Genomic DNA, 71709 nt, shown 5'->3' on the forward strand with positions numbered 1-71709 from the left:
ATACTTTTAGCCTGGGGCAGCGCGCTCCCCACACTTTCTCTTTGTCATTGCACAACTCCAAGACAGGTCACAGCCACCCTTTAATCGGCTACCTAGAGAGCCAAAGTCCTAGACAGTCCTTTTCGAGAGTCTAGTTATAACACTCCGGAAAATGACTAGACCGAGGTTTGACCAATTTTGGACAGAAATTCCCAGGCGGGTTGCAAATGTAGTTGCCCTACGGCATTCGAATGATAAGGGTCCAAAACCGGCGAGCGAGTCGAACAAACGATAAAGCTACTAGGGAATTGTCGGGGAAGTCTCGATATGCCCATGCATGGCTAACGGGAGCCCCTAGAGGCCTCGTATCTAGGCCTCCGAGAACGGGACCCACTTGTACTGTCAAAGCAAAATTCTTCATGAGTCACTTAAGTGACCCGAAACTAAAGATTTGCGTGTTGCAACGACATTTTCATGCTTACTTTTGTCTATCTTACATTAGTATTTTTCATATGATTTACTAGTAATGTCAGGATCATAAGTACTACAAGCGGCAAGAACTACGAAAAACTCTGATCCCCTGCCCAATGGGGTACGTAGGCACTCCTCCCTAGAGCTCGAGTTTTGCAGTACAAGATGTCGACTCCCGGCGAACTTCCCGCAGGTCAAAGCATGACCACCCAAGCAGCAAAGCCAACTTTCAGCAAAGCGCAACTGCTCCAATCAGAATTCTAGGGGCAGCATCCGCCCCACTTCATTGCATTTTGGTTTCACAACAAGGGTTTCACGCCCTCACTACTGCAGTCAGGGTTTCACACCCACTCCACTGCATTCGGGTTTCACGCCCACACCACTGCAGTCAGGGTTTCACGCCCACACCACTGCAGTCAGGGTTTCACACCCGCTCCACTGCATTCGGGTTTCACGCCCACACCACTGCAGTCAGGATTTCACACCCGCTCCACTGCATTCGAGTTTCACGCCCACACCACTGCAATCAAGGTTTCACACACGCTCCACTGCATTCGAGTTTCACACCCATGCCACTACAGTCAGGGTTTCACACCCACTCCACTGCATTCGGGTTTCATACCCACACTATTGTAGTCAGGGTTTCACACCCGCTTCACTACATTCGAGTTTCACACCCAAGGTTTCACACCCACACCATTGCATTCAGGGTTTCACACCCGCTCCACTGCATTCGGGTTTCACACTCACACCACTACATTCAGAGTTTCATACCTGCTTTACTGCATTCGGGTTTCACACCCACACCATTGCAGTCAAGGTTTCACACCCCCTCTACTGCATTCGGATTTCACACCCAGGGTTTCAAACCCACTCCACTGCAATCAGGTTTCACACCCCTTCCACTGCAGTCAGGGTTTCACACCCACTCCACTGCAGTCGGATTTCACACCCACTCCACTGCATTTGAGTTTCACACCCACTCCACTGCAGTCAGGATTTCACACCCGCTCCACTGCATTCGAGTTTCACGCCCACACCACTGCAATCAAGGTTTCACACACGCTCCACTGCATTCGAGTTTCACACCCATGCTACTATAGTCAGGGTTTCACACCCACTCCACTGCATTCGGGTTTCATACCCACACTACTGTAGTCAGGGTTTCACACCCGCTTCACTACATTCAAGTTTCACACCCAAGGTTTCACACCTACACCATTGCATTCAGGGTTTCACACCTGCTCCACTGCATTCGGGTTTCACACTCACACCACTACATTCAGAGTTTCATACCTGCTTTACTGCATTCGGGTTTCACTCCCACACCATTGCAGTCAGGGTTTCACACCCCCTCTACTGCATTCGGGTTTCACACCCAGGGTTTCAAACCCACTCCACTGCAATCAGGTTTCACACCCACACCATTGCAGTCAGGGTTTCATACCCCCTCTACTGCATTCGGGTTTCACACCCAGGTTTCAAACCCACTCCACTGCAATCAGGTTTCACACCCTTTCCACTGCAATCAGGGTTTCACACCCACTCCACTGCAGTCGGGTTTCACACCCACTCCACTACATTCGAGTTTCACACCCACTCCACTGCATTCGGGTTTCACACACACACCACTGTAGTCAGGCTTTCACACCCGCTCTACTGCATTCGGGTTTCACACTTAGGGTTTCACATCCACTCCACTACAGTTGGGTTTCAAACCCATTCCACTGCATTCGGGTTTCACACCCACTCCACTGTGGTTAGGTTTTACACTCACTACACTGCATTTGGGTTTCACACCCACTCCATTGCATTCGAGTTTCACACCCATGCCACTGCATTCGGGTTTCACACCCACGCCACTGCATTCGGGTTTCACACCCACCCCCACCACGTTCGGGTTTCACACCCATTTTACGATATTCGGGTTTCAGACCCACTTGGGTTTCGCACCCATCACTTTACTATTTTCAGGGTTTCACAACCATTTTCACTGATTTCAACATTTTATGCAAGCACTTTACTTCATGCACACACTTTAAGCACGCACTTTTCTTTAAGCAAGTAACGCACTGCCCATTATGAAAGCATCTTTCCATTGTGCAAAACACGCTTTCCTTTATGCAAGCACTCCTTCCTTACTGCAAAGCACTCTTTTACTGCCCATAGATTCTGCAAATCTATGCATTTCTTATCTACATCTCAATTTATTCTTTTATCTTCGTATTAGGCACAACAATCCCAACACATCCAAAGCAAGAGGAAGAAGACGGTCATTGGAAGTGCCATGTTGATCGTTGCTATCAAACTGGAGTGCTTATGAAAGTCTTTGGTTGCATTCTCTACTCGAGCACGCAGTCAAAGAGGGGCAAGCTGTTAGCACCCTATTTTGGCTCACCAGTTCAGGCAATGCATATCAACAAGCAATTCAAACTATCACTTGAGCATCGATACAAGAGAGGGCTCAATAGAGCAGCAAATTACTATTTATTCTCAAGTCAACAAAGACAGGTAGATGATTCAAGCACACACAGAAGAACTTACAGAATCATCCAACACAGAGAAATGTGAGTGCTCGATGTCAGATACAGTCCGTCGCTGAGGACGCTTCTCCATACTACAATTCGAGCACCAACAACGCTCGATTTTCATGGTGGGCATTTCCCGATTCGCTTGCCGTTACTAGGGGAATAGACCAATATTAAGTTAGTCCCCGACAACGATGCCAAAAACTTGATCCACTGTGAATATATATAAAGATAAGCGCGAATTCTACAAGCAAGTGCACTGGGTCAAATCAAGTAATATAGTGATGAATAGAGTGTCGATCCCACGAGGATTAATTAAGTACTAAACCTATATTAGATTCTATTATTATCTAGGCAATCAAATTAAGAGAATTAACTAATTAACTACTAATCAATCTAAATCGTCACAAAGAGCAAAAGGAAAATTTTATGAAAATATATCAATTGAAAGTGGGAAAAATAGAATCCATCCTAGTTTCACTAATCAGATAGCCATCATGTTATATAGATCAATAGCTATGTGGTCATTCAAGGGAGTTTATCAAGCCTTTAAAATTAAAGTCTTAAACCCCTAATTAATCAATCAGCTCTCGCATCTATAATTAATAGTGAACTCTAAATTACGATCATATACCTTCCAGTGCTATGATTGCTTAATGCCCTAAATTAATTATCCCTAATGTCTTAGCGAATAACTAACTAGAAACATTGCATTAATCCCTGGATAATCTCTAACTAAACTAATTAACGCAGCTTCTGCATTTAACTAATTAGTCTAATCAAGAATTCCTAACAAACCCTATATCAACTCCCGTATCAATAGTGTTTCTAACAATTATAACCAATTAAGAATTAAAATTGAAATTATAGGAATTGCAATCATGAATCATCCACACATCTATTAATCCTATAACATGGCTACAATCATCATATTAGCTACCTAGGGTTTCATCATATTCCCACAAGAGAAGCTTAGAACATCATGGAATTGAAAACACAATTATAATTCAAATGAGTCATTGCAATATAATTCATATTCAGCAGCAAACTCAAGTATTGAATCCTAAAATAAAAACCCAACAATTCCTTCAAGGAGTAGTCTCTTCCACAATGCTTTGCTTCCAATCAATTGATCAAGGTGACGGCTCAAAAACAATACTCTTTTCCCATGGACTCTCTCCAAGACTCTCTAGGTTAAAAGAATGGTAAAAGATAGCTAAAAATAATGGTCCTTCCAAAACTTATCATAAGGAATATTTTATATCCAAAACAAAGAAAGATTTCCGAAAGATAAAGACTGGCTCCAAATTGCACAAAACTCCTCAATATTGCTCGTAATTCCATTCAAGTCCTCACAGACCTACAATATCAAACTACACAATTAAGCACCAACTTCTTATAATTTCTATAAAATTAATAATAATTTAACATGAATTGCACAATAAAATATGAATATAATATGCCCTTATCAGTAGCCGATGTCGACCAAGTCCCTGGATCATCCAGGGTTATGCAACAATCCCGAAAAAGTCAAAGAACCAGTTGATCTAAATGGAAGTGATCTAGAAAGATCTTCTGTATCCCGACCTGAGTTACTTGAATTCAGGTAGGAACTCAAGTCAAGACACACAAGTCCTTTCTAGACGTTCGTGCTACATCGGACTGCGCGTTTCGGGTTTTCAAATAGACAAGTTTTGAAAAGGGCACTTACGTCATTTGACAACTTGTCGACGCGAGTTATCAGTTAACGGCCAATTCATGCAACTTTTTTCAGTGTCAAGTGGGTTTAATCATGTGAGGGCCCCGATTAGCCCGTTTATGCATTTATTGCTTGTAAATTATTGCCGAATGCAATAAATGTGCAGGGTACAAACAATCAGACGGATCATGAATTGATCCACTGAATGGAGTCTGAATACCCAAAAAGCTTAATTTAATAAAAACGATTCATGACATGACAACCAAGACAGGTCCAGGAAGGTCGAGGATAATTTGGTGAAAATGACCAAAATACCCTCGGAATCCAAATGGCACTGAAAGAGTCATCGATACATGAATCCATGCATTTTGTTTGGAAAAATAACATTCTAAAAGGAATTTTAACGTGGGATTTACAATGATATTAAAATAGCAATTGCACAAAATCCGAGAAATGGATTTCATCAAGATAAAGGGGCCGTTCTTGACCCGAATGAGGTCAAAAAACTCTCGGTTCTTTCCTCTTAGGGATAGCTGTGAGCTCCTTTGACCCATTTCGGGTTTCAAACGGTCTCTTTAACCCAATTTCGACTATTTCTCTCAGGCTCAAACATTAAACACGATAAATGACACGTATTTAACAAAGTTGGTGTCACCATGATTTGGAAAACGCATTTAAACATGGAAACATGCACAAACATGTTATTTATGGAATCGATAAAACGATGCCGAATTCATGGATGCGGGAAAAACATAAAAACTCGGGAAACAACCTAAATCGGGGTAAGGAAACCGGTTATAACCCGAAGAACCAACAAAGGGCTCATGGTCACCTTCCCTCAAAGGGAAACCGTGAGCCCCCTCGGTCGTTCGGGTTTAAAACGGTCTCTCTGACTTCGATTTAAACATTTTCGGACATGTTAATACGTAAGACGATGAAAAACGTGCATGATGCAGTATGGAAATTGCATAAAAATGGAATCTTATAAGTAAATCATGCTTGAAACACCTTGTAACTCCCTAAACACAACAAAAATATAAAATTCCGAACTCCTCTAAGTTGGGAATGGTTATACCTAGTCCCAAGATACGGGATGAGACCGTAAAAGTCGGGTTGGACCACTAATGGATCGGGTTTCGGGCTGTTTTGGCTTGAACAGACCCGAATGGAAGCTACAGACCCGACTGGAGTTGTTTCGACCCGACTGAACACCTAAGAGAAAACGGGTCGATTCAGACAGCTCGGGCGGCTTCTCGGAGAAGGCTCAACTGTTTCGGAAAACTAAGAGGATGCTTAACGTCCCCGCAATGGTTTCAGGAGGGGTGCACGTTGTACGGACCCGAATGTGAACTCTCGTCGGGGCCTGCATGCGCCCGACCGAATCACCCGGCTTGGGAGTGTCCACCTTCTCGGGGATGCGTGACGGACACAAGTGAAAAGGAGTCTCTACTCATCATTTTACGACCCGAAGATCGAGGGCCGATAAGTTACCTGGGTCTAGGGGTATGAAACACTTAGTTTTGCTAAGGCATTGGTCTGTGCAGAACCAAAATATCCAAGTTCGGGGGGTTCACGTTACATGCGAGCCTATATCCCACACGCCCTTTCGGTACTCTAGTTTGCTAGGCTTGCAATTTTATTTCATTTATCGCGTGAATTAAGCTGCGCTTGGCTTACACATTTTGACACCGGAAATTTGGTGAACTAAACGATGTCGGTTGAGAAGTCGACAGAGAAGTAAACCTGTATGTCGGGGAATCAGTTTACTATCTTGCGCTACAGGTCATCAAACTATGATGTTTGAATTCCTGCATGAACCGGAACCGCGAAATCTTAGGATTACTCTTGTCTGGGCAAGCATTGGACCAATTCGATTAATTTGACTCTCGGACCGTTCGCTCACCGATTGGGATTCTTACAGAATAAATGTATAAAATAAATCCTTACAATGCTCTCAAAAAAATAAATACAAATTACAAATGATTGAATCACAGCCGATTCGCGTTCGGTTATTATTCCGCTCCGACTCGCAGTGACTTCAGGGAAAAATCGAAAAACTGAAATTCAACTAAGCTGTCAGTGTATGGGGCATTGAACCCCGTGACTGATGATTAGGGTACTGAACCCTAAGTGCAATGCGTCCTATGGGTCAGGCTCGACTCGCATAGACAAACAATAGCAGAAAAGTAACAAACAACATACAGATTGCAGACAATATGTTTGTTATTGCCAAATGTACATGGATTAACAAGTTATTAACCCAGGGGTGTTTTTGCAAGCAAATGCCATATGTTAAACAAGCAAACGTGTGTAAAACATTTTGCATTTGTCTTTAGGACCTAACAAACATGGTGTCTGTAGTCAAGTCATTTGTGTGTGGATTGCTTTTAAAGTTATTCTGTATTGACTAAACTCGTGCTTTAACTCTAGATTTGGAATCTAGATTTCCCCTAACCATTATCTAGTGTTTGGTTAGGTCGAGTGAAAGGTTAATCAGTGTTTTTGCATGTTTTGTGACAGAGATAACCATTCTAGTTACCCGAGTCTACGATAGGATGACGGAAACTCATCAGTGGATAAGAAAAGGCTTTGCAGATGAACCTGCACCTGAATAGGTAGCCTATTCTTATCTTGATACCGTACTGTTTCTGTCAAGCTAACCCTAGGGGGGTCGCTGAATGGTGAAAAGACAATTTTGCCCTTTATTTGAAAATTATTTTCAGAAAAGGGAAACATCGCAGTGCGGGCCACCTCGGCCTATAGCCGGTGTCGACCAATTCCCTGGATCGTCCGGGGTTATGTAAGAACCCCGAAAAAGTCAAAGAACCGGTCGATCTAACCAGAAGTGATCTAGAAAGATCTTCTGTATCATAACTTGAGTTATCTGAAATCAGGTAAAAACTCAAGTTGAGACACATAAGTACTTTCTAGACGTCCGTACTACATCGGACTGCGTGAGTTATCAGCTAATTGCCAATTCATGCAAACTTATTAGTGCCAAGTGGATTTAATCGTGTGAATGTCCCGATTAACCCGCTGGTGGATTTATAGCTTAAAATTACATAATGTGCAGTTGAAGAGACCATTGACAATTCGACGTTTGTTTGAGCCACAAACCTTGAACACGCAATCAATCGAGACCTGAACTTCATCCTGAATTTCCCTCAAAGCCCATGGGACCCACTGGCTGCTCTAGGGCAGCCATAATTCTCCATGACCGGCCTCTCCATTGCCTCTTGTCTTCTCTTGATCAACTTGCCCAAACAAATATCTAAGTCTTTCAATTTTACACTCCAACTTCAATTCACCATTAATGCATTTGGCTCTTCTTCATTAATGCATTTTGAAGAAGTCTTCATCCCTATCTTGATTAAAAATTCGGATTCCCTTAATCCTTGCCCTTAATTGCACTTTTTCTCACTTAATTGCACTTAATCTTCACCTATTTATTGTCCAAATTTCATTAACCTAATCATACACCTCCTAGCCATCTCTCTCAAGCTTTCTCGCTCTTCAAATGCTCTCCAAGACTTAAAGAAACTGCAGCAAGCTTCAGAAAAGTAAAAACCAAACAAAAACCCTCAAGACTTAAGTCCATAAATCTTGGAAGTAAAACATGCTTAAAACCACTTGTAACTCCATAAACACAACAAAAATGTAAAAGTCCTAGCTCCTCTAAGTCGGGAATGGTTATACCTAGTCCCGAGTTGCGGGATGGGACCGTAAAAAGTCGGGTTGAACCGTTGGTGGGTCGGGTTTGGGCTATTTTGGCTTGAACAAACCCGAAATAGCACAGACCCGGCTAGAAATTTCTGATCAGATTGAGCAAGTTTCGGGTAGGACGTCACCACGGTGGCTCCCGATGGTATTTTTGCTGCAAGGTCGACGGCTCCCAACTCCTAACTGACCTCCAGAGGTGACTGTAGTGGTCGTTCGAAGAAAAGAGACTCGGGTCGACCCGTATAGCCCTGCAAAGATCAAACAAAACAGAGCGCGCCCAGGAAGAGACCCGACTGGGCAAGGTTCGAGTCGGACGTCACCACGGTGGCTCCCGATGGAATTTTGATGCAAGGTCGGTGGCTCCTGACTCCTAAGAGACCCCCGGAGGTGGCTGTGGTGGTTGTTTAGTTCCAGAGTTATCGGATTGACTCGTATAGCCCCACAAAGATCACAAAAAATAGAATACGTCCTGGAAACAGACCTGACTGAGCCAGTTTCGAGTCGGACGTCACCACGGTGGCTCCCGATGGAATATTGATGCAAGGTCGGCGATTCCCGACTCCTAACGAACCTCCGGAGGTGACTGTGATGGGCGTTCGAAGAAAAGAGACTCGGGTTGACCCGTATAGCCCTGCAAAGATCAAACAAAACAAAGCGCGCCCAGGAACAGACCCGACTGGGCAAGGTTCGGGCCGGACGTCACCACGGTGGCTCCCGATGGAATTTTGATGCAAGGTCAGTGGCTCCCGACTCCTAAGAGACCCCCAGAGGTGGCTGTGGTGGTCATTTGGTTCTAGAGTTATCGGGTTGACCTGTATAGCCCAGCAAAGATCACGGAAAACAGAGTACGTCATGGAAACTAAAATGGGTCAAGGAAACCCAAAGGAATGCTCGTGTGGTTTTTGGGCTCGAAATCCAGTTTTGCTCATTTCAGGCGATCAGAGTAAAGTTAGTCATTTCTGAATGCGTATCCTATAGCTGCATTCCGCATTGGTCATTTTGATGTGCATTGTCAATCAGACTGCAAATTTCACCAATAAGCCGGTATTACAAATGTGAAGCCGGAGACGTCCTAGGAGGCCGAAACCGGATTTCTCAGAATGCTTTATGAATTGGTTGGATGATCCGGAGATTGCTGCTTTCTCTGTTCGTTGAAAACAGATACCGAAGGATTGAAAAAGTGCATCTGAGACCCTAAAGGCATTGTTTTAAAGGCCTAGATGGATTGTGGGATTCCGTCTGAGGATTTCACATTGAGCCTTAGGATGAGTAGCACTGTATTGGCCAACCATCTGACGTCAAGTTTCTGCCAAAAGGACCTTCGGTTATGAATTTCCGTTTGAAACAGTCTTTTCTGCTATTCGGAGGTCATTTGGGAAACTGAAAGGGATATTGCAGTTTGATTTGCCCAATTGCGTCTGTTCGCTGTAGTTTTTGGGGCAATGCATGGCTAACTTGGATTGCCGATATTCTGTCAGAGCAGTCTCCGGATATGGTTTTCTGTTGAAAGGTATACTTGTTCTGCCACTCGGGAGTCGTTCTAGGTGTCTACGTGACTTCCGAAGAATAATCTGAAGCAATGCTCATGCTCTATATAATTGTTGGATGTGACTGCATCTGACATCGGGCACTAACTTTTCTCTAATGAACCGATGTTTTTGGACTCCCACCGAAAAGTTGTCTGTATACAGAAAATTACTCTGTATAGAGCAAATGATCTGCGAAATGTGTTTGAAGACACTTTTCATCTGTTTGGGACCTCAATGGATTTTTTGAGTCCAATATTAGATATTTTCTAATGGTTGAGCGACCTAGCAGAAAATAGCACTGTCAGCGATGTAAACTGAAAACACTGATTTGGATGTTGTTTAGGTTCTCTATTTGATTTGTACATCGTTGGATGATTTTGTATGTTCTTATGTCATGTGCTTGAATCATTTGCTTGTTTCTGTTGACTTGAGAATGAATATCAACTTCCCGCTCTGTCGAGCCCTCTTCTGCATCAATGCTCAAGTCAAGGCCTGAATCATTGCTGATGTGTATTGCTGGAATTGGTGAGCCAAAATGGGATGCTAACACATGCGTGCATTTTTCGGAAATCAAGAGCAAACTAAGGTCAATAAGCAAAAAACAGACCCAACTAGGCCAAAACAAACCCGACTGGCAGTCCGAAAAGAAACGGCTCTCCCGGAGGCTCCCAATGGTATTTTTCTGCAAGGTCGGTGTCTCACGACTCCTAAGAGACCCCCGAGGTGCCTGTGGTGGTCATTTGGCGAAAAGAGCTTCGGGTCGACCTATATAACCCTACAAAGATAAAACAAAATGGACCACGCCCAAGAACAGACTCGACTAGGCAAGTTTCCGGTCGGACGTCACAACAGTGGCTCCCGATGGTATTTTGTTGCAAGATCGGTGGGTCCCGACTCCTAAGAAAACCCGGAGGTGACCATGGTGGTCGTTTGAAGAAAGAGTCTCGGGTCGACCCAATCTGCAAGGAAAACCGCAAGTGAGCCAGAAAATTCGACCCTACTGGGTAGTCGGGCTGTTTCTTATTGCTGGGTCCAAACCAGCGGGTTGTTCCAGGATCTCTCAACTCCTAGACACCCTTAGGTCATGTATAAAGGTGGTTGATGGGTTTTGGCAACTTAAACCGACTCGTAAGGCTAGGAAACCCGGGTTGGAAAATTTGACCCAAAATGACCAAAAAATAGTTCGGTTCTGTAGTGGGCTTATCTATGGTTTTGAGGCTTCAAATTTAAAATCTAACTTCGGAAATGGACTGAGGGGATCGAAAACATGTGGGATATGAAGTTTGGTCAAGTTTGTATTTAAGCCGAGATGGTGATCACCATGATTCCGACTTAAGTTCTTGAGGGTTTTGCTTGGTTTTTGGGTGTTGAATTCTTGCTACGATTTTCTGAGGTTTAGAGGAGGTTGAGAGCATTTGTTTGAGTGAGAAATACTAGAGAGATGATGCTTGAAGGTGTGTGTAAGTTAATGACATTTGGGCAATATATATGCAAAAATTAAGTGCAATTAAGTGAGACAAAGCTTGATTAATGGCAAGGATTAGCAATGGGCAGCTAGCTAATGAGGATAGGGATGAAGACTTCTTCAAAATGCATTGATGAAGAAGAGCCAAATGCATTGATGAAGGTGGAGTGTTGAAGAGGAATTGTAGGCTTGATATTTTTTGAAAAAGATGAGGCAAGTTGCATGGAAGAAGAAGCCAACGGGAAGTGGCGGTTTGGGCAAGGACGTGGCGGCTAGGGCTGACCCGTGGGCCCCATGGGTTGTTAGGGAAATTCTGGACGAAGTTTGGGTCCCAATTGATCGCGTGTTCGAGGTTCGTGACTCAAACGAACGTCGAATTGTCAATGTGCACGCGAAAACAGTTCAAACGAGCCAAAAATTGCCCATTTTGCATCAGAAAATGTTCGTGTGGTTTTTGGGCTCGGAAACTGGTTTTGCTTATTTCAGGCAATCAAAGCAAAGTTAGTCATTTTTGAGAATGCATCTCGTGTCTGCATTCCGCGTCAGTCATTTTAACGTGCATTATCAATTAGACTGAATAATTGACCCATAAGCCAGTATTGCAAATGTCAAGCTGGAGACGTCCTAGGAGTCCGAAGCTGGATTTCTCAAAATGCTTTTTGGGTTGCTTGGATGATTCGGAGATCGCTGCGATCTCTGTTCGTTGAGAACAGATCTCGAAAGATTGAAAAACGACATCTGAAACCCTAAAAGCACTGTTCTGAGGGTCTAGATAGATTATGGGATTCCGTCTGAGGTTTCACACTGAGCCCTGAGATAAGCGGCACTGGGTTGGCCAACCATTCGGCGTCAAGTTTCCGCAGAAAAGACCTCCGGTTATGAATTTACGTTGAAAATAGTCTTTTCTGCTCTTCGGAGATCATTTGGAAAACTAAAAATAATTATGTAGTCTGATTTGCCCAAATGCGTCTGTCTGCTGTAGTTTTCAGGGCAATGCATGGCTAAGTTTGTTTGCCAATGTTTCGTCAGACCAGTCTCTGGTTGTGCATTTCCGTTGAAAGATATGCTTCTTCCGTCACTTGGAAGTCATTCGAGGAGTCTATGTGACTTCCGAGAAGCAATTTGAAGCAATGCTCATGATCTGTAGAATTGCGGGGTATGACTGCATCTGACATCAGGCATTAACTTTCCTCTGATAAACCGGCGTTATTGGACTTCCACTGAAAAGTTGTCTGTATTTAGAAAATTGCTCTGTATAGAGCAGATGATCTGCAAAATGCATTTGAAGACAATTTTCATCGGTTTGGCACCGCAAGGGATTTTTGGACTCTAATATTAACTATTTTCTGATGGTCGAGCAAATCAGCGAAAAATAGTACTGTACGTGTTGTATTCTGAAAATGCCGGTTTGGAAGTTGTATGAACTCTCTGTTTGCTCTGTATGTCATTGGATGATTATGGGAGTTCTTCTGTCGTATGTTTGAATCATCCGCTTGTTTTCGTTGACTTGAGGGTGAATAGCAATTTGCTGCTATGTCGAGCCTTTTTCTGTATCAATGCTCAAGTCATGGCCCGGATTGCTGCTGATGCGCCTTGCCTGAACTAGTGAGCCAAAATGGGGTGCTGACATCTCATTTTGCTACGGTCGCCCACCTCGGGATTCCGCATCTCTTAACCTAAAGGAGATGAGCTCTCTTTTTGCCACGACCGCCCACGTCAGGATTTTTGATCGTGCCTCTCTTTTGCCCTAGTTTTTGCTTAAGCTGCCCCAAAGGGGTTTTTTACCTAGCGGGCTCGATTCTTTTATCCCTCAAGTTTACAACGACGAAGAGTTCGCGGAGTTCGACTTCCGAATTGGCGTTGCTTTGCGCTCTATCTCCATCATTGAGTCGCGTATGTTCTCCCTTTTTTTTGTAGTGGTTTCTTGAATTTTTTATTTTTTTATTTTTTGTCGACGCCGCACTTGTTTGGTGAACCATGACGCTGCCTTATTTGCTTCATTAGCAAGATTCTCCCGGTTCTTTTTCTTGAGGCTAGAATCTGTTTATCCCCTTGGATTTGCTTGAGTTCCTTGACTTTCGTGGTGCCGAGGTTGCTTTGACGTGCTTGGCATTGTGGACACTTGGTGTGTGTTTTGTCCTAGCCCCCCTTTTGTGAGGGCCGATTTTCTTGGGAATTTGGTCCTCGTACATTCGGAGGTCAAACTTCGTGTTGTTCGTCCTTGCAAACTTTACAAATTATTTCCCCAATTGTCTAAAAAGAAAAATACAAAATTGCCCTAGGGTTGTGGGTGACCAAGATTGTCTAGATGTTTGCTGTGGAAGACGCACATTCTTGACACGGATAACCGGGGGGCGTTCCGATATCGCTCGCTGGAGTGACCCACTATGGTAACCTTGGTGCGAACTTCAATCGGGCATGCCCCAGTGTACGTCACTTGTCGAGATCATGTTGGCACGGACTTCAACCGGGGATGTCCCAGTGTACGTCGCTTGGAAGTGCTCATCGTGGGTGGATGACGTCCGAGGTGGTCTCGGTGCGAACGTTGAACGGGTGTGCCTCGGTCTTGGTTGTTGATATAGCCCGTGGCGGGCGCCTTGCACGATCGTCCTCCCTGATCGTGCTTTGTGACTCCCTGGAGGGTGCCTCTTGGAGAGGTGTGCTCTCGAAGTCAATGGACGTGCCCACCTCGGAGGCCATGCTTGACGTCGATTAGGACAGTTGCGTTGGCGGCGTATGGCTCGCTCAATCGCTTTTGTCTTCAGCTTCGTAGGGGATACCTTTGCGTCGAGCTCCTTCCCTGTGGAAGCATGAGGAAGGAGGTTGGAGAGGAGCTCTCGGAAAGGCATGAACCCGGCATCACTCTTTGCCTGTGGCCAGCGTGTCCCTGTGAAAAGTGACAAAGAAGGTGATTTGATAGGCGATTATGTGGTGAAATATGTGGTAAGAAAAATATGGGGTGGACCCATGGAAAAATCCCTGTCATCCTGCACTTGACCCATGGGGCATCGCGTGTGGAGGACATTCGTTTCCGAGAATTTGGTCATCACCACACCAGAGTGGTTAGACCGCGGCTGGGGACCGCATAAGTGTACTTTCCCCGGGCGTGAGTAAACAAAAGCAATCGTCCTAGTGGAGGCTCGAGGAGCCGGGTCCTACGGGGACAAGCGGGTCGGACAAGCCCGATATAATCGATAAGACGTCCTTGGGATCATCCTAATGCCCCTTTTTGAAGGATTTGTTATGGCCGGGAACCTGTTTGGGAATGCAACGACATAAAGTTAAATAAAAATGAGTTAGGAAAGGGTGTGTTCGCAGGAAGAGTGTCACTCTGGTGGTTGATTGGTGTCCACAGCGGAGGGTGGGTTGGGCCAATTCTTCGATCGGAGGTGCGACCATGCTAGTAGTTCATGTGGCAGGTGAGCTGGACCATGCTTCTGTTGCTGTGATCGTTGCGGTGGGAGGGTTGGGCCTTGCCGTTGAAGTTCTAAGGAGCTGGATAAGAATTATTTGTTGTCTCAATTCTGGTCATTCGGTATCCAGGCTGCCTTCTTATTGGGTATTTCTTGCAATGAGATAATGAACAACAATGAAGGAGCGAGAACTGTCCATAATTTTTTATGCAAGGGCGCGAGGAACGCTAAGGATGCGGCAATGGCAAGGAATGATGTGCTCGCACGACGCCGAGTGAGGCACTTAATGCGGAAGGATGTGCATGGGACATGCCAAGGAACATGTCAAGAAACATGGAGGTGAAGAGGAATGGTGAAGACCATGGGTTGTTTACCGACGAAAGTTGGCACGACTCACCTATCCTGTAAGAATGCGTGGTAGCTGCAAAATAATAAATAAACATAATATATGCGATGCATGAGTTTTGAAAATACTAATGCGGTCATTCACATTGACTCGAAAGGTTCAAAGTACAGTGCAAGTTTTGAAATTAAAATCCTAAGTCGGTTTTCCACAACGCTCGGGGCTCGAGCGAGCGTCACTTTGGAAAGCACCGGTTCCAGGCTAGACCTCATGGAGGCCTTTATTCTAGGATGTATGTAGACCTCTGCAAGTCTTTTTCCTGGACTTGTCCAAAGCAGCTCTTGCCCATGACAGCTCCTGGTCGTGTCTTAGCAGTTCGCTATGGGCGCGTGCGAGTTTCCTCGGAGTTGACACTGGTCCATGAGTTCTTCATACTTCTAGGCTACCTCCCGACGCAGACGATCTCCCTCGAAAAGGTGCTAGTGAGCCGACTAGGGTGGCTGCACCCAAAGAGGATGATGTCCTGGCAAGTGTGCCGGCCTCGGATCATGAAGGCTCAGTAGGATCCTCGTATTCCGATGGATAAGGGTCTGATATCTCTCAATGGTTGGTGTGGGTTTAGTGCCCTGGATGTCGAAGACTACGTGGACTGGATCCCAGAATGCCACGACTTTAAGGAAGTTTTGGTCCATCCGACAAGCAGCAAGTAGAGGGATGTCTCCGAGGAAAGTGATGGCGTAATCGTGGTTGACTGCGTGCTGATTGGTCCAAATGTAGGTGCAATCGTCCAACCGTAGCGTGACGCGGTCTAGGCCCGGGTAAGAGGCCTAGCACGACATCTCTTACCAAGATGATCGGAAACCGACTTAAGACTCGTGGATGTGAATGACACACTAATTTTAAAAAACACATGATGCATGTTTGCGGAAAAGTAAATGCCTACAGCTTAATATACAAGATACAAGGTACATGTACAACTCTCTCGAAATAGGAAAAGACTCAAATGGCACGCAAGTCGACTCGATAGACTATTACTGATGTCGGATTGGAGGCTGGTATGGAGGCATAGCACGATACATGGCTTGGTACTACAAGGACCGTGCAACCTAAAGTTGGGGGCCCTCGACTCAAGGGCGTGAATTCCTTGAAATCGGACGGGATTCTTTTCAAGGCCAAGACGGCAGTCGAATTGCGCGTTATGCCCCTACTTCGAACCTCTATCTAACATGTGTTTCCTAATATCGGTCGGGGGATGCGACCCATAGGTACCTAAAACTAGCATGATATGCAATGCATGGTGCCAAAAATAAAGGTGTGGAAAGTAAATGAACATAAATTAAATGAAAGCAGTAAGCAAATAAACAGGCAAACGGACAAACGGAATCGAACCCGAACCCTATAAATTTCCTCAATGGAGTCACCAAGCTGTGCATACCCAAATTTCGTCTCGTCAGATTCATGCGTGCGCTATCGCACGGCTTGGGAGTGTCCACCTTCCCGCGGGGACGTGTGAGAAGGAGTCACCACTTGTCATTTTACAACCCGAAGATCGAGGGCCTGCAAGTTACCCGAGCCTATGGGTACGAGGTACACCTAGTTGCTATGGCATTGGTCTTGCGGAACCGAAAATTCCAGGTTTGGGGGTTCTATTACGTGCGGGCCTATATCCCGCACTCCCTTTCGGTACACTGTTTGTCTAGGGTTTGTCGTTTTATTTCATTTACCACGTGAATTAGGTTGCACACTCCTTACCCGTTTTGACACCGTAACTTCGATGAAACACTCAAACCGCCTGCTCACCAACCGAGGTCCATACAACGACTGAATGAAAATACAGAAGGATGTCCTTACAATGTGTTCCCAAATAAATACAAAATACAAACGTAATACGGTATATGAACCCGATCAGTTTGCATTAGGCCAAATATTCCTCTCGTGCTCGCCGCGTGGTTTTGAATGACCGAAACCAAAATTAAGGCAACGCGAGTTTAGAAGGCCGGGGGTCGGGTCCAACCGAACTGACGGATAGTAGAAGAGCCGTTTCACTCACGGTGGAGCTCCCGGGTCATGTCCAGCCATGACTTACCTACCCGATCCGAGTCGTCTTCCACATAGATAGTAGTAGGAGCAAAGCAGTAAGTTGAGGCAAGACCCGATTTCGCACTCGGGTTGTGCGCACTAGGTGTGCATGGGCCGTTGGACCCCATGATCGATGGTTTGGGGGCATTAGACCTCGTGCATGACGTATCCTATGGGTTCGGGCTTGAACCGCGATAAAACAGACAAAAAAAACATATGAATATAGACTAGTTGTGTTTTAAATGCCGTGTTTACGTGATTAGCCAATTATGAACCGAGATCATTTGGCAAACAATATCCTAGTCTAAATAAAACATGGGTAGGCGCAGTGCTAGGCCAACCAAGTATGTGTGGGTCTGTTTTAGATTATTTTGCATGGTGACAGTGCGGCTTTAACAGATTATGCCAATAGCATGTTTTTCACCTGAAAGCCCAGAACCTAACCCTTTTTGCCTATTTGCCCTCGTTTGATTATGCCAAGTGTCTGATTAGTCAAATTTTGCGTTTTATCAATAGATAAACCCGTTCTAAGTGTCCGGAACTACGCTAGGATAACAGAAACACTCCGGTCGGGTGAAGCAAGCAATGCAAATGAACTTGCGCCTGCATAGGCTGCCCATCTCCACTCGTTACTCGAAGTGTTTCGATTATCCTAACTCTAGGGTTGTCGGTAAGTTAAGAACATATAATATTGCCCTTATACTGAAAATGATTTTCAAAAAAGACGAGGCTACACTATGCGGACCACATCGGCCTGTAGTCGGTGCCAACCGATCCCTTGGATCCTCCAGGGTTATGCGAGAACCTTGAAGGAGCCAAAAGACCGGTTGATCTGCCTAGAAGTAATCTGAAAATGACTCCTGCACCCTGACTTGAACTGCCTAAAATCAGGCGAATATCCGAGTCAAGGTGCACAAGTCTATCTCAACCGTTCATGTTACATCGAACCACGCACCTCGATAATTTGCGAAATTTGAGTTGGAAAAGGGCAAGACTACCCATTCTTAAATTATCGACGCGGTTACCGATTATTTTGTCGATTTATGCATTTTACTTAAAGGCGAGTGATTTATTTAGCCAAGTTACACATCCCTTTCCCCCATATGTGAAATTCTTTTAGTGATTATTGTCCTATGCCATGGGTTTACAGAGCGATTTGTGATACGAAGACCAAGGCGGGTCCTCGAAAGCCAAGAACGCCCGATCAATGATGACCGATACGCTCTTGGGCCCTCGTGGGCCCGAGATAGTCACCGATGCCCAAATCCATGCACATTATTTTAACTAACGCGTTTAACATACGATTTATCAGCTGATTAATGCAAAAAATGAAAGATACGATTACACACAATCCGAGAAAAAGCTTTAAACGAGACAAGGAGACCATTTATCGCATACTCACACATCAAGCATGATAATAACACGTATTTTACAAAGGCGGTGCCGCCATGATATTACAAACGCAAACAATCATGCAAGCACGCATAAAATATGATATTTAGCATAATCGATAAAATAGCACCGGCTCATGAAACGAGATAATGTAAAAACCCGGGAAATGATTGATACCGAAGAGGAGAAGGGTTGGAAGTAAGAAACCATTCAGGAACTCAAATAGAAAGGGTTGGGAATCTTAGGGGGCGTTTAATTTCAGAGTTAAAGTAATTTTGATTTTGATTTTGATTTTGATTGTGAAAAAAGACAAATGAGATGGTATTATAAATTTGACTTGGGAAACATGTGTTTTTGTTGTTTAGTAGGTAGAGTTAAAATCAAAATCACAATTCTAAAATCAAACCCAAATTTCAAACGGGACCTTATTTAGCCTTGAAAACTTTGAAGGAAAATATCCAAGAACTGAATTGAACAATTTCATGAAGCTGCGGCTGATTTGGAAATTCGGTTCTGATCGCAAGGACTGATTTGGAATAGCTCAAAAGTCATGAGCAACTTTGAAAAATGTAAAATGTCGGCCTGGGGCCATTTTGGATTTGTTAAAAAAGTCAGAGACTGAACTGAAAATTAGTGAAAATTCTCTAGATTGATTCGAATTGTCTAGAAAATTCAGTGGCTGAATTGAAAATGCTGAAGATGGCCTAGGACTATGTTGAAACAAATCAGAAAGTTTCGTGCTGATTATGAAAACAGTGAAAAACTTATAGGAACTGAACTGAAACATCCTGAAAAGTTTGTGAAATCGAGTTTGAAAAAAAATCTCACTCATCATCATGGTTTGTAAGACCCACTTTTCCACTCATTCTCTGAGTTACCACACAAACACATCAAGGGGAGTCCTAGACATGCACTAAGATCGAGTTTTCATACCTCTCTCGTGTTAATATTGGGAGGAACCACTCAAACTTTGAAGACACCTCGAACTGGGCCTCGCATGGACCGTGCGAACTCACCACAGCAGCAAGGAATGGGGCAGCAAAAAAAGAAAAGGTAAATAGCACAGGTCAGTAAAATAGAGGACAACGGGGATAATGAACAAGAAAAAGACCTAGGGGATCTGAGACTTAGCTCGGGGCAAGGATGTGGGCAACTCAGGAACCGAACAGTAGCAATCAACAGTTAGGAAGCCTCGGGGAAACTCAGGAGCAACACACGGGCAGCAGCTGGGCTACGGAAGTGAGCAGGAGTGCTCGAACTGAGCTCGGGTAATCTTAGGGAACTGGAGTAACAGCTAAAGGAGAAAGGGGAGAGGCCGTTGCTGAGCTTGGAGATACGAGAGTGTGGGCATGCGGCTGAAGCTGGTGATCTGATGGTGATGGTGGTGTTTTCCTATCCCGAAAAAGGATTTCAGGTGGAAGGGAGTTCAACTGAGGGAGAGATGAGTGAGTTGAGGGCGAGTTTAGTGAGCTGAGGGATTGGTCTGTTCTGTCCGTGAGTTGTGGGGAACGAGAGTGAGCTGAGGGCGAACACTGAGAGGGAACTAAGGGTCCTGGGCTATGGGGAACGAGAGGGAGTTGAAGTAACGGGATGAGCAGAAGGAGAACGGCAGCCTAGGCTCACTAAACTGTGAGTTTCGGGGAAGTCAACTGAAGGGTTTTAGCGCGAGGTTTTGCACGAGAGGGTGTCGTCAGTTCAGGGAGAACCAGCCTTGTCTGAGTTCCTCCCAAAAGAAAAGAAAACAAAGCCGAAAAAGAAAACCCAAACTCCTGATTTCTGCCCTGACCCGAGACACATAGAGAGACCGGGAGAGAGAGACAAAGACAGACAGAGACAGAGGCAAAGAGAGGAAAAAATGTGATCAAAATTCAGGGAGAGACTGAGAGTGATGGTCCGTGTCCAGAGCAGAGAAAGGCAAAGGTGGTGAAGAGTCAGGCAAGTTGCGGGCATCGGTTGCCTGGACGTGACAGAGAGGAGATCAGGAGGATGGTGTGGTGATGTTGACTGGTCCCGACTTTTGCAAAGCTACCGTGAGGAGAAGAAGAAGAGATGGGCATATGGAAAGGTGAAGAAAAGTCGGGCAAGTTGCGTGGCCCTTTTTTCTGCAGAAGAATAGAGAGGAAGGAAAAGAAGGAGAGGACGAGAGATGGTCAGTGATGGGATGTGGTAAAGGTTGCAGATCAGAGTGGCAGGGAGTGGGTTGCAGAAAGTCAGGACCTGAATAGCTTACGTCTATCAGAAGAAGAAATGGAGAAGGGGGCGTGGGTCAGTGGCCTGGAGCTGTAGAAGGAACAGAGGAAAGAGGAGAAGAAGGAGAGGGGAAAGGTTGGAGGCGGCAGGGGAGGCGTGTGTCAGTTGCCGTTGAAGAGAATAGAGGTAGGCGAAGGAGAAAGGGGGAAGGGATGGCAGAGATCTCGGCTAGCCACTTGCAGAAAAAAGGAAAAAATGAAGAGGGTTGCAGGTCTTTTCGCAGCAGACTAGAGAAGAAGGAAAAAGAAAAAGAAAAGGAAGACTATAGGAAGGATGGCGGGAAGGAACGGGCATTTGACTTTTCCTTTTTTTGTTTTTCAAATTTTGAATTTGACAACCGTTTGAAATTTTTCCTCTTTTTTTTTTTCTTCCTTTCCCTTCTTTTTAAAAAATCGGACTTTAAAATTTGAATTGACGCGCCTAAAACCTAAAATTAACGTCTTTTCAATTGGATGTCAGAAAAATGACCCGGAACCACCATTACGTTCAGAAAAATTCATTGATCAATATTGTGCAATAAAATATATTTCGGCCTCAAGTTCTTGTCTCGAATTTTGAAAATTGACGTTGATGCGCGTGAAATTCAAAGGTGTCCTCTAAAGTACTTTTTTGAAAAATTGTAAATTGACGTTAAATTGAGAAAATGACCTATTTTCAGAAGTCATAAATGCTCGAGCAATTAACTGAAAATACTTCCTTCTGATAGACGACAGAAGATGACGTTTTTGCCCCTATTGAGCTGATGGATCAAAATTCGGTGCTGACAATTTAGGAGTTTTTATTAGTTTTCGATTTATTTTTAGGCGATTTTCGGAGTTAGTTCATTAGTTGATATTTTTTTCAACCTCTAAGTTATTGGTGTTTTTGGATAGATTTAACTCGAGACTTTTGGTATAAATTGCATATGAGTATAAAGCTTATCGAGTTAGGAGTACAATGGTTTAGACGGTTTGTAATTTAAAGCTCGGACAATGAAGATATGACAAGTTTAATTTTACTGCACAGAGCTGTTTTACATATCCAAGAGGGCCCAGGCTGCAAATTCAAAGGCGTAGGCCGTGTCTACTCAGCCCACTAGCCCAATGTCCGGTTTTTACTATATTTTGTTTGGGTCCCGGGGCATATTTAAAGAAGAAAATTAAAACGGAGATATTTTGATTTATTTGGTTCATACTCTTGGGTTTTAGGAAAGATATTCTTGATGCTTAAGATAGAAAATTGAATTCGAAGAATTAGGAAATTTGATTTGGCTGAGATTTTTAGTATTTTGTTTCCTCTCTCCCCATAAAAGGCAAGGTCAGGGAATGAGTTTCAAGTGGGCGACATTAAGGAGCTGAGAGCAACGTGTGAGAAAGGAGACTTGGGTTTTTGGTTTTCATGGCATAATCATGCTAGTTTTCTATTACTCATGTTATTTCTTTTTCGATTTTAATGTCTATTTTGAACTGATCTACTTGTTCTTTAATCCTTATGGGCTAATTTCATATGCTAGAATTACAATAAATCCATATGAGTTAATTTGTTTATTTTCTATTGATCTAATTAGTTTTTTATCTTGATCTATTTATTTTGTCTTGTACTTAATGCTTGCAATTGTCTGATCAACAATTGTAATGATCTGTTAATCTATATGAACTTGAAAAACGGATTTCAGGTTTAACAAGGATAGAGTAGCCTAAGTTCAATCTCGAGGTATCGAATTGATTAGTGGGTAAGATGGGAATATACTTACACACCTTTGGTAGCCAATTCAAGTTAAAATTTAATGAGTTTAGCTTAATTGCAATTCCCGTAGAAATATAGGGGATTGGTTGAGTTAGATATTTTTCCTAAGCAACTCGAAAGATACATAGGAAATACATTTGAAATTGAGATTAGTAAGTTGGGTCTAAATCGAATTAGGGAAAGAGGGAGTAGATTGAATTAATGAAGTGTGGGGGGAATTATAATAGTAGATTTAATTAGTGAAGTGTGGGGAAAATTATAATTCTAGGTCATCTGACCATTTGATTGTCGGTTGTTTTAATTTGCTTTATATTTCACAAAATCGATTTTAATTTACTTGAATTCAATTAGGTTGTGATAATTAGAATGCTAGTAGAATTTTAAGTCAAATTCTCGTGGGAACGATACTTTACTCACTTTATATTACTTGTCAAGACTCGTACACTTGCGGGTTTATAAAAACCGTCAAACAACTAGGTCATGGGTTCCTAGCTTAGCTCAAGAGTACGGCCGGCAATATTTGACACGACACAATAACACGACACGAAACGACACGGGGTTAAACGGGTATGGGTTGAGATTTTTCGATATTCGATATAAATGGGTTGAACCCGTTTAGACACGATTAATAATCATGTCTAAATAGGTTGAACCCGTATAACCCGATTATACACAATTAAACATGTTTATTTAGACGTGTTCAACCGTGTTATTTAATCGTGTAACCCGTTTACCTGTTTATCTAACTAAATTTACTAAACTATCCATACACTAGTCTAACCCCTAATTTCGAAATTTCATGTTTCCTCCTTCCATTCCACTCCAGTTCCGCTGTTCCTTCCTGCTTCCACGGTTCCACCCGAGGCGGAGTCAGTCTTCGCAAAATCACAATTTCCTTCCTGCTTCCTCCCAATTTCCTTCGAAATTCGGATCCTTGAGTTGAATCCTTCCAGATCCAGCCTCCACCTAAGTCGAAGACGACTTTGACTGTCCGCTTAGACGAAGCCTCCGCCTGAATCCATCTGCCGTTCGATCGACATCATTTAGACGAAGGCGACCTCACCGCGCGACCTAGATCTCGGGTCGACCCCGCGACCTCGACTTCGACCTCGCGACCACGACCTCCACCCCGCGACCCTCGAGCCCTCTACTATCGAGCCCTCTCTCCATCGAGTTCGACCTCAAACGAAGACGACGTTAGGTCGACCCAACTCGGCCGCGCGACCTCAACATCAAGTATCTCTACTCTACAGACCCCAAAGCACTCCCTTTCCCTATCCAGGCTTTTCTGATTGTTTTGTTTTCGTGTCTTCCTGTCCACGAAAAGCGGTCTCTTGTATGTAATATGCCTTCCTCCCACTCGTGTTTTCTTTCTATTATCTTAGGTTATGTCTGTAGTTTAAATTGTTGTGTATTGATTATATTGAGTCCAAAGGATGTAACGTTTTGTATATTTGTATATATTTTTAGGTCTACCATGAAGTGGATTAGTCAGAAGTTAATCGCCTAAAAGGTTCATTATTGATCTCTTCACCGCATGGTATTCAGTTACAAGTAAGTTATTCTTTTTCACTTCATCAACATCAGCATTCAGACTTATTGGGGAAAAAAAGGTGAAGAAGTAAATCTCTCATTCCATTTTGCATTGCGGACGAAATGAAACTGGTAACTAAATCTGCAGCTATTAGTAATCTAAGTTTTGTACTTTCCAGCTATTCTGCTTATGATATAATAGGTGAACTAGACAAGCACATGGGTAAACTCAATGAAAGCAGATCAGTCTACAAATGCGGAAGGTTGTTGCTTGTCCTCCAAAGGATGTAACATTTTGTATATTTGTATTTCAGCAGTTACTTAAACATTAAGCTTATATTTATATTTTTGTCATCTCCTCTCGAGAAATCTCATTCATCTGTTAATGTCTGACCTGGACAATACATTGTAAACCTGTTGCATTAATTGAGTTGCATAACGGAATAGGAAACTAAATCTAGAATATGACCACATTTGTAGGGTTGCATTCACGAGTTTCTAAATCCATCTTTGCAGCATGTTTTTTCTCGGGACTCACAATTGAAGTAGATATTTTGTTCGATTTGGAGTTGGATTCCTCTGGTGTTATATCCTGTCATATGGCTGCTACATACGACTAGTGGTTGATTTTGTCTTTGTTGCTAACTAATTTTGAGTGCTTTTGGTATCTCGAACTTCTAATTCAATGACCTTACAATTCCTTCTTTCACGTGAAGTTCCAGATATTTAGCATGGACCACATGCGAGCGGTAGATCAATGAGGTTGCTTGCAGGATTATGATTAATATGTAAGAACCTCATGCCCCTTCCTTAATCTTTCAAAAATATATCTAACACGTCACCATGTATCCGCACTTTAACTTGTTATCTTATTCTTGATTTTGCTTAAGCTGAATGCATTCTCTTGTTTGTTTTGCAGCTGTAATGGAACTCCTGATTCTCTTGCATGCTATAGACAATCAAGAGAAGTGGCCTAAGGTTAGTCATGGAGGGGAGACGCGTGGTGTGTATGGATTGAATTTTGTCTTGTTTAGAAAGGTTGTGCTGTTTTATGGCACCTGTCGCCTGGACGTGTTGTTCGTTCCTTGTTACCATATGTCGGTTTGTCCCGCAAACCAGCACTGCTCTCAGTGGGCAAGGAAGAACAGGAAGTACTGCCTTTGCAATTCAAAAGATGGAATCCCTTTGTTTTTGGGTTTGGTTAGTGTAATTACTTGATGAATTAGATGTGACAACTGATCTGAGGATTATCATTCTCATGTCTTTACTGTTTTACAATGTTGAAGTTGAAATCTAAGTTTTTTATATTCCTTTAGTTCTTTTTGCCTAGATCTTCAATGTTGATTTTCATACTTTCTCCTATGAAAGATTAGTGCCTAGATTGTGCAAATCTTGATTCTTTTTTCTTCTTATTTCTTTTTGGAAAACTTTAAGCAGGTCGTGTTAACGTGTTCGGGTAATCGGGTTAAACGGATAAACGGGTCGTGTTAACGTGTCCGGGTAACCGGTTGAACGGATAAACGGGTCGTGTTAACGTGTCCGGGTAAACGGGTTAATCGGATAAATGGGTCGTGCTAGGTAAACGGGTTGTGTTAACGTGTCCGGGTATCGGTTATAATCGTGTCGTGTATACGTGTCCCTGTTATGACACGTTTTAATAAACGAGTTTCAACGTGTCGTGTACGGGTTGACACGGATATAATCGTGTCGTATTCGTGTATGTGAAACCTGACCCGTTTAATAATCGTGTCGTGTACGGGTTATGATTTCGATGACACGAATCCGTTTAGACACGACATGTATAAATACGACACGACACGAATTGCCACCTCTACTCAAGAGGCCCATTCGGCCCTTAAATTGGTCGGTGAACCTCCCTCGATCCCATTTCAAAATTAAAGTATCAAAAATATTTTTGAGCTTGATGAAAACACGATTTTTGTCACGATTTTGAAAAAATCTAACATGATTAGAGAAACGGTAAGGAGTAGCGAAAAAATTATAAAAGACTGGGCAATCACGGGATAGTCGAATGAGAAAGGCTTGCTTGGGTATGTTAGGAATAAATAAAGTGATCAGAAATATATTCATGACAAGGAAAATTTGAAAAACATAAAAGAGCCCGGGCCAATAACTAAAAAGAGATAGTTAAAATAAAATAGGCCCACCTACATTAAATACAGTAATGTTGTTTGTTTGGAGGTCTTATACATGAAAAAATCAATAAAGTAGCATATAGGAAAAATGGATATAGTAAGACATAGTTAAAGTAGAAATAGATGGGCATGGGCGTATATCAGATTCACCCATGTTAACATAAAATAGTCTTACATTATAGGCTTATATAAACCCCATTCATGAGTCCATTTATACATTACGCCCATTTTATTTTAATGCATTGAATTAATTGAAGTCCATTATAGTCTTGCACGATCATATACAAATGGGTCTATGTAAGATCCCTATTAGTGCATGTAGGAGTCACATATCCAAGCAAGCCCAATCAATTCAATTTGACATTGAATTACACGTGAGATGTGGATTGACGGTAATCACTCGACTAATAAATGAAGCTGGCAAACTTATAGACAAGTAGAGTACCAAAAGAGCGTATGGATTGGAGATCGTACATAATAGAACTCCTGAATTCATACTTTGGTTCAAGACCGAATGATAAATACCTAGGTGGTATAGTAACATGTACCTCCCTAGATTCAGCCAACTCATCGGCCCAAGGTTCCAATGACCTTGGATAGGTAGTGGCGACTTCCATCATGTTTTAAAACTAGTAGAGTATGACCCAATGTGTGGATCCAACGTCCATACAACTTAGTGACTCCATTGGGCTCGGATCCACTTGCTTGTATGTTTGCCGAATTTCAATTGTTTGCCAAGTTATCTATTTATTTACGCATTTTACTTTCCGAATTGCATTCGCATCATAGTAGAAATATAGGTACTTATGGGTCGCGGCCACGACCATCACTAGAGATGATGGTTGAAAGAGGTTCCTAGAAAAGGCACTCTGCGCGGTAGGACCGTCAATACGGCCCCGAAAGATCTTCGCCCAACTATGGGAAGGTAATGCCTTCAAGTCAGGACTACCTTACATAGATAAAACTACCGTTTACAGCCAAATCCATATGGATGAATGAGGCCTCCATGCCGTACCAGCTTCCATGCCGATCAACCGAACCTCCCTAAGTTTTTTTCAGTCGGCTCCAAGGATATTGAATTTCAGGATGGTCAAGCCTCTTTTCTGTATTTATATTTTATATGTATATTTGGGATTAAAGGCGAATTTTGTACATATTTGTTTCACGTTCGAGGATACTAGGATAGAATGACAGAATTTTAGAGTATCAGTGGAGTCTTTTGTTTGCAATTGTGCCTCACTGGTGGTATTGTCTTTACTATAGTATGCATCATCATTTTTCAAACAAAAATGAAAGAATGCGGCTTTGAATAGACCCTTAATTGACACGATTATTTGAATAGTGATATGGCAATTAGCCTAGTGCTGAACCAACCTTCCTCTCCATGTGCATTTTGGTAAACCAAAGGGATCTCGTCACTTGTATTCAAAATCGCTTCAACGCTTTGCAAAAAGGAAAACATGATTTCGCAAATCAAGATCAACCTTGCAAAATCAAAGTCGTTTTATGTGTCAAATTTTCCTCGCGATAAAATTTAATGAGCCTTTGTATGTATGGATGGTGATAGGGGCCAAGTGGTTTAGTGTCCAATTAGGTCCAATTTTGCTTAATTAGAGTCTAATAAGGAGTAATTAGACTAATTTAGGTGAAATTGACCTAATTAGTGTTTCGGCCTTAGGAATTGGAGTCTAATTTAGTCTAATTGGATGTGCTTAGACTTGATTAGTATAAATAACCTCTTGCGTGTATATGGCCAAACTTGTATGTAAATAATCAAGTTAAAATCGGTCAAATCGTGAAATTAATGTGTGTGTTAGTAATAATCATGTACACTTGGCCTAATTACATGGGACAAAGGGTAACTAGATATCAATAAGAGTGTCTTAATCCTTAGGAAAGTCTTTGTGACCTTGAGGATAGGTCATTAGGACCCTAGGTCCCTTAAACCGATTAAAGTCAATCGCTTGACTTAATTGGATAAAAAAATTCCATTTTGTGTGTAAATTGGTTAAGAATAGTTAATCATGTGCATGGACATCAATCATGGGGATTAAGGGTAATAAACCCACCAATCGATTCCCATGATCCAAATTAAAAGGTCAAATTGACCTTGAGGGAATTAGGATCATTTCTTATAGATTTTTGGGGATTAATCAGTCAAATCATGTAAATATGGCCTTGATAATAAAATTAAATTGTAAATAAAAGGTGTATATATGTAGGAAAATATACTTATAATTTTTCTAGGTAGGGACACTAGGCCCATTTTCTCCTTTCTGAGTCTTAGGCCTATTTCTAGGTCCACTCGGCTCACTTTGTGAATGCTAGCCTGAATATATGACCCGTGTATGTATGATGGTCAGAATGCATGGCCCATTTATTTTTTGCCTGAAGGTATAGTCGTTTCATTTTCCATGCCCGAGTATGTGGCCCATTTGTTAGAGTCAGCCTGTATAATTTGTATATAAGCACGTGAATCTTGCGGAGTCTATAATTTGTAATTTATTTCTTTTGTACACTTGTAAATAACGCCCCGATCCCAGAATTAAACAACTCGACTTTAAAATAAAAGGTGTTACAAGGGCCTAGGAGGATACCAAAAGGCGAATTATTGGCTTGCGGACCTCTAATCTCGTAAAAAAATCTCGAACTCATTTCTCTGGTTCGAAGACCGGATCAAACTCAAATCCTTATGTTGTTAACTCACCGACCAAATAAAACGGTATAATGGCGATTCCAATCCAATTGGTTCCTAGGCATACATGGATGGACTAACTGAAATCCAAGTCGGGGGCAGAGGCCTAAAAACCACACATGTTGCCGAAACCCTTGGGGACGGGACGACAAGGAGTGAAATGTTAATACCTAAACTCATCTTGGGGGCAAATGGCAAGGTGATAAAAGTACCTAAACAAGTTGACAGTAGACCCTATCTCCATCTGTACAGAGTGTGTATAGAAACTAAACCAAATTTTTCATGAATTTGGTGTCAACCGCCTTGGAGCAACCTCATGAACCTACACACCTAAACTACCTCCGGACACAATGGCCAAGATAGCCTCTATTTGCTTTAGATGGACTACAATTTGTCCCGGCTGTATATTGATGGGAAGCTCCCTACATGTTGGAAAACTAGGGTTTTTGGTGTCGAAAATACGCCCTAATTGCACGACGTCCATCTACATCCTTCAACTTATTATAAGCAGAAGGAGGAAGACGAAGACGTCACTCACCTCGACCAATGGAGCTTTGGGTAGTGGGGGCTTGACTCTGGCCCTTGTTAACCATTGTAAAAGCAAAGCCCGTGACGGTGATTGCATAAATCGTCGACGATCGCGAGAGAAGTGAAAGCAAATTTGGTCTAAATCTCGCCGCAATTTGGACCCCAGGATAGACTGAACGACACCGAGAACCTCCGGAAGATTGAGAGAGATTTGAAGATAAGAAATTGCAAGTTTGAAGTAAAGTCAAACATAAAGGGAGAGGTTACAAATGATGTGGGAATGCTTAACGATGGGATTAACCCTACAAAGCTGCTCCTAGCGAAAGCCACGCTTTGCTTCCTACAATGCAAAACCCTAAAGAGTGAGAAAAAAAATGGACGCGTAAGATCATGCCATGAAAACAAAATGATTTGAATGGATGGCGCAGATCGTCTAGGAGACAGCGGCCAATTGGAACTGACATAGCGGCGGAACATGTGAAAATCATGCGCCTTCCTCCATCACACGGATGAACGCGCTAGGGGGCGAGTAATGGGCTGCCAGGTATGGGCCCCTAAAAGACTTAAAAGATGGAGTTCGATGGATCAGCTGAAGCTCCCGCCTGTTAAAATAAGCGGGAGTAGTTATTTTATCTTCTTTTAAATAGGGATATCGTGGATAACTATCAAGGAGAGCAGTTATTCTAGATCTTTACCCCATTTGAACAATCAATACACAGACCTCTGAAGATTTCTTAGAGTAATTGCACCCCCATAGTCTTGAGTTCACATCAGGCTGAATGTTTGTTTTATGTTTTATTAATTTTTTTGTTGATTTTATTTTATATTTTGAAATTATAAAGCTATTTTTTATTTATCAAATAGGACCTTCAGATCGAGCATTGAGAAATAATAAATAAAAATACAGGTAACGAATTGTCATTCTACAATCCGATGACAGAGATATAGCTAACTGTCATAGCCGTTCATTTTTTTTTTCGAATTTATGCTAAAAATTTTGTTTATCTTTTTTGTTATTTCTTGTCCTGCATTTTATTTTTAATATATGTAAATATATATATATATATATTCTTATTTTCATTTTCTAAGAAAACTATTAATTAATAATTAGAGGAAGGGAAAACTAAAGCAGTTTCATTTCAAAGCCCATGAAGCATTTTTCATGGGCCTAGTTCACCCAAGAGCCCGACTCAGCCCATATACGTCTCCCTCCCTCCTGAACCCTCAGCAGCTCTTCCCTTTGTATCGCATTGGCTGCTTGCTGATTATTTACATTGTGTCGTGTGGTGACTTGAAGCTGACAACATCCCATTCCCTTGCTCCTTTCCTTCTTCTACTACTTCTTCATTCATAGCTTATGTTACGCTTTGTGGTGTTTCTTTCCTTTACCCCTCTCTCCTTCTCGTTGCCGGCGTCCCCTTGATCTGCAAGTGCCGCTACGTCTCCTCTTCTGCTGTCACGCAGCTGAAGCAAAACAGGTGAGCCGCGACCCTCTTGTTTATCAGTTTCGTCAATCATTCTGTTAAAAATATCTGACATGGCTCTAATTAGTGAGTGGATTGATTGATATCCAAGGTGCTCGTTTTCATTTCCAAGCGTCTCTTGACCTATAGGTGTTTCTTCTTTTCACTGCTTCTCTCTCTTGTGATAGGGTTTTCTAATTCGTCGCTCGTAGCGATAATTATTGGGCAGTACTGATTTAGAATTGCTGGTTGATAGTTTCGATTTCGTCCTAGCAATTGCTTGTACTACGTAAATTCTCGGTAAACTGTCTTGTGGGGGATGTCTTGTTCTTCATTTATTCTCGGTGCGTACTGAAAGAGATTGTTTCGTTTTCTATGGCAGAATTATTTTGTTTTGATGGTTAGAATGTTGCATATATTATATGATTGCTAGAGAAAAAAGAACCCTGAGGGTCACTATTTGCGTTTGAATTTTTCGGGTTTTAATTGTTTTATAAGGTTTCTCATTTGAATTGTTTCATTTCTCTCCAGTAATCATGGTGGACGAAACATTGAAGGATGTGAAGGATGAGGTGCCAGAGGTAAGACTATCCGTTTTCTGGTGCACTACTTATGGGTGATGTTGCTATTATCTAATGTCACTGGAAGCTCGATTCGTTAGTGCCATGACTCGCATTTTCTGCCATTTGGAAAATATGGACCTTGTGTTTGGTTAGTAGAACTTTGTTTGAGGAGAGGCCATAGGCTCTCTACCTGCATCTGTTGGCTGAGCTCCTTTCCTGGTGTTACACTATGCGATTAACTGATATATATTCATACACTGTAGCTTGCAACATTTGATCCGACTAAGAAGAAGAAGAACGTCCTGCCAGACCTTGCTGATGATTTTGTGGACAAGCTTGCTGAGAAAACAGAGTCTCTTTCAGGTTGGAGCAATTTTTTTTTTCCTCTTAATTTCTCAGAAGTCCTTTCTCTACGTGAATGTGCACCCTATCCGTACATTAACCATATGTCCTTGCAGTCAATGATGGACTGGATAATACTTTTGTTGGTTTGAAGAAGAAGAAAAAGAAACCAGTAAGCTTTATTTTGGGAAGTTCTATCTCTCTCTCTCTCTTTCTTTTTTCTTTTTTTTTTTTGGTATGGAAGAGTTTAAGGAAAGAAATTTAGTGTAAAATAATGGTGTTACTTTGTGCTTGCAGGTGGAGGCTAGGGCACTGAATGATGAGAATGAGGATCCAAGGGATGATTTGGATGGTAAAAAATTTTAGTGTGCATTTCAACAATAATGAGCTATATGATAGCTGATTTGCATTCGCCCTTCTAGATCATGCTGGCGAAGACGAAGACACGGATGGAGCTGTTCCACAACAAATTTATCCTTGGGAAGGGAGTGACCGTGACTACCAGTATGAGGAGGTATCTGCATATTTTCATTGTCTTAAGTAATATTGTGTTTGTAAATCCTAATGTGACATAAAAAATACCCAAATTCTCAGTTTGTGGTATGACTGTCACGTACTATCCTGTGGTTATTTTTGTGGTATTTCTTATCTTTTAAATTGTATCTCCAAGACACGAATTGTTGGTCTGTGCAGCTTCTTGGAAGGGTGTTCAACATTCTTCGTGAGAACAACCCAGAGCTTGCAGGCGACAGGCGTACGACAGTTATGAGGCCCCCACAGGTACTCCGTGAGGGCACCAAGAAAACTGTCTTCGTGAATTTCATGGATCTTTGCAAGACGTGAGTGAGCCCTACTTCTACAAACTTTTATTTCTTTTTGGCTCCAATGTCAAACTCCTCTCTTTTATTTTTATTATTATTATTATTATTATTATTATTATTATTTGTGTGTTTCTGTTACTGGCGGTTAAGGCTTTTAATATGCATATGATTTTGATGGTGTGTTTGGTTTTAGAGTTAAGTAGAGTTGAGTTTTGATTTTAATTGGGTTGTAATGATTGTATTGTTGAATTATGAGAAAAAGTGTGAAAAAATAATGAATAGTTGAGAGAATTTAGTATTAAAAATTGAATTAAATAATTAAAAAATTGAAGAAAAACGAAAAAGTAATAATTGTGTTGTTGACCTTTATTGTGTAGTGAGTAGAGTTAAAGTTAGAGTTAAAATTTTAAAAACCGATCCTAAAACCAAGCAGGTTGAATGTCCTTATACTTGAAATCAATTTTAGGATGCACCGGCAGCCCGACCATGTCCAGGCTTTCTTGCTGGCAGAGTTGGGAACCAGTGGATCACTTGATGGTCAGCAACGTTTGGTGGTTAAAGGGAGGTTTGCTCCAAAGAACTTCGAAGGAATTCTGCGGCGATATATCAGTAAGTAACTTTGCTGTAAGCTGGTTTCAATATTATTACTTTTGTGGGTGAGTGATAATGGGGCAATTCCAATTCAATGGAAATGTAGCACTGTTTGTGATGCAATGTCAATCTTTGCCAAATGGTAAGGTCATGGACCCAGAACCCCTAGCTTAGATGGGAGAGCTGAGTAGTGGAGTTTGATATACTTAACACTAGTTTGACAATGAAAGTAGAAATTGAACTGATTGTTATCTATTTTATTTTAAGAACAACATGGTTTCATGCATAGCTATTCCTGCCTTTAGTGCTTGCTCAGAGTACATTCTTACTGAGTTTGAATTTATTGTAGGCATAATCTATACTTTTATAAGAGCCATTTATATTGGGTTGAAATAAAAAAGTTTTCAAAAAACTACCCACCAACTTTTTTTCCCACGTGCTGTCACGGGCCTCTGTTGTTTTCATTCTCTTCCCTCTCCTATGGTTTGACCATCGATTGCTTTCCCCAGAAGGAGCAACTTATCAGGTTTTTATTCTTAATATTAAGTCAATTTATTCTCTTATACTGTATAATTAACATTATAAATTACTTACCTAATATAGAATGTCTATTATATATTTTGAACTGCGCTCAAAGGCTCGAATATCAATTTTATGTATTGTGAAAATGAATTTAACAAAAAAAATATATTTTGTTTCATGATCGTACACATAGTGCAGGCATACCTCTAGCATTACTTTATCTTAACCGTGTGTACTCGTTTATCTTTTGAACAACCAGATGAATATGTTATCTGTCTTGGCTGCAAAAGTCCGGACAGACCTGAGGAATAGTAGATTTAGATCTCACCTTCTCACATCTGAGGAAGAAAAGACGATTCTGGATGGTAGTATTAGCCAAGTAGTTATGATTTCTGAATGGCATCTTTTTCCCATTTTGCAGTGTGGTTCTGGACGATCGGTTGCTCCAATCAAAGCAGGTTTCGTTGCTTGTGCGGGACGTAGGAATGCAGGGACATGATGTGTCCCGTGACTCTACATACAATGTTCTGAGTTACATGAGTCTTCGTGTGTTGAATCTACTACCTGCTCTTTGCCGGCAAAAGTTATGTTTTGTGGGTACTTTTAGAAGTCCTGGTAAGAGGCTTGAATGTTTTCCATGAATGATAATATTGAACACTTGATCAATGAGTCCTTACTGGATTTTGCAAAAGTAAGTTTACGGCGGCATAACTGGGTGTTTCGATTTTAAGATTTTTGAATCGATGTTTATAAGAGGACAGTTTAGATTGGATTTGACACGAATAGGGATCAGACTCTTTATGGTACGTATGATAGGGATTCTTGTCGTGTTTGGTGGTGGATAGGACGGGACAGGAAATCGAAGGGGACAGGTAATTTGCTGACGATCATAAATGATAAGAGTACGGCAAGATTTCGTGCCTACCTTTGCGCACACAAGATCTGGCATTGGTTTCAGCTCAAGGGTCCCCTGGAAGGGTTGAATATGTCGAAGTCCATCTCAAGACCATCTGAAGGCAACCCTGTTGGGCGGTGGCTCTAATTCTCAATGCATTTCCCTCGCGTGTCACGTGTAGAAGATGAGTGATACTTTTTGCAAAATGCTCTCATCGAAAGGAGGTTTCAAAATGTAAGTTTTCCAACTTCAAGGAATTCCAAAACCGAAACCCACTCCTAACATCCACAAGCCGAGGAGGCTTAAGAACTTGCCTTGCACCCATTTATAACAAGTAGCGATTCCACGAGCATCACATAATTGAATCGGCTCCCATATTTGATCCAACAAAAATTTGCTCCACTTCTGTAAAGATTTCAGGGGCTTCTCCACTTTGCGCCTGAATTAACTAACTTGATATATGCATCCTTGAAATCCTTGAAGAACAGGTTCTGATCGTCAGCATATGCTTTGATCCATCTGAAGAGGAAAGAGCAACAAAAACAAACACGAGAGGTTAAAATTCACGCACGCCCACAGTTTTCTAATGAAAAGAGATTAGTTTTACTGGCAAGGAACTCAGAAAAAGCCTAACTGGGTCGATGAGCACCCAAACGTCCCCCTAACTGGGTCCATGAGCACCCACACGTCCATTTGGAGACGGTAATCAAGGCACAGTTTTCTAATGAAAAGAGATTAGTTTTACTGGCAAGCAATTCCTCAGAAAAAGCCTAACTGGGTCGATGAGCACCCAAACGTCCGCCTAACTGGGTCGATGAGCACCCAAACGTCCGCCTAACTGGGTCCGTGAGCACCCACACGTCCATTTGGAGACGGTAATCAAGGCATCTTTGTAAAGTCATTGCATGTGACCACATCCATCAGATGACGGGCAAATTGTTTTACGGATTTTCATTCTAAAAAGTACAAAGGTGAACTTCAAACTGCCTGCAGCGATCCCGGTTTTCAAACATTTTATCTATAATCTGTAAACACTCTTGTCACATTATTTAGAGCAACACATATTAACTGAGCCTGATATCATAATCCCCTTGCATTATCTGTTGGGTCTCCTATATATAATAGCAGAATGAGAATCAGTGAATACATGAGTTAAGAATCAGTAACCTTAAGCATTCGTTGTCCTCGGCAAGTGCACGATCTGAAGGGAGTCCAATCATGCTCGACATTCCAGCTGCAGGACAAGATCATTTAATGGGAATATTTTGGTTAGTTGAGTTAGCAAATCATGCTGGACATTCAGGTCAGAGAAACCAAGATTCAGTTATTCTCTTTTATAATTGGCTCTTAAATATTATTATTTACAGTGTTAGAGACATGTCAAGAAATTAAAAAAGAAAAAGAAAAAGAAAAAAGAACGGTGCTAGAATTTGATTAGCAGCAGCAAAGTTCAGGTTTCTGAATTAACCCATAAACGCTCCAGAATGCTTTTGCTTCTCAAAGGGCATCCTATTGAGAAATTTTTACTTTATCAAAAGAATCATCATTCCTTAGTTCCGTGAAGAATATTCGCCTCAACTCATTGGTACTTGTCTGAAAGCAACTTTTATTACGATCCTCCATTGATTAAGCCCAGAGTAACCCTCTTCCCCCGTCTAGACGATAGTGGAATAGCTAAGCATTTGACCTCCAAATATTAATTGTCTAGGGAGGCGTTAGGATGAAGCCAGATGATGAATGGCCCCTCCATCAAGGAACATATATATGGTTGTCAGACCCAACCAATTTGGCTAGGAACAGGAATAGAACAGTTAAGACCAGTAATTGGCAGATCACCAGTCTGGTTCTTGGAAACAAATGTAGACACACAAAACAAATGTGAACGGGAATGAACAAGCCAATTCTTTCAATGAACTGGATCTGAACTGGAAAATCTTATTGCTGATATAATTTTTAACACCTTTCTGTACAAAACTTGTAGTTGGACCCACCTCAATCCAAGCGTTGACCAATATGAATATCATTCAAAGTTCTGGTAGAACATCTTAACCTTTACCTGCAGACGACCATGGCTTCTCGAGAAGAATCTTGTAGTAGGAATTGTCGAAAACATTTGGATTGCCAAAGCCTTTACCACCAAGCGTATGCGCTCCAGACAACGTAACGAGTTCCTGAGTCCTGAGAGCAAAGGACAAAACCAAGTTTAGAGTAATTAATATAAAATAAATGTCTGGAAACATAATATGAAAGTCAATTAGGACCAATACCCAGATTTACAACTCAAGGACCATTAGGAACTACAGGTTTCATAATAGTGAATAGATTACAGAAAATAAAACCTCGTTGTACAATAAATGAGAAAATGGAGGAGCAGAAACATGGTGAGAATGAACAAGCATCACGTCAGCAAATCAATTAATGTAATGTAATTTCAAACATGAACTTACGATAAGCCCTTCATCTGAAAGCACTGCTTTAAAGCGGAGGCATCCAGAGATTCTTGAGGGAGTCTTCCAGGAGAATCAGGGTCCCTGTAGAGAGAAAAAACAGCGACAGGAAAAGAGAAAAAAGAAAGATAGTATTACTTCCTAGGCGTTTTTGTATCGTATGGATGGCAAACTAGTAATTATACACTGCTTTGAGATTCTGAAAGTTTATCATACACAATTTAACCTCTCACAGAGAATCAAGCCGGCCTAGTGTAACAGGGATAGTAGGACCACCACAAATTGAAATTGCTTCAGCTCCAGCGACAGCAATCATGTCCGCCCAGGAAACTGGTAGCCGATCACATAGTCAGTAAGCCATTAGAAATTCTTTCGTCTACAAGATATCTAAGTTTTTATTACCTTGTTGTTTTGCATCCACTTCAGTCTTAGCTTTCTCCAGAACCTTTATAAAGGAATTTGAATTCAGGAATCTAAGTATGGGGAAAAAGCTAAAGAAAGCAATAGTATGAGAGAGCATATACCTTAAGAGATTTCTTTAGTCCAGCATTTTCAGGCCTGTCAAGTTCATAAACTATTGACCCATTCATGCCACCTGAGATTTCAGAGCATATGAAGAATTTAGCAGGCGGTACTTCCATAACAGAATATGCATGAACCTAAAGTAATAAATAAAAATAAAAATAAATTAAATGCCACTTTAGCCAAGTAAAAAAAGAAACAATGGCTAAAAGATGAAGTGCAACAGGAATTAATATAAGATCCCTCTGATTATGTTTTTCAAAGGGTGCTGCTCATCAGTATGATTCCTTCTGTAGTTATTTAGTCAATGTCCCTCCTTGTTCATTGATAAAACCAGTGCTTGCGAAGCTAAAACTATCTTTAGTATTTGGGTCATTCCTTACTTCGCTCACAAAGTTCTACTGTTAAAAGGCCATTACCGACTAATAACGAGCCTCAAACCAATTAGAAGCAAATATAAGTAGGAACAAAGTTCTATTGGAAGGAAACAAATAGACCATACTCTTCTCCGATCTGGATTTCAGTGAAACATACGGATAGTGACAGAGAGATGTCACAGTGCATTTATTATTTAGTGTTCTTCTCATTTGGAACCAAGAAATGATTTGGACAACAGGCAGTAATTAAATAAATGGAAGGAATTAAAGGACCTACACATAGTAGCAATTTCACATACGGTTCATGAGAAAGATATGATGCGTTCTGTCATTTTTGTTAGATAAAATTGACCCAACAATTATCTGCTAGTAAACAGAGATGATCTCAAAGAAAAACTCAAAATCAGAGCAGTTGATCAAAATTTGTGAGAGATAACTGTTTAGCAAAGAGAATTGGCAACGAATATCACTAAAAGGTCCTTGCAGACAAGTACCTGAATTTTCATACATTTCGTAAGTCCCAGCATCATGAAATACCAAACGAAGCATACCCGCAGCCTTGCCCTTGGAAACTACCTTTCTTATCTCCTCCTTTATAATCGTCAAGTAATTCTCATTTAACCTTTACATTTTGACACAAGCAAAGTTAACAGTTCATAGTCGGTTATATACAATGGCCAAGCAATAAGTTGGCTGAAAGATAGCAAATCAGCAAATATGGAAAGCAGAAAGATTAAAAGGTTAATGTGTGCAACAGGGAATTGGGTTCATGTTTCGGCATCTTTGCAACCAAACATCATGATTCCCTGGGGGTTATTCAGCGGTATCCGTTGCCAATCATTCCTTGTGATAATTCTAATTGTTGAGTATATCAATGCATTATACCATAAAGATGAAAGTATCATCAAGAAAGAGGCCTCCCAGCAAAGTTAAAGCTCTATCAATGTGCAAAGATTTATAAACCAAATTGACTGAAAAATGTGTTACCCATTTCCATGTCTACTCTCCCTACCTCGAGAAAAATTTAAGAACCCCGTATCTCAACTTAATACTAGTGCCGTTCTTAAATGGCGGAAGCTATTAATTTCCAGCCATAAAAGCTTCCACCCTTACTATCAAATCCTTTCAGAGGAGACAGCTCTAGAAAGATCGTACCGATTAGAGTTCATAAGCTACGAAACTACTGCATGATTATGAGGGGCATGACACCCATTAATCCAATTGAAGGATTATCCTCTACAATCACTGTCAATTGCCAGAAACAGCTTTCGGAGGATCCCACCCGACAATAACGAGAGCTCAGTTAAATTGTTCCACGAGCCCAAGAATGAGGAAGAGGAGTTCATAAGGCGACATAGCTCGGAAGAATTTTGGTTCAACTTACTCTGCAGCAGTCTCAGGGAAGGAACCCTCGATGAATTCACGCAGCTGCAGCAGAAGCGGCAGTGTGGCTGTGGACATCAGCCCTCTCCGGCCGGAAACCAAAATGCGGTCGGAAGCCGGGCTGCGGCTGAGAGAAGTAAGGGAGGGCGCTGAGACATGGAAGGCACTGTGCCGAGGCTTGGCGGGAAGTTTGAATTTGGGTGGGAGAGAGGAGAAGGAAGAGGAAGATACAGAGAAGGTTGAGCTACGAGGAGACCATGAAGATAACGATGATGACGACCACGACGAAGCCATCTTCGACCACCCGAAGAGAAAAGGTGAGTTTTATGCTGTCGCGGATGCAGAAATAGGCGGCTCTCCTCGAACCAAAAAGATTCCGGTTCGATTCCGTCACCCAAGTTTTCCATATCCTTTTATGAGTAAAATTTACAAGAAAAAGAATTTTTCTTTTCTTTTATGTTCAACAATAAATGCCTAAGTATGTCGGTATGCAACTAATTCAAGCTCAAGAATGCCCAACTATTGATAATTATGGAAATGTATGAAGGTTCTGAATTTCATTCCTAGTGGTTTCGCTACTTGCTGATCAGATTTCTAATACGGTAATTAGATCTCTAACTGAAAATTGGAGCGATACAAAAGAACAGAGCTGAACATAGATAATGTTTCTTCCTCTCTCTATATATATGTGTATTGTAGTAATGTACATGAAATTGGACAAAAAGGTTTCGAACGATTTAGGTTTCCCTCAATGTTATCTCGGGCCAGATAGCCGAACAACAGAGAGATAAGCATCGCTATTGCAATCCGATGGCCCCTATGAAGTCCCCTCTTCGCTGATTGATTTGAAGAAGCTCGAGTAGAGCCGAGCCCCTAAAGGAGAGGAAGTCAGGGGCTGAGGAACCGGACAGAGCCCCTCAAGCATTTGCACCACCCGAGTCATCGATGGCCTGAGGGTCATGTCCTCTTGTATGCACCATAGGGCCACCTTAATAGCTGTAATTACCCGCTCATCACTTTCGTCATAAGTCAGGCATGAGTCTAGGAGGTCCCTCAGCTTCCCTTCCTCCATCATCTTGAACGTGTAGGAAGGGAAATGGGACTTCTCGGATGTCTCTGAGGGGTTGAAGTTCTTTCGCCCACCGATGATCTCCAACAGCACCATCCCGTAGCTATACACATCGCTTTTCTCCGAAATGGCATAGTTTGTTATCCACTTGTGCCCCGAAGGGTTGTGAACACATTGCTCTGTTCCCGCTGTTAGTGATATGCCCTAGAGCTTGATTTATGTATTTGGATAATTCCTTTTATGGCAATAAAGTTTATTCTATTATTCGTATATTGTCTATGTTTATTAGAATAAAGTCCTTAAGATATTTTGAATACTTCATTCTTAAGAGTTAAGAATATGAGTGACGAAGTAATTCGGTAAGAATATCTTTAAACTGTACACGATCGTAGGAGACTTAACTGGACATTATTTCTCCAGATAGATCGTCACCTCTATCTGTTTCCATGATTAGTATACAGATACTAATGAAGATGGAGTAGTGAGTCTCATGCTATTTGATAACTGTTATCATAACAGATATGTGGATACTTATATGATAAGTAGTCGAACGTGACGTGCAGATAACATTCATACGGTAATTTACTAATGTCAATTAATGTTGTCTGGATCGTATTAGTGCATATAGTCCTTAGACCTGAGATGGAACGCTATCTCAAGTATAGGTAATTAAGATTTGCTACTACTAATGTATTTGTGCTTAGCGTGAGTATTCGGCAGATAGTGGTCTTAGTTAGTTATACTTGGAGTTAGGTGTCTGATCAAGACGGGATTCACTAACCTGAGTAAACAGGGAAAATGTCCTATGGATATGAGTTTTATTCTGGATCGAGAAATCCTCGGCCGGGGTAGATAGACTTGAATAGAAAGAAGTTTTTGTTCAAGTGTTACGGATCTAAGAATGAAATTAGAGAGTCCATATGATCAGCTATAGAGTTTGGCATTTACCGTAACTCTAGCTAGATCGGGATCTTGTAGTGAAAGGATTCAGTGCATGGTATATACAATCAGAGGTTCATCAGAATGTTCCAATTATACCTTCGTCATCTTTTGGATTGTCACGATATGCTGCTAGGTGTCACTCGTGAACTTTGGGAACCAAGGGCATTTTGGGAATTATGCTTTCGGTTACAGAAAGAGTTTCTGGTAGTTTCAAATGAGTTGATACTATAATCCCATTGCCATTTGATGATGAACCTAGTTAGTCACACACATTGAGCGCGTCTAAACTGAGAAAAGAATTAATTCTAATTAAGGAAGTTAATTAGAAATTAATTATCGAACGAGGTTTGCAATGTGGTTGCGAGGGTGCTAGCACATCCTGAAGCCGAGTTCAATATCAAGGATAAATCTAATTAAGGAAATACGATAGTTTCTTTATTTGGAGAGTTTTTGTAAATAGATCGTCTATTTATGGAAACTCGTGTCGAGAACTTATTTTATCTTTCTTTCTAACTGTAAGGGTAAGTCATTGGATGACTTAAATTGTGAGGACTCATTTGTGATTTATTAATTAATTCGGATTAATTAATAATTGCATTTTAGTCCTTAGGGTAAAGATATATATAGATATGTTCTTACAGAAAACCCTAGAGAACGATCTATCAATAAGACCCGATATATGAGAGAGAAAGAGAGGAGGCTTCAGCTGAAAAATTACAGCAGCTCAGCCACGTTATTTCCGAGGCAATTCGGAGTCTTCCTCGACTCCAATTCGGTGTTTCGGTATTGTCCTTGACATCCTTGAAGAGATCTTTTCATTCCGTGACGATTCCGTTCGAGATCGGTGACCTAGATCGGAGTGTACGGGTCGAGAGGAGTCTAATCTCGGAGGAGACGTGCTCGTGTGGACGAGCTAGAGGCCGGACACTTGGACGGCTAATTTGATCGACTCGAATCAATAAGGTTAGTGAAAAGTTCGAAACTTTTCTTATGGATTCATTGTGTGATGTTATCTATTCATTTAGAAGGCGATTCTTATGTCAAGATGTGATCTTGAAGTTTTTGATTAAATGAGCACGCGATAAAAATTTGATTTTTACAGTAATTAAACTTTCCGCTGCGCACGTGCTCGGTTTTTCAACAGTGGTATCAGAGCCTTCCTTCTAATTGTTTAGATACATATTTTGTGCTCAAATTTTGGTGGTTGATTGTGATTTATTGAATTGTTTGATAAATCGATATCGAATTAGGAACGAGAAATTGTTTTTCGTGACCGGCCCTAGACAATACAATTGGATTAATTGTTTTGGTTGAATCACAGCCGCTGCTCAGTGGCTGAGGAAAGTCCTCGGTCAGAGCTGGGGCAAAGTAGTGGTTTTGGTGGCTATTCCGGGCAATTATTGCTTGCTTAGTGGCTACTGGACTCTCAGGATCTTCTCGGGTGAATTGGATGGCTGTTGATCATTTTTTTTTATTTTTTATTTTTTGCTGTAATTGTTCTCTTGGTTTGCTGATGATTGTTGGACAATGATGGTTGTTCTTCTCGGTCAAACAATGGGCAATTTTCGATAATTTTGGAAATTAGATTTCCGAAACAATTAATTACCAAAATTGTTTTTGTAAAATTTGATTTTATGGAAATTGGATATTTGATATCCTATTCTAATGAGTTTAGAAATTTGATATTTGATATCAAAAAGGAATTTTGAAGATACACTAGATATATGATATCTTGTATATTTTTTAGAATTGGAAATTTCCTAATATGAGATATTTGGATATTTTGTAAAGAGTTACAAAATTAGCATGAAATTTATTTCCTTTTATGCTATTAGTTTCCTTTTATAAATTTCGAGCATGGTGTGTGATTATGGGTTTTAGGAAATTTTTTGCTTAATTCTTGTGGCTCTAGGATTAGGCTAATAGTAAGTCCATGATCATGTTTTTATCGATTCTGAGTACATATTTATGCATGTGATGTGTGAATACGGATAATGTGCAAAGTGAAACCGAATAGTAATTAGGTCACCTTAAAGAAAATCTTCCAAATTAAAATATTAAGTCGAGAATGGCATGAGGTTGCGAACCTCTGTCATGGCTCTCCACCAAAGCATTCTCCAAAGAGTTTTAATTTGTTTCGTTGTTGGTCGTGGACACACGGGGGCATGAGACAGACTAAGAGATCTTTTTGCATGAATGTTAAAACATGTGATGTTTTAGATTGTCAGTTGCCAATAACGGCAGGCACCTGAGGTAGCTGATATCTAGGGTTTGGTGGGTTAGACTTAACTATGTATAATGGACCAATAACGGCAGGCACCTGAGGTCCAGAGTACTAGGAGCCGAATTGATTGAGCCGTATATAGAGATGTACTGAATAAAGAGTTGTTCACTTGTAGAATACTTGTTTCCAATAATGGCAGGTACCTGAGGGAATTAGTATTTTATGAGAATTTAATCACCCGCTAGGAATTTTTCTCGATTAGGATTCCCGTTTCCTATTTTGGACGTGTAGGATTCGAAAAGATAGTGGGAGACCATTTTGATTGAAAGTCCATGGTCATTATGGTTATATATACATAAATTCATTAATTTAATCTTGTTATTTTCTGCAATCATGATAAGTATGAAATCTATGAATCCTCTCTCGTGCATACTGAATGATAATAGGCTCACTGGGCCTAACTTTTCGGACTGGCTCCGTAACCTGAACATTGTCCTAAACATGGAGGCTCTGGGATATATCCTGGAGACTCAAGAGATTGAACTCCCTGGCGGGGATGCTACGAGTGATCAGCAGGACGCATATGATCAGTGGTTTGTTGATGACACGAAGGTCCGCTGCTATATGCTTGCTTCCATGAGCAATGAGTTGCAGAAGCAGCATGAGAACATGAAGAGTTCTCGTGAGATCTTGAAGAATCTCAGGGAGCTATATGGGGAGAATAGCAGGACCGCACGATATGAGATATCGAAGGAATTGTTCCGTGCGAGAATGCAGGAGGGAACTGAAGTCGTAGCTCATGTGCAGAAGATGATTAGGCTGATTCAACAGCTTGAGAAGCTTGAGTTCCAGATGGACAAAAAACTCCATGTGGATTTAGTTCTTCAGTCTCTCCCAGATTCTTTCTCAGGGTTCATTGTGAACTTTCACATGAACAAGTTATCATGTTCGTTGTCTGAGCTACTAAACATGTTGGTCACTGCACAGAATGCTATGAACAACAAAAGGAAGGATAAGGAAGTCGTTCTTGTGGCTGGTACTTCTTTCGGTAAGACTGGGAAGAGGAATAAGAAGTCCAAGAAAGGCTCTGTTCCTTAGCAGTCAGCAGGGGTGTCCAAGAATAAGGGCAAGGCAAAGGTTGTTGCTGATAAAGGAACTTGTTTCCACTGCGGCAAGGATGGACATTGGAAGAGGAACTGTCAGCAGTACCTGACCTCGTTGAAGGCAAATAAGGGAAAGAAACCTTTAGAAGGTATGTCTATCTCTTGTTATGTTAATTCCAATGATTCATATAGCTCATCTACAGCTTGGGTTCTTGATACTGGTGTAAGCTCACACGTTTGTACCTCTATGCAGGGGCTAGCAAGCAGTAGGGTCCTCGGAAGGAATGAGGTCTGCCTAAAGATCGGCAATGGAGCAAGTGTTGCGGCCAAAGTTGTGGGGTCGACTTCGTTACATCTGGATGGACATGTTTTATTTCTAGATCGTGTTTTAGTTTTACCAAACGCCTATCGGAACATTATTTCTGTTTCTAGTTTGACTAGGAGTGGATACTTATTTGATTTCAGACATGATGTTTGCAACATTTATTATGGTAATAAAGTTATTGGCGTTGGTTATTTACACGATGGCCTTTATTATCTTAGAGCTAGAAATGAAACAATTCCGAACACGATTGAGATCAACACCGTATCCGAATCTATTCCAAGTCTAAAGCAACTTTGGCACCTTAGACTAGGGCATGTTGCAGATGATAGGATAAGTAAGTTGGAGAAGATGGGACTTATAGTTCCATTGGGTTCTGAACCCAATTCAACTTGCGAGTCTTGTCTTAAAGGCAAGATGACTAGGACTCCATTTGTGGGACAAATGGAGAGGGCTAAGGAAGTTTTAGAACTCATACATAGTGATGTGTGTGGTCCATTTAGTGAAGTGGCTAAGGGTGGATATTCCTACTTCATCACCTTTACCGATGATTATTCTTGTTTTGGGTATGTTTATCTTATGAAGTATAAACACGAATCCTTTGAAAAGTTCAAGGAATTCAAGGCTGAAGTAGAGAAGCAAAAAGGAAAGAGCATCAAGACTCTTCGATTTGATCGAGGAGGAGAGTACATGAGTACTGAGTTTGGTGACTTCCTGAAGGAACACGGTATTGTTTTTCAATTTACTCCACCAGGAACACCACAGTTGAATGGAGTTTCTGAAAGGAGGAACCGTACCCTGTTGGACATGGTTCGGTCGATGATGAGCTACACAGATCTCCCTATTTCGATGTGGGGATATGCGCTGCAGACCGCGTGTTACTTGCTTAACAGGATTCCAAGCAAGTCGGTCTCTACCACTCCATATGAGATGTGGAATGGTAGGACACCTAGTCTTAAACATGTTAAGATTTGGGGTTGTCCTGCATTCATTAAGAAGCAGAAGACCGATAAGTTGGAAACCCGGTCCGAGAAAGGCAGGTTTGTTGGTTATCCAAGTGATAGCCTTGGATACTATTTTTATTTCCCTACTAAGCAAAGGGTTGTTATTAGTAGAGATGCGATCTTTTTGGAGAAACAGTTTGTCCAGGAAGGTGGCATGGGAAGGCAGATAGTACTTGATGAGGAGTCATCAGTACCACAAACCGATCAGATGCCCATTTCAATGGACATTGATAAACCAGTTGAGACACCTATTCAGATTGAAAATGTCACAGAACCTCGAAGGTCTGGTAGGGTAACTCATACTCCCGCGAGATACCTTAATCTCCATGAAAACGTACAAGAGTTGTTCGTTCATGGAGATAATGATCATAGGGATGATACTACCACTTATGAGGAAGCTATATCAGATATAGATTCTTCTAAATGGCTAGAGGCCATGAAGTCCGAGATGGACTCCATGAGCAAGAACCAAGTCTGGGATCTTGTTGACCCTCCTAAAGGTATAGTACCTATAGGGAACAAATGGATTTTCAAGAGGAAGATTGGTGCTGATGGAAAGGTAGAGACCTATAAAGCTAGGCTAGTGGCGAAGGGTTATCGCCAGAAGCAGGGAGTCGACTATGAGGAGACTTTCTCGCCTGTAGCCATGCTGAAGTCCATTAGGATAATGCTAGCCGTTGCTGCGCACTATGATTATGAGGTTTGGCAAATGGGTGTCAAGACCGCCTTCCTCAACGGATACATTGAGGAAGACATATTCATGGACCAACCCAAGGGTTTTGAATCCAAGGATAAGTCCAAGGTGTGCAAGCTTAAGAGATCCATTTATGGTCTTAAGCAGGCTTCGAGGAGCTGGAATCAACCTTTTGATGAGGCCGTAAAGTCCTTTGGCTTCATCAAGAACGAAGATGAACCATGTGTGTATAAGAAGGCCAGTGGGAGCATGATCGCCTTTCTTGTATTATACGTGGATGACATTCTGCTGATGGGTAATGATGTTGGTATGCTCACTTCTGTAAAGGTCTGGTTGTCTAATACTTTCTCCATGAAGGATTTGGGAGAAGCGACCTATATACTAGGTATCGGATCTATAGAGATAGACCGAAAAGATTAATAGGCCTATCCCAAGCCTTGTATCTGGATAAGGTGTTGAAGAGGTTCAACATGCAGGATTCCAAAAGAGGATTGCTCCCTGTGAGACACGGTATCCATCTCTCTAAAGCGATGTCTCCCAAGACTCCTGAGGAGAAAGAGAAGATGGCACAGGTGCCTTATGCTTCGGCTATAGGTAGTCTGATGTATGCTATGCTGTGTACAAGGCCGGATATCGCGTATGCTGTTAGTGTGACTAGCAGGTATCAATCCAACCTAGGACTTGATCATTGGACTGCTGTCAAGAACATCCTTAAATACTTGAGAAGAACTAAGGATATGGTTATGGTATATGGAGGAGGTGAGTTGAGACTAGACGGGTTTACAGATTCTGATTTTCAATCAGATGTGGATGATAGAAAGTCTATCTCCGGTTATATATTCGCCTGTAATGGAGGTGCAGTTAGCTGGAAGAGTTCTAAGCAAGAGACGACTACAGATTCCACTACAGAGGCTGAGTATATTGCTGTATCTGATGCAGCGAAGGAGGCAGTTTGGATTCGGAAGTTTGTGACTGAACTCGGTATTGTTCCCTCCATATTATCACCAGTAGAGTTGTACTGTGATAATACTGGAGCGATTGCTCAAGCAAAGGAACCGAGGTCACATCAGAAGTCCAAACACATTGAGAGGAGATATCATATTATCAGGGAGATTATCGGGAGAGGCGATGCAGCTGTGCAGAAAGTAGCTTCAGCAGATAATGTCGTCAATCCACTCACGAAGGCCATGACGCAGCAGCAGCTAGAGAAACATCTTGAGAAAATGGGTCTTAGATACTGTACTGAGTGGCTCTAGTGCAAGTGGAAGATTGTTAGTGATATGCCCTAGAGCTTGATTTATGTATTTGGATAATTCCTTTTATGGCAATAAAGTTTATTCTATTATTCATATATTGTCTATGTTTATTAGGATAAAGTCCTTAAGATATTTAGAGTTAAGAATATGAGTGACGAAGTAATTCGGTAAGAATATCTTTAAACTGTTCACGATCGTAGGAGACTTAACTGGACATTATTTCTCCAGATAGATCGTCACCTCTATCTGTTTCCATGATTAGTATACATATACTAATGAAGATGGAGTAGTGAGTCTCATGCTATTTGATAACTGTTATCATAACAAATATGTGGATACTTATATGATAAGTAGTCGAACGTGACGTGCAGATAACATTCATACGGTAATTTACTAATGTCAATGAATGTTGTTTAGATCGTATTAGTGCATATAGTCCTTAGACCTGAGATGGAACGCTATCTCAAGTATAGGTAATTAAGATTTGCTACTGCTAATGTATTTGTGCTTAGCGTGAGTATTCAGCAGATAGTGGTCTTAGTTAGTTATACTTGGAGTTAGGTGTCTGATCAAGACGGGATTCACTAACCTGAGTAAACAGGGAAAATGTCCTATGGATATGAGTTTTATTCTGGATCGAGAAATTCTCGGCCGGGGTAGATAGACTTGAATAGAAATAAGTTTATGTTCAAGTGTTACGGATGTAAGAATGAAATTAGAGAGTTCATATAATCGGCTATAGAGTTTGGCATTTACCGTAGCTCTAGCTAGATCGGGATCTTGTAGTGAAAGGATTCAGTGCATGGTATATACGATCAGAGGTTCATCAGAATGTTCCAATTATACATTCGTCATCTTTTGGATTGTCACGATATGCTGCTAGGTGTCACTCGTGAACTTTGGGAACCAAGGGCATTTTGGGAATTATGCTTTCGGTTACAGAAAGAGTTTCTGGTAGTATCAAATGAGTTGATACTATAATCCCATTGCCATTTGATGATGAACCTAGTTAGTCACACACATTGAGCGCGTCTAAACTGAGAAAAGAATTAATTCTAATTAAGGAAGTTAATTAGAAATTAATTATCGAACGAGGTTTGCAATGTGGTTGCGAGGGTTCTAGCACATCCTGAAGCCGAGTTCAATATCAAGGATAAATCTAATTAAGAAAATACGATAGTTTCTTTATTTGGAGAGTTTCTATAAATAGATCGTCTATTTATGGAAACTCGTGTCGAGAACTTATTTTATCATTCTTTCTAACTGCAAGGGTAAGTCATTGGATGACTTAAATTGTGAGGACTCATTTGTGATTTATTAATTAATTCGGATTAATTAATAATTGCATTTTAGTCCCTAGGGTAAAGATATATATAGATATGTTCTTACAGAAAACCCTAGAGAACGATCTATCAATAAGACCCGATATATAAGAGAGAAAGAGAGGAGGCTTCAGCTGAAAAATTACAGCAGCTCAGCCACGTTATTTCCGAGGCAATTCGGAGTCTTCCTCGGCTCCAATTCGATGTTTCGGTATTGTCCTTGACGTCCTTGAAGAGATCTTTTCATTCCGTGACGATTCCGTTCGAGATCGGTGACCTAGATTGGAGTGTACGGGTCGAGAGGAGTCTAATCTCGGTGGAGACGTGCTCGTGTGGACGAGCTAGAGGCCGGACACTTGGATGGCTAATTTGATCGACTCGAATTAATAAGGTTAGTGAAAAGTTCGTAACTTTTCTTATGGATTCATTGTGTAATGTTATCTATTCGTTTAGAAGGCGATTCTTATGTTAAGATGTGATCTTAGTTTTTGATTAAATGAGCACGCGATAAAAATTTGATTTTTACCGTAATTAAACTTTCCGCTGCGCACGTGCTCGGTTTTTCAACACCCGCGTCATCAGCTTAGCCAGCCCGAAATCAGAACCTTAGCAAGGAAATTCTCGTCTAAGAGAACATTCTCGGGCTTTATATCACAATGCACGATCTTCACATCACAATCCTCGTGCAGGTAAGCTAAACCCTTTGCAGTCCCAAGTGCGATATTAAATCGGGTGTTCCAGTTGACCATTTCCCCTTTGTCTTTCCTAAATATCCACTTATCAGGGGACCCATTAGCCATATACTCGTAAGCGAGGAGGCAATGGGCACCTTCGGCACAAAAGCCCCTGAGGCGGACCAAGTGGTGGTGGTGGATGCTCCCAATGATGCAAACCTCAGCTCGGAACTCTTTCTTCCCCTGCCCGATCCCTTCTAACTTCTTCACTGCTAGCCTCGTTCCTTCTGGTAGGGTTCCCTCATACACCGAACCGAATCCGCCCCGGCCGAGTTTCATTGTAAAGTTGTTAGTTGCTGTTTGGAGGTCTTTGTAGGTGAAACGTACTGGCATCCCTGACAAGCTCTCTAGGAAGTTATCCTCTGAACCATCTTGAGGAGTCTCGGGCAACTTCGACTTCAACTTATAGTACCGAAAACCTCTGATGCAAATCGTAGCACGACTTCAAGGGATCCAGTTCAAGTTCCAATTGGACCGATTATGCGAGCACGAGCAAAGAAGTTTAAAGATGAACTCAACGACCTGATTCAAGAGGTTCGGGCTCAAGCAAATTCGTGGAGGCCCATTGGACATCAACAAAAATCCATTAACATGATTCAAGTTATAGAAAATTCCGGACAAGGCTAAATTCCGCAAGTGTTTGAGGAAACTTCTAGAATATTTGATGATCAAGAGAAGATATCATCAGATTTGTTTAAAGTTTAAATCTCATAGAGATATTCTAGGGGTATTTAGATTTCATATCTTTACAGATTATGTCATATTTCTATAGATTATGTCATATCTCTATCGATATTCTAGGTTTTAATTTCCTTATCTTTAGGAGGAGATATGGCCAGATTATGATTAGTTTATGTCTATATATATTCATCTCAGTCAATTTTTAATAAAAAAGGAACATTCAGAAAATTGTGATAGTATTCTCTTTGGTTCTTGAAGAACTAATTTGAACTTATCGGAAGTTTTCGTGGCGTTCATCAACGACTTATCAAACGGCTTTCTACCACCGTTTGTGGCGTCTTCATCGACTTATCAAACGGCTTTCCATCACCGTTTGTGGCGTCTTCATCGACTTATCAAACGGCTTTCCATCACCGTTTGTGGCGTCTTCCTATATACCGAGGTTTTTGTTTCGCATTAAACAACGGGTTGAGGTCAGTTATACCAAGGTTCTTGTTTTTGTCGTAAACAACGGGTCGAGGGTTCGTCAATCAAATCTGATCGTGGCGCTTGGGATCTTTGTTGGGGATGTCACGACACTGCCCGAGCCAGTGCTAGGGAGGTTTGTGAAAGATACTGTTCCATCCTGCCCAAGGACTGCAATCCAAGTCGCATTTGGGTCGGTATTGCTCGAGAAGATGAACTCCCAGAGCAAGTTCTTGTTCTTATCATAGAAGCCCCACGAGTTTGCCTCAAGTTTCGCAGAACTGACTTGCCTGCCGTCCTTGTTTACGATTTTCCGGGTGTCTTTCCCCATGGACCAGTAGGGCTGTGGTGTCCGGTACCCTGCAGAGAGGAGAATATCCCCAGACTTGATCTCGAGAGCATAGCTCAGGTTCTTCACTCCGATTCCCACGAGCTTCATTCCCTCTGTGAATTCCTGGTTTGATAAGAGGGTGTCGCTCGGGTGGCTAAAACTCTGCCAAACAGTCCCACCATCGGATCTGACCAAGACAAGATTTCCTGAATCCTGCAACTCCATTGCGGAAACACCTTTGTTACCGGTTCCTGTGGACCAGACCACAGTACCACTCTTGTACAGGACCACATCCCCGCTCTCGTTGAACGAGAACTTGTCAGAATTCGAGACAGGCGATTCCCAATTGGCGGACCATACCACGGTCCGGATCCCGACATGTACGATGCCGAGCAAGAACAGGGTGACATCACTGCTCATCGTGATGAAACCGAAGGCGAAGTTCGAGTCATTAGATACGAGGAACTTCCCGTCCTTGTCAATCCAGTTCATCTGGGTCCCTCCAAACCCGGGGCTAACCTTCCCAACGTTCTGAAAACCAGCCATAGCAACCCCACATAGAATCATCAACACAGAAACAGAAACAAAAACAGAGCAGCCCAGAAAGGAGATCCCTCCATTCCATGCTTCCATGGCTCTAACAAACTGAATTCCCGGCCGAATCGAACCGCCAAAATCCGACCCAACAGCTAAATCAAGAATCAAACTTCAATTGCAGAAGAAGCTAAACCGAACCTGAGGGGATGCAATGTAGGAAACTAACTTCTGGGAAAGGACAGATCACGGGAAGCATTAGCAGACCCACAACTTCCATTTCTGGTCAAACAAGCAGAGAAATCTGATGCCAAGTCTTAACTGGCGAGAAAAGAAATCTGATGCCAAGTCTTAACTGGCGAGAAGGAGTCGTCTTGAAAGGAAAGAGGCAGATTTTGGGGATGGTGATTGGGGAGAGCCGAGCAATTAATGAGAGAGAATTGGTTGGGGCAAGATGGAAAAGGCAGGAAGGAGCAGCAGCTCAAGCATGCAAGGTCAGAGCAGTAAAGTCTCTCTCTCTCTCTGCCCCCTCTCAGCTTTGCCCAGTGGCGATCTCAAAATTTGGCGTCCAAGAAGAAGGGCAAGAAACAACAAAAGCCAAGTTGGGTTTAATTAATTGAATTGAATGAATTTTGCAGGACATGGGTCTCTTCTCTTTCTCTCTCTATCCCTTTCCTTACCCTCTTTCACAAGCAAAGAGAGAGAGACACATACAGGGGGAGAGGGAGACACCTGATTTAGTATTGAAAATTGGGGATTTTCTTTTTTCGTTTATTATTTGATTCTTCTTTTTCGTGTTAGAGAGTTTTTTTTTCAGTTTTTTCTACGATTTTGGATTTTTGCTTAGAAGAGCAAAGGACCTTGTAGAAGAAGTAAAATTTTGATTGATATTAGGTGGTGTTTGGTAGCTAGTATTCTATCCGAATCGTTAGTTATTTTTTTCAATTACAATAAAGAGATCTATGAATCTATTACAATGAAATAAAATTTTTAAATATTTAAGAAAGGAATATGAGTAGTCACACCTTAGTATCGTAACATATTATTAATTATCATGCAAAATAGTGCATTACTGCCCTATATCTTTTTGAATCATTGATTATTTTGATTACACTAGGCTATGACCCTAAAATCCATTGCACAGGAAATTTGGTTTGAATATAAAGTCAAATTAATATTTTTAAAAGTGATAAGAATATTAATAAGATTTAAAAATGCAAAAATAATATACTTATATTATGTTGCTCTAGTACTAGTTTTTATTTCCTTACGTTGCATGGTTCCGTTTTCGTGTATCTCCATATTATTAACTAGTGTAATTATTTACATTTTAAAATGCCATTTTTCTGATTAAAATAATAGTATTTTCATTTACTGATATTCAAATTTTTATGTTAAAAATTAGAGTAAGTTAATAATAATAATAATAATATGTAACTAATTAACCGTCGCAATTAATATGCATCACCATATATTTCAGTTTAATATTAATATGAATTCATCAAATAATATTTTCAGTCATTTGAATAAAAACAAATTCGATTTTTTAAAGAAAAGTCTTTGATATTGTTGTTTTTAACTTCTACCTTTTATATAATTTATGGGCTTAAGTTCATAAGATTCTGTCATAATTTTTTCTTCACTACAACTAATAATTATTCTAATTTATAGAAAATTTAATTGCTTTTTAACACAACGAAATATTTTTAGTAATAAATTTCAAGTTTCATAAGATAATTAATTAATGAAATAAGCCTTATTTTAGATAAATATATAAATATTTTGTCTTAACCGACTCAATCAATTTCATTATTATATATTTATCTAATTGTTTGGACATTAGACAAATTATATATAGAAATTCATGCAAACTTGATCACACATTTTTTAAATATAAAAGTTTTATGTCATGCTTATTTCAAATGTTATTTGCATATTAATATATTACCATAAGTTCGTATATAATACAAATTAGTTTTAAATCCAATCATATCCTTTTTTGTTGGTATACTTATTTGTCAGTTGTTTTTCTGGTCATTATTTGTCAGTTATTTTTTGAAGTTGGGCATTTTTTAATAGTATGAGAAGATGTTAAGGGCCTGTTTGGATTGTGGATGCAATTTTAAAATCACAATTCTAACTTAACTCTATCTATTACAAAACAAAATAACTCATACAAAGTCAAAGAGTGGGTCCCATTTATACCAATTTTTTCCACAACAAAACAACATAACTTATACAAAGTCAAAGGATGGGCCCCATTTATTCCACTCAAAATCAAAATCAAAATCTGATTTTAAAATCCTACTATGAAACCAAACGCAACCTAAGTTTTCATAAATGGACTTCAATTAATTAAATCAACTTTTAATCCTTTTTTATATTTAAAAAAAGTATGAGGTGGCGTTTGGTTTCAAATTTAATATTCTACTCCACTCCACTCCATTTTTCTATCAATTCAACAATATAATCATTATTCTTTTATTTTTTCCTCCCATTTAATAATAAATTCACACTCATACTTTTTTCCTAACCGTTATTATAATTAATTTGAATAATAAATTTCAAATCTACTTGTACGTTCATATATTTTTTTCTATCTTTTTATCTAATAAATAATAATTTCTCACATCTACTTTTTCCTAATAATTATTGTAACTAATTATTTAGTAATAAATTCTCTGTATAATATATACATGTAGTATATACTTTTGTCTCGATTAGGCTGGGACAGTGCGGAGTAAAATTCCAACTCCAAAACCAAACAAACTCGATTTCTAATCAAATATTTTAATATATTTGCTACATTAATGATAAATCATTTATTAATATAGGAGCCAATTTTAATCATATATAGATAGATTAGAATTAATATATTTAATTTAAAAGAAATATATCTATTTAAAATATATGGTTTTAAAATTAATATTATAGATAACAAAACATTATTGTATTTAACATATATTAAAAATAATCTACTCAATTAAATGTAAATTAACTTGAGGATAATATATTATATACCATCTAATAGCACATATAAAAAGAATAAAATTAATATAGCTAAACAGTTCATATATTAGACACTTACTGGCACTACAAGTAAAGTTATTTAATACATAATATTTTTATCAATTTATGGAGTTTTAATGTATAAATTTTATCAATAATGTGATTAATTTATTTTAAGCCCAATTAAACTATCACAATACCAAAAAAGAATATGTCTGATACTTCGAGTCAGTGATACTTTAATAAATAAAAAAACAACAATAGAAACAATAATTTAATTAATTGAATGAAAAAATGGGCAAAAAATGCATGTTAACTAAAAAGGAGAGGTTGGAGAGGAGGAAAAAAGCATGGGATGTGAAACCGGTGAAAAAAGTGAGTTTTAGTAAAAAAAAAAAATATTTTACAATTGTACCCCTTGATCTGATGGTAATAATAAATTCAAACATATATAGACAAGATAATATGAGAAAGAAAAAGTTAGACAAAGTAACTTTCTTTCTCATATATAAATATCGATATAGACATAAATATCGATATATATATAGACGTAAATATATATAGTTATATATTCATATGTGTCAGCACCCCATTTTGGCTCATCAATTCAAGCAATGCATAGCAATGATTCAGGCCACGACTTGAGTATTGATACAGAAGAAGGCTCGACGGAGCAAGGAATCACTATTCATCCTCAACTCAGCAGAATCAAGCGGATGACATGGGCAAACAACATAAGAACTTCTTTAGTCATCAGGAGTTAACAGAGCAAGCAGAAGCCAAACAATCCCCAAATCGACATTTTTCATAGTACAAAGTCGATAGTGCTATTTTTCGATAGTTCGCTCAACCATCAGAATATCCAATATTGGACTCCAAAAATCCACATCAGTGCCAAACAGATGAAAAGTGTCTTCAAACACATTTTGCAGATCATCTACTTTATACAGAGCAATTTTCTGAATACAGACAACTTTTCAGTAGAAGTTAAAAAATGCCGGTTCATCAGAGAAAAGTTAATGCCAAATGTCAGACACAACCATGCCCCACAAACATACAAAGCATGAGCATCAGAACAGATCTATTCCCGGAAGCCATGTAGACACCCCGAATGACTTCCGAGTGACGGAACAAGCATACCTCTCTTCGGAAAGGTATAATCAGAGACTGGTCTGACAAAATAACGGCAAACGAAGTTGACCTTGCATTGCCTTAAAAACTCCAGCAGACAGAAGCAATTGGGCAAAACAGATAACATAACCCCTTTTAGTTTCCCGAGTGACCTTCGAGGAGTAGAAAAAGTCATTTTCAGTGGAAATCCATATCCGGAGGTCATTTTTGCGGAAACTTGACGCCGGACGCCTACCCTACACAAAGCTAGACATCCCAAGGCTCAATGTGGAATCATCGGACTGAAATGCACAACTCATCTAGGCCTCCCGAGCAATACTTTAAAGGTCTCAAAGGCATTTTTCAAGTCCTTAGAGGTCTGTTCTTGATAAACAGAGAACACAGTGATCTCCGGATCGCCCGAGCAACTCAGAAAGCAATCTAAGAAATCCAATTTTGGCCTCCTATGACGTCTCCAGCTCCACATTTGCCTTACCGGCTTAAAGGTCAACTATTCACGTTGTCAGACAATTTATGTCAAAATGACCAATGTGGGATGCAGATGCAATATATGCTGTTAGAAGCGGTTAACTTCGCTCTGGTGACCTGAAACGAGTAAAATCGGTTTCCGAGCCTCGTACGAACCCGAGGCATTTTCTCACGAAAAATGACAATTTTGGGCTCATTAAATCCGTTTTCTCGCGTATATCGACAATTCAACGTTCAATTTGAACCACGAGTTTCGAATGCGCGACCAATCGAGACCCAAGCTTTCTCCCCGTTTTTTTCTCTTGGGCCATGGGACCCACGGGCTGCCCAAGGGCAGCCGCCCCTTGCCCCAATCTTTTTCTCTTGTTCTCTTGCTCTCTTAGCCCAAAATATCCAAGCAAGTTGAAGACAACACTAAATCTTCATTGCCATCACCATTAATGCTCTTGGATCTTCTTCATCAAGAACACTTGGCTCACATTCATCCTCATCTTCATTAGTCCAAACCGACTTTTGCTAATCAAGGGGATAAGTGTGCTTTGCTTTGCTTAATTGTCCATTAGCTTTGCCTATATATTGCTCAAGAGTGATTAAGCTAATCACTTTTGCTCTTGCACACTCTCTCTAACTTTCTCCCTCTAGGAAAGTGCTCTCAACTTCCAAGCATTCAGCTCCTAGGAACCGAAACCAAGCCCAAACCCTTAGAACTTGAGTCAGAATCCATGGCATTCACTAATCCAACTTAAATCCAAAATTATCCAAACTTCATGACCCACATGTTTTGGACCCATGGAGTTCATTTATGGACTTAGATTTTTAATTTGAAGTTGTTAGGTCATCATTTCAAGTCCATTTCGTCATTTCAGGTTCACTCTGTGCTCTCGAGTGAATAGTCGCGCTCGTCGCTGCTCTAGCGCCCAGACGCTCGCTGATGTTGCGCATGCCTGCCTGCCGCGCTCGTTCGCGCTTCGCACACCCGCATGCCCGGACAATCACTTCCGCGTGCACGCCTGCTCCCGTCACCGCTCCAGCGCGGTGCACCCGTGCACCTCGGACGTCCCTCTTGCATGCATGCATGTCCACGTTCCAAACGCCTGCTGACGCACCTAGCACCCACTCCTGCACATTCGCGCGCCTGCTTGCCCGCGCCTACCCGAGCTCCCGCTAGCTTGCCTGTGCCCCTGTTGCGCCCATGCAAGCCCGCGCACGCCCTGTTGTGCGCCCTAGCTCACCCGAACGCTATACCCATGCACTCGAACATCCTTCCAAGGGTTCAACCGAGTCACCCGACTCTCAAACCCTTCCCTGACTCTTTTCTCGTATCCCGACGCAAGGTATAACATTCCCGACTTAGAGGAGTTAGGGCTTTTCACATTTCTTGCATGTTTATGAAGTAATATGGTATATTAAGCAAGTTTCACTTGAAAGTTTGTATTTTTATGCATTTCCATATTAAATCATGCATGTTTATCCTCGTTTTACGTGCTAACAAGTCAGGAAAAGTTTGGATCGTAGTTAAGAAGACCATTTCGACCCGGAAAAAGCAAGAGTGCTCTCGGGTTTACCTCCAAATGGGGCAACCGAATGCTCTCTTGCTCTTTTTGGGCTAGGAGCGGTCTTCTTATTCCAATCCAAGTTGATTCCCGAGTTTCATTGTGTTTTCCCGCACCCATGAAGTTGGTATTGTTTTATCGATTCCTTAAATAACATCTTTGTGCGTGTTTGCGTGTTTAAACATGTTATCAAATCATTGCAATACCGACTTTTTGTCAAAATATGTGCTATTTATCATGTTCAATGTTTAAGCATGCGAGAAACAACTTAAAACGGGATGAGGAAACCGCTTGAGACTCGATTTGAGTCAATAGATCTCTTAGCCATCCCAAAGGGGAAGAGGCCGAGAGCCTCTTGACTCTTCTTGAGTCAGATACGGCTTCCTTGCCCCGTTCTAAGTACGTTTCTCGAATTATGTGTAATTGCAATTTCAATATCATCGCAAATCACGCGTTAAAATACCTTTTAAAAATGTTATTTTTCAAGTAACATGCATGGATTCATGTATCGGTGACTCTTTCGGGTCTATTTGGTTCCGAGGGTATTTTGGTCATTTTGACCAAATTATCCTCGACCTTTATGGACTCGTCTTGGTCATCGAATCTTCACCAAATTAATGCATTTAGTAATAATCCTTAAACATTAATTCCACCAATGGGTTAATCAGGACACTCACACGATTAATTCACTTGACTTTAATAAGCTTGCACGAATCGGACATTAACCGGCAACTCACATCGACGAATTATAAAATGGTGTCAATGCCATTTTCAAAATCCTCATACTTTTAAATTCGAGATGCGTGATACGATGTAACATGGATGTCTAGGAAAGACTTGTGTATTTTGACTTGAGTTTTACCTGATTTAAGGTAATTTAGGTCGGAATACAGAAGTTCTTTCTAGATCACTTCCAGATAGACCGTCTGAATCTTTGGCTTTTATAGGATTCTCGCATAATCTCGAAAAATCTAAGGAATTAGTCGGCGCTGGTTACAGACCGATTTGGCCCGTATTGCGCTATTTCCCTTTTTCTAAAAATAAATTTTTAAAGTTAAGGGCAGAAGTGTCATTTTGTAATTCGGCGACACCCCTAAGGTTAGTTTGACAAAAACACGACGGTATCAGAATAGGAACGGGCTACCTGTTCAGGTGCAGGTTCATCTACATAGTCCCTTCTTATCCTACTGATGAGTTTCTGTCATCCTAGCATAGTTACGAGTATTAGTCGGATATTCTGGATCTAAACATAATTATTTGACTAATCATTCACTTGATCTAATCAAACATTAGAAAATGATTAAGTGTAACTCTAGGTTCCAAATCTAGAGTCAAAACAAAAGGTGGGTGAATTTAGTGTAATTTCAATGTCACAACACTGAACAACTGTAAAAGCAATCCACACACACGAGACTTGACTACGGGCACCGTGTTTGTCAGGTTCTTAAAGCAAAGCCGAATGCAAAAATGTTTGCATGCCAAAATATCTCAGGTTAACAACTTGCTAATTCACGTAAACACAACAAAAGCAAACACCTTGGTTGTTCTGCATGATGCTTGTTATTTTTCTACACTTGATTGTCATGCGGGTCGAGCCCGACCCCTAGGATGCATAGCACTTGGGTTCAACGCTCTAATCATCGCTCATAAGGTCCAACGCCATATTCACTGAGTGCGCAATTGAATTCAGTTTCGGTACTTTTCCTAAACTCATGGTGAGTTAGAGTGGAATAATAACCGAATGCAAGCTAACTAAGATTCAACCATTTGTAATTTATAATTTGTTGAATTATTTTTGAGAGCACACTGTAAGGATTTTAATTTGTATATTCATTTTGTAAGAATCTCAATCGGTGAGCAAATGGTTCGAGAGTCGAATAATTCGAATCAGTTTAATGCTTGCCCAAAGGAAAGTAAACCCAAGATATCACGATTTCGGTTCACGCAGGAATTCAACCATCATGGTTTGATGAATTGTAACGCAAGATTGTGAACCGAATCTCCGACACGTGGGTTTACTTCTCACTCGGCCTCTCAACTGACATCGTTTAATTCATCCAATTTACGGTGTCAAAACGTGTGAGCCGAACACAGCTTAATTCACTCGGTAAATAAATAAAATTGCAAGCCTAGCAAACCAGAGTACCGAAAGGGCGTGCGGGATATAGGCCCGCACGTAATGTGAACCCCCGAACTCGGACTTTTTCGGTTCCACATAATCAGTGCCTTAGCAAAACTAGGTGTTTCATACCCCTAGACCTGAGTAACTTATCGGCCCTTGACCTTCGGGTCGTAAAATGATAAGTGGCGACTCCTTCTCACGCGTGTTCGTCACACATCCCCGGGAAGGTGGACACTCCCAAGCCGCGCGATCCAAAAGTGCGCATGTGAGTCCCGACGAGAGTCCACATTCGGGTCCATATAGCTTGGCGACTCCACTGGGGATATACTTAGTGGGTTCGGACTCGATCTCGTTTGCTTTGCTTGCATGTTTATTTATCGCATTTTGCACATTTATTTCAAACAAATTTATTTCACGTAGATTTATTTTCTGCACTTGCATCGCCTCATCCTTGTGGGTTTTAAGCACCACGTCCGAAATTCCACGGGCACCAAAGTAGGAAACTAGGTTAGTCAAAGGTTCCGAGTAAGGGAACGGATCGAGTAGGCTCTGCCACCAAACCGCCCCCCAAAGATTCTCGCTCGATTTCAAGGAATTCACACCCTTGAATCGGGAGCCCCCATCCCTAGATAGATGTTATCCTTGTAGTACTCAAACCATGCATAAACAGGACTGTCATGCTTAACCGAAATAACCTTCACGTCGTCAATCGACCCAAAGTTGAGTCTTTGAGTCGGCCCGTAGTTTTTCTTTAGGCAAGCATTTTGCTGTTTTTAGTGAAAGAGTGATATATAGTGTAAAGAACCCATGTTATAGTTTATTGTTTTGCACTTGCATGCATATTTTCAAACAAACTAGGGCATTGCATTAGTTTGTCTGTAAACATTAAACCGACATATTTTTCATTTAGGTAAGAATGGACCGCTCGCATCCCTGTCTTAGGCTCGATACCATCACTCCACCAGCCGCGGATATTACTTGCCTTTGGAGTGCATTTCGCCCAGTTGATCGCGCATTCCTCTAGCTCATCATAGGAGACTTATCACTGCTTGCCGAGTCTCTCATCGACTGGACCCTGCTTACAACCGCTATCAGTTTTTGGGACACTCAGCGGGCTATATTCAACTTTCAGGGGACAGAGCCAGCTCCTACAGTAGAGGAATACACGTCACTCATCCAGCGGCCCATGCCGACTCGCGACATCGTGGTACCCAATCAGTTCGCCACGATACAGAGCAGACTCGCTATCCTTTTAGGTCTCCGCGACGAAGAAGTTCGTCATGAGCTTGAGAACGGATGGGAGCACAGTGTTAGGATTGCACGGCTCGTGAACTTCATACACATTCGTGCTCTCCGTGCTACAAGAGAATCCTATCAGCGTGACGCTTATCACGGTTTCCTCCTGCTTATCTTCGGGACCATTCTGTTCCCGCACGCATCGATCCTCATAGACGGGGCACTTACGCAAGTCATCCTCCAAGTGGTAGGAGGCAATAGTTACGTTGAAGCCGTCTTGGCTGAGACCATGCGGTCTCTTTACTATGTACTAGAAGTTCGACGCGGCAGAATGAGAGGATCTCTGTATCTTCTGCAGATTTGGCTTCTCGCACACATCAGGCCGTTCTGCTCATCCCACCATTTTTCCTACATCACCGACGAGAGTTCACTTATCGTTCATATGCTTCATGTGTTTCAACCTTCCGAGCGCAACTACACCAATTGGAAGCAGCTTATGGAGGAGCTCACCCCAGCACAGTTTCTGTGTGCCGCTCGCTGGAATCCTAGCGGTCCCATGGCCATTGGATGTCCTTCAGTTATAAGACTTCCTTTGATTAGTCATTTGAGGAGCACGCTCGTCTTCCTAGGCCGAGTCATCAGACAACTCGGCCGCTTACATGATATTCCCACAGAGGCGGATCGCATTCCATACCGGTTCATGTCGACAGACACAATAGCTTCACTCCCGGATAGGTTTCTACGAGTTCGGGAAGCTTGACGCTTGTAGGGCACGCCTATCGTTCATAAGCTTTACTTCCTGGAGCACCCCACTAATGAGGAGCGAGCTTTCTTAGCTTCCGCAGCATACGTAGCTCAGTTCCATCCGCACGGACTAACACCTGTTCATCAGCCTCGCACGACACTAATTCTGTGGGCACCACTGGTAGTCGTTCCAGAGGCAGAAAGCTCCGCCCAAGGAGCCATGCGCATGGAGTTGCAGTCCATCAGGGAGGAGCGAGATCGACTCCTCCAAGAGCTTGTCGAGACACGTGTAGAGCTCACGGATCAGAAAGAATTGTAGGGAGAGTTAGCTCAGGCTCGCGCACGCGTGACGAGCCAAGACAGGGAGATAGCGCGTTTGAGCGCTACGCTGGATCGAGCGCGGGCGAAAGCACGCGAGGTCTCCCATCCTTAGGTTTAATCTATTAGCGTTTTTGCCCCGCACAGCGCTCACTCAGCTACAGGATGTAGTAGTGTCGGTTTAATGTTTATGTTCCCTTTTTCAAATAGACAATCTTTGTAAATTAGGGAACATGAATCGAATTGATGTAATGGCATTAGCATTTTCAAACTCATGCATCTCATGCATCCATACACTTAGTCATTTATATTTTGAAATTGACCAACATACAATAATCATACTCACACACTTGTGGATACAGGTACTAACAACTAGCGTCGCATCGATATCCAACTAGTGCACGTGTAAGAATGGCAGAAGAATAACAACCCGCCATTCCCGAGCATGATACTCCACCAATGTCAACACATTCTCAAACACCATTGACGCAAGCTATACCACCTCCAATACCCGCAGGGATATCCACAGCATATTCAGGCGTCCCTTTCGGACATCCCCCTCCTTTGACGGCACAGACGACATCCAACTTTATTGACTCCTCACGCTTTACGGTGCTCGAGGGGATGGTAAATCAATTGGCAACCAACATGACAGAACTTATGGCTATGCTCAGAGACCAGAACTGGGCTTCCTCGAGCTTCACTCCGCCTCCAGAGCACAAGCCAACAGTCGATCCGATTATAGTGGTCCCGTTGACCTTTGTTTCGGAAAGCGAGGACATATCTTTTTCTGTAACGACATATGTACCGGCGGTCAATCCGATTAGCAATCCTCTATCGCCACCGCCTACTCCTACAACAGTTCCTCTACCACCAGCAGCTTTCTTATCGACGGATTTAGCTATGCATGCCTTGTCGCCGCTAGTTATACCAGTTCAGCCTCCGATTTACACTGTTCCGCCACCAACGGTCCCTCCGCTGATGAGTGCTCAGGTTCCTGCTCCCACCATCGACCATTTCCATTTCCATTTCCAAACTTCACAACCTCAAATAAGCTTCTCTTACCCAGCTCCACCGCCTCTAAATATTCCTCCCTCTGAACCGGGCACACCTATTCAGGCCGCCCTTGCAGCTCCATTGATAAACTTTCTCCCTGAAACGGAGATAGAGTAGTTCTGTTTTGATTAAGGTGACAATGACTGGAATCTATTTTCGGACATGCGGCTGACCCTTAAAATCAAGATTCAGACTTCAAGAGATATGACGGGACCGGAGACCCTCGACATCATCTCCGTCATTATCAGAGCCAAATGCTACCTTACTGGGAGTATGAGGAATTTGTTATTCAGACGTTCCAAGATAGTCTTATGGGATCGGCATTGGATTAGTTATGACCCTAAAAGCCGGCGACATGCCCACCTGGACGAATCTCTCCTAGAAGTTCCTCGACCAATATCGGTTCTGCGCGGAGACAACTCCTGCTCTCCTCGATCTCAGCATGATGGAGATGAAAGAGAGTCAAACCTTTGAGGCATATGAAACAGATTGGAGGGGAAAAGCAACGAAGCACATTCCTCCAATTATTGAGCGACAAGAAGTTCAGTTGTTGCACTCCACGCTCAGGGGTGCATACTACTCACACCTCTTGGCTCATACCTTCTCCTTCTCAGACTTGATCGAAGCTGGGAAGAAGCTTGACATGGGCGTTAAGCTGGGGAGGATTGAAGGCCCGTCGAGCAAGAAGGACGGAGAAGCATCGAAGAAGCAGACTACCGGAACGTCCAGGAAAAGTAAGGATACGACCGTTGGCGCCATCAATCCGGGACACCAAGCTTTGCAGCCGTTTTCGGGGGATTACGCCCTTGCATTGCAGACCTCTCAAGCATATACACATCCCGTGTATTATTCGCAGGCCTACCAAGTGTCGTAAGCTTATTCCCCAGCCTCGCCAACTATTATTCAGCCACAACCTTCGCAACAGTATGCTCCCGTTGAAGTTCGGCAAAGTAGAGCCCCGACTTCGAGATCTCCTCAGCCAGTTCAACGGGCTCCAACTCCACAAGCTCAACAGGATGGTGCTGCTCAACCCTGTCAACGCAAGCAATACACATCTCTACCAGCTCTTCCCTTTCACATATTCCGGTAGCTCCTTGCAGGAAACAAGATCAGAACATAGGCGTCTGGTCCCAACTTTGATGTTACAGTGCAGAATCAAAATCTGCGCTGTGAGTTTCATCAGGGTGCTCCTAGTCACACCCTGGATAATTGCTGGAGATTCGGGACAAGATCCAGGAGATGATCAACGCAAAACATATCTCTTTCAACAAGGTAAAGCCGCCGAATGTGCGCGCGAACCCTATTCCGAATCATGGATCAAGTTCAAGACCCTCCATCAACATGATTAGCATAGTTGCTGTCAAAGAAGATGAGGTTGTGCAGGAAACTCTGATTCGATTCGTCATTAACTATGCTCCGGCAGAAGTTTCAATTGTATCCACCCCGTTTGTTATCGAAGTTCCTGTAAAGGAGCCGTATCAGGACCGTCGAGTTCCCTGAATTATGGGGGTAAGGTCTCCAATATGGAACAAGAGATGAGCGCGATGGGCATCACGCGCTCAGGACGCATTTATCAGGGCTTAGAGCCTGCAGATAAAGGGAAGGCCCCTGCTGCTGCATTTCCACTCGTTCCAGAAACCGCTCCACTTCCTACAAAGAAGGTCACTAAACAAGAAGCTGAAGCTTTCATGAAGATGATCAAGGCAAGTGAGTACAAGGTCATTGAGCAAATGGGCAAGTCACCGGCCCACATCTCACTTCTTGCCTTGCTTCTAAGCTCCGAGCCGCATTGTGACGCTTTGCTGAAAGTTCTCACTGCTGCACAAGTCCCAAAGGACACTACACCGAATTGGATTGAGGAGACTGTGAACTCCATCTTCTCGAATCAGATCTCCTTTGCAGAGGATGAGCTTCCATTTGAAGGTCAGGGACACTTGCGGGCATTGCACATAGTCAGCATGTTTAACAATCACGTCGTCGGTCGAGTCATGATCGACAACGGCTCCGCCTTCAACTTTGCCCAGTCTCCACGTTGAAATAGATGAACATGGACATGAGCCACATCCGTGCAAGCAAGACCACCATCCGAGCCTTTGATGGCTCCAAGAGAGAAGTGAATGGAGAAATCGACCTCCTGATCGATGTGGGTCCTTTCTCGTTCTCTGTCACCTTCCAGATCCTCGAGATTCCCAATGCTTTCAGCCTCTTACTTGGGAAGCCATGGATTCACACTGCCGGTGCCGTTCTTTCATAGCTAAACCAAAAGCTCAAATTCTTTGTCGAGGGCAAACTCATCACTATCAACGGCGAAGAAGATTATGCAGTTTATAAGGAGATGACAGTCCCTTATATCAGCATTGGGGAAGATCAGAACCTCCCTTCCCACTCTTTCGACACCATTTCCGTGATTCGAGATTACGGAGAAGTCGGTCCATCCTGGGACGACCGTATGATTGGGAAGGTTCTGTTGAAGAACGACTACATCCCCGGAACTAAACTCGGGCCCGTGCGTAGGGAATCCTCCGACCAATTGAAGTGGAGGAGTATCGCAATAGGAGGGGACTTGGTTTTCGCCCCTCCTGTCATGAGATCGTGCAAGCTTGTTGGGGAAAACATCTCCACCGGTTCGCTGCACGTTACGGGAAGCTCTCCATGGGCATTCCGGTTCCACTGTTCTCGTAGTTTTTCCCCGCACCACCGCAGGTCATGGGAGGCACCTCTGACAGCCCATCCACTGAATTAGATGACTCCTCTTTGGATGCAGTTGAAGCGTTCTTGGCTTTGCCAGCCATATATGCCGTCACTGAGGAGACATCTTCATATCCACCCTGCACGGGAGGATGAGGAGCTTACCAACTAGACCACAGTCCCGCTCTACTCGGCCATGGTTGCCGATGTGTAAGACGGTCTCTATATATAATGCTACCTGCGTGTCGGCAACGCTATAAGCCACATGACGGAAGAGGGGTTTTGTTATGCCTTGTTAATAAAATCCCTGCATGCTTTTTGATTTTCTGTGTCTAAATTCTCTCTCTCTCGCACTCACTTCTAACACCTTTAAATTTCTAAAACAATTCGCTTTCATTTCCAAGCTCCAATCAAATCCAAATCACGGGTGCAACGATTCAAATTCATCCGAAACACGACTTGGAAAGTCCTTACCTATATATTTCGGGGAAGGACTTGACAAGGACGGTTGCACGCCCGAAATAGAGGAGAGTTTCCATCGTCTCGAAAACCACCAACTCACCTCAATCAAGCCAACCGAAGAGATCAACATAGGCACCGTAGAAGAACAACGCATCCTAAGGATCGGGACGGGCCTAGATCTTACACAGAAGGCTCGGATGATTGATTTCCTAACGGAGTATCAGGAAGTATTTGCTTGGTCATACGCTGACATGCCAGGCTTAGACCCCTCAATTGTGAAGCATTTCCTTCCACTAGACACCGAGCAGTTCTCGCTCAAACGGTAGCATCTACGGCGGTAACGAGCTGACCTTCTCATTCGCATTAAAGAGGAAGTTGTTAAGCAGATAAACATAGGATTCCTGGAGGTGTGTAACTACTCCGAATAGGTAGCGAACATTATGCTAGTGGAAAAGAAGAATAGGAAAGTCAGCGTCTGCATCGACTATCGAGACCTTAATAGGGCCAGTCCTAAGGATAACTTCCCGCAGCCCCATATTGACATATTGGTTGACAACACAGCACGCCATACACGATTCTCCTTCATGGATGACTTTTCTGGATACAATCAAATCCATATGGCTGAGGAGGATAAGGTTAAAACGACGTTCATTACAATGTGGGGCACATTCTACTACAAGATCATGCCTTTCGATCTCAAAAACGCCGGGGCAACCTACCAGCGGGCGACGGTCACACTCTTTCATGACATGATGCATAAAGAAATAGAGGTCTACGTCGACAACATGATTGCAAAGTCCAAAGAAGGAGAAGATCATCTGGTCAACCTCAAGCGACTATTCGATCGTCTCAAGAACTACAAGCTCCGACTCAACCCAGCGAAGTGCACATTTGGGGTCAAGTCAGGGAAACTGTTAGGGCTTGCAATCAGCGAAAAGGGCATCGAGGTCGACCCCGACAAAGTGAAGGCAATCATGGAACTGCCCCATCCATCGACAGTGCGTGAAGTAAGAAGCTTCCTAGGACGACTGAATTACATCGCGCGTTTCATTGTAAATTTGACAGATAAATGCCAACCATTCTTCCGCCTGCTTCGCAAAAATGCAACGGTCGAATAGGATGACGAGTGTCAAAAAACTTTTGATACCATCAAAGCATATCTGGTTCAGTTGCTGGTGTTAGTCCTACCTTCACCGGATCGTCCTCTCATTCTGTACGTGATAGTACGCCGACAATCCATCGGGTGCATGTTAGGACAAAATGACGATTCCACACATGCAAAGCGAGCAATCTATTATTTAAGCAAGAAGTTCATTGAATGGGAGTCCAACTATCCTGAAATAGAGAAAATGTACTGCGCACTCTGTGGGTCATGCAAAAACTTCGACAGTACACTCTCTACCATACCATCCGCTTACTGTCAAAGACGGATCCTCTGAAGTATTTGCTCGACAGTCCGTCCTCCATGAGGAACACAACAAAATGGCATTGTCAACTGTCATCACCCCATTTTGGCTCACCATTCCAAACAATGATATCAGCAATGATCCAGACCATGACTTGAGTAAGAATACAGAAAACGGCTCGGCAGAGCAAGAAATCACTATTCATCCTCAAGTCGGCAAAATTGAGCAGAAGACATGTACATGCGACAGAAAGACTCTAGGGGTCACCAAAGGGTAACAGAGTGACTAAAGAGCTCAACAACGTCCAAAACCGGCATTTTCAATGTACCACATGGATAGACCTATTTTCCGATAGTTCGCTCAACCGTTGGAAGATAGCCAATATTGGACTTCAAAATCCACATCAATGCCAAACAGATGAAAAGTGTCTCCAAACGCATTTCGCAAATCATCTGCTCTATACAGAATAATTTTCCGTATACAGACAACTTTTCAGTGGAAGTCCAAAAATGCCGGTTTCTCGGAGAAAAGTTAATTCCAAATATCAAATGCGGCCATGCCCCACAATCATACAGAGCACGAACAGTGCTTCAAATTGTCTTTTGGAAGCCATATAGACACCTCGAATGACTTCTGAGCGACAAAAAGGGCATACCCCTCTTCGGAAGAGTATAACCGGAGACTGGTCTGATGGAATAACGGCAAACAAAGTTGACCCTGTATTGCCCCGAAAACTCCAACGGACAGACGCAATTGGGCAAATCAAACAGCAAAATCCTTTTTAGTTTCCCGAGTAACCTCCGAGGAGCATAAAAGGTCATTTTCAGTGGAAATTCATATCCGGAGGTCCTCTTTGGGGAAACTTGACGCCGGATGCCTACCTTACATAGTGCTAGCCTTCTCAAGGCTCAATATGGAATCCTCGGAATGAATCACACAACTCATCTAGACCTCCCGAGCAGTGCTTTAAGGGTCTCAGATGTACTTTTCATGTCCTTAGAGGCCCAATCTCGACAAACAGAGATCATGGTGATCTCCAAATCGCCCAAGCAACTTAGAAAGCAATCTGATCCAGTTTTGGCCTCATACGACATCTCCGGCTCCATATTTGCATTACCGATTTAACGGTCAAGTGCCCACGTAATTTGACAATTTATGTCAAAATGACCGACGTGGGATGCAGATACAAGATATGCTGTCAGAAGTGGGTAACCTCGCTCTGAATGCGTAAAAGGAGCAAAACCAGCTTCCGAGTATCATACAGACATTTGGCAATTTTCCACGAAAAATGCAAATATTGGGCTCATTAAATCCGTTTTCTCGCATATATCGGTAATTCGACGTTCAATTCGAACCGCGAGCTTTGAAAGCACGATCAATCGAGATCCGAGCTTTTTCCCGGTTTCTCCTTTTCGGCTGTGGGACCCACGAATTGCCCAAGGGCAACTCTTCCCTTGCCAAGCCGGCCACCCCAAGCTTCTCTTGCACTCTTGGTTGAAAATATCCAAGGAGTTTGAAGACAACACTCAAGCCTTCATCAATACTCATCAATGCTCTTGGCTCTTTTACATGAAGGATACTTGGCTCACATTCATCCTCATCTTCATTAAGTGGCCGAAATTTGCTAAGCATGGGGGTTAAGAGCACTTGCGTTTGCTAATTGTATCATTAGCTTTGCCTATAAATTGCCTAAAAGTGATTAAGTTAATCACTTCTGTTCTTGCACACTCTCTCCAAGCTTTCTCCCTCAAGAAAAGCTCTGAACTCCATAGCCAAAACCAGCAAGTTTCAACACTTCAAAACCAAAAGAGAAAAACCGAAGAAAACCCAAAGAAAGCTTTGAATTCTTAAGTTGGAAGCTGATGTTCATCATCCCGACTTAAGTTAAAAAATTCTCAAATTCCATGGACCACATGTTTTGGACCCTTGGAGTTCAGTGGTGAACTTGGTTTTTTATTTGAAGTCTTTAAGTTATGATTTCAGGTGTATTTTAGGCTTGGAAGTTCATCCCGAGAGTCTCATGGAGTTATTCGGTTCTCACAAGGCTTCCTCCTCCCGTTTTAGTCCGTTCTCGGATTCCGTGCAATTTGCAAGTTTCTTTACATCAAGAGCCTCACATGAAATGCCTTTCAAGCAAACATGCATGGATTCGAATATCGATGACTTATTTGGGTTCATTTGGTTATGAGGGTATTTTTGGTTTTTTGACCAAATTATTATCGATCCTTGTGAAACCATCTCGGTTATCAAATCACGAATCGTTTTCACAATTAATGCATTTGGCAATAACCTTAAGCATTAATTCCATGAACGGGTTAATCGGGACGCTCACACGGTTAATTCATTCAATTTAAACAACTTTGCACGAACTGGACATTAATTTGTAACTCGCGTCGACGAATTACAAAACGGTGTTAATGCCCTTTTCAAAACCTTCATGCTTTCAAATTCATATTGTGTTGTTTCCCTTTTCTGAAAACAAATTTTCAAATCAAGGGCAAGAACATTATTTTGTGATTTGGCGATATCCTAGCGCAGTTTAAGGTGTCAATTGGGTATTCTGTATTAAAAATACAATTACCTGACTAATCATTTCATTCGATCTAACCAAACGCTAGAAAATGGTTAGGTGGAACTCTAGGTTCTAAATCTAGAGTCAAAACATGAGTTGGGTTAATTCAGCGGTAATTCAGTATCACAACACCGAATCATTGTAAAAACAATCCACACACACGAGATTTGGCTCTCTTTGTCAAGTTCTCAAAACAAAACCAAATGTAAAATGTTTTTGCTTGATTCTTTGCTTAGTATATGGCATTTGCTTGCAAAAACACCCCTGGGTCAATAAACTTGTTAAGACACGTACATTTGACAGTAACAAACGCTTTGTCTGTTATTAACATGTTGCGTGTTACCTTTCTGCACCTGTTTGCCATGTGGGTCGAGCCTGATCCCTAGGCCGAATGATATTAGGATTTAATGCCCTAATCATCGATCACAGGGTTCAACGCCCTAATCAACACTCACAGGGTCCAACGCCCTATTTAGTGAGAGCGTACATTGAATTTCTGTTTTTCGGTGTTTCCCTAAACTCACGGTGAGTTAGAGCGGAGTAATAACTGAATGCGAGTTGACTGGAATTCAGCCATTTATAATTTGTATTTATTGTTTTCGAGAGCATTGTAAGAATTTTATCCTGGACATTCATTCTGTAAGAATTCCAGTCGGTAAGCGAACGGTCCGAGAGACGAATTAATCGAATCGGTCTAATGCTTGCCCAGACAAAAGTAAATCCAAGATCTCGCGGTTTCGGTTCACGCAGGGATTCAACCTCCATGGTTCGATGAACTGTAACGCAAGATTGTGAACCAATTCCCCGACACACAGGTTTACTTCTCTCTCGG

General features: G+C 41.8%; 5 protein-coding genes across 9 annotated transcripts; 2 read left to right on the top strand and 3 right to left on the bottom strand.

Annotated features, from left to right (window-relative positions):
* The first annotated feature begins 30782 nt into the window (after positions 1–30782).
* On the top strand, positions 30783–34515 carry LOC116193212 (eukaryotic translation initiation factor 2 subunit beta-like). 4 transcript variants are annotated; one of them, XM_031522016.1, is made up of 10 exons: positions 30790–30983; positions 31500–31549; positions 31795–31894; positions 31990–32045; positions 32171–32225; positions 32296–32387; positions 32567–32712; positions 33161–33303; positions 34067–34118; positions 34183–34306. In XM_031522016.1, exons 2-10 carry the CDS (start codon positions 31505–31507, stop codon positions 34304–34306), a joined length of 813 nt encoding a protein of 270 aa, XP_031377876.1. In that variant the 5' UTR covers positions 30790–30983; positions 31500–31504. The 4 variants fall into 4 exon arrangements, with proteins under 4 accessions (XP_031377873.1, XP_031377875.1, XP_031377876.1 ...); XM_031522013.1 differs by lacking the exon at positions 34067–34118 and having other exon boundaries at positions 30783–30983; positions 33128–33303; positions 34229–34515; XM_031522015.1 differs by lacking the exon at positions 34067–34118 and having other exon boundaries at positions 30784–30983; positions 34229–34515.
* Positions 34516–34894: 379 nt separating this feature from the next.
* LOC116193211 (putative L-ascorbate peroxidase 6) lies at positions 34895–39811 on the bottom strand. The gene is made up of 9 exons (XM_031522012.1): positions 39433–39811; positions 38543–38670; positions 37674–37744; positions 37552–37594; positions 37383–37479; positions 37150–37233; positions 36759–36880; positions 35870–35936; positions 34895–35221 (listed from the first exon to the last, which is right to left on the bottom strand). The coding sequence occupies exons 1-9, from the start codon at positions 39723–39725 to the stop codon at positions 35119–35121; spliced, it is 1008 nt and encodes a 335-aa protein (XP_031377872.1). The 5' UTR covers positions 39726–39811; the 3' UTR covers positions 34895–35118.
* Positions 39812–44167: 4356 nt separating this feature from the next.
* Positions 44168–44764, top strand: LOC116205236. Its single transcript, XM_031537767.1, has one exon. The coding sequence runs from the start codon at positions 44168–44170 to the stop codon at positions 44762–44764; it is 597 nt and encodes a 198-aa protein (XP_031393627.1).
* A 5134-nt stretch (positions 44765–49898) lies between these two features.
* Positions 49899–50434, bottom strand: LOC116205252 (G-type lectin S-receptor-like serine/threonine-protein kinase SD2-5). The gene is given in 2 exon segments (XM_031537789.1): positions 49899–49969; positions 49972–50434. Coding segments are annotated over 2 exon segments (534 nt in total).
* Positions 50435–51207: 773 nt separating this feature from the next.
* On the bottom strand, positions 51208–52937 carry LOC116195152 (G-type lectin S-receptor-like serine/threonine-protein kinase SD2-5). 2 transcript variants are annotated; one of them, XM_031524143.1, is made up of 2 exons: positions 52314–52937; positions 51208–52109 (listed from the first exon to the last, which is right to left on the bottom strand). In XM_031524143.1, the coding sequence occupies exon 2, from the start codon at positions 52068–52070 to the stop codon at positions 51309–51311; it is 762 nt and encodes a 253-aa protein (XP_031380003.1). In that variant the 5' UTR covers positions 52071–52109; positions 52314–52937; the 3' UTR covers positions 51208–51308. The 2 variants fall into 2 exon arrangements, with proteins under 2 accessions (XP_031380003.1, XP_031379996.1); XM_031524136.1 differs by having other exon boundaries at positions 51208–52935.
* Positions 52938–71709: the final 18772 nt, after the last annotated feature.

Source organism: Punica granatum, chromosome 1, assembly GCF_007655135.1.
Source record: "Punica granatum isolate Tunisia-2019 chromosome 1, ASM765513v2, whole genome shotgun sequence".
NCBI lineage: Eukaryota > Viridiplantae > Streptophyta > Magnoliopsida > Myrtales > Lythraceae > Punica > Punica granatum.

Bases quoted from the DNA above. Each gene is read 5' to 3' on its own strand.
- LOC116193212 (XM_031522016.1), top strand. From the start codon at position 31,505: ATGGTGGACGAAACATTGAAGGATGTGAAGGATGAGGTGCCAGAG. The intron at 31,550-31,794 runs GTAAGACTATCC...CATACACTGTAG, and splicing joins TGAAGGATGAGGTGCCAGAG to CTTGCAACATTTGATCCGAC. The intron at 32,388-32,566 runs GTATCTGCATAT...TGGTCTGTGCAG, and splicing joins GTGACTACCAGTATGAGGAG to CTTCTTGGAAGGGTGTTCAA.
- LOC116193211 (XM_031522012.1), bottom strand. From the start codon at position 39,725: ATGGCTTCGTCGTGGTCGTCATCATCGTTATCTTCATGGTCTCCTCGT. The intron at 37,595-37,673 runs GTATATGCTCTC...TCCTTTATAAAG, and splicing joins GACTAAAGAAATCTCTTAAG to GTTCTGGAGAAAGCTAAGAC. The intron at 35,222-35,869 runs GTTACTGATTCT...TTTCCTCTTCAG, and splicing joins GAGGACAACGAATGCTTAAG to ATGGATCAAAGCATATGCTG.
- LOC116205236 (XM_031537767.1), top strand. From the start codon at position 44,168: ATGGAGGCTCTGGGATATATCCTGGAGACTCAAGAGATTGAACTCCCT.
- LOC116195152 (XM_031524136.1), bottom strand. From the start codon at position 52,211: ATGGAAGCATGGAATGGAGGGATCTCCTTTCTGGGCTGCTCTGTTTTT.